This window comes from Ipomoea triloba, chromosome 1 (assembly GCF_003576645.1).
Source record: "Ipomoea triloba cultivar NCNSP0323 chromosome 1, ASM357664v1".
NCBI lineage: Eukaryota > Viridiplantae > Streptophyta > Magnoliopsida > Solanales > Convolvulaceae > Ipomoea > Ipomoea triloba.
Window position 1 is genome coordinate 12,217,098 of NC_044916.1, and position 66,175 is coordinate 12,283,272.

At 33.2% G+C, this 66,175-nt stretch overlaps 4 protein-coding genes across 4 annotated transcripts; all 4 read left to right on the top strand.

The window, feature by feature from the left end:
• The first annotated feature begins 14,257 nt into the window (after positions 1–14,257).
• Positions 14,258–18,475, top strand: LOC115996044. The gene is made up of 4 exons (XM_031235192.1): positions 14,258–14,904; positions 16,035–16,187; positions 16,274–16,951; positions 17,159–18,475. The coding sequence occupies exons 1-4, from the start codon at positions 14,542–14,544 to the stop codon at positions 18,128–18,130; spliced, it is 2,166 nt and encodes a 721-aa protein (XP_031091052.1). The 5' UTR covers positions 14,258–14,541; the 3' UTR covers positions 18,131–18,475.
• Positions 18,476–48,635: 30,160 nt separating this feature from the next.
• Positions 48,636–51,904, top strand: LOC115998598. Its single transcript, XM_031238206.1, has 3 exons — positions 48,636–49,028; positions 51,223–51,330; positions 51,421–51,904. The coding sequence occupies exons 1-3, from the start codon at positions 48,717–48,719 to the stop codon at positions 51,730–51,732; spliced, it is 732 nt and encodes a 243-aa protein (XP_031094066.1). The 5' UTR covers positions 48,636–48,716; the 3' UTR covers positions 51,733–51,904.
• Positions 51,905–51,942: 38 nt separating this feature from the next.
• Positions 51,943–54,839, top strand: LOC115998591 (pentatricopeptide repeat-containing protein At4g39530). Its single transcript, XM_031238197.1, has one exon. It carries the CDS (start codon positions 51,992–51,994, stop codon positions 54,539–54,541), a length of 2,550 nt encoding a protein of 849 aa, XP_031094057.1. The 5' UTR covers positions 51,943–51,991; the 3' UTR covers positions 54,542–54,839.
• Positions 54,840–55,364: 525 nt separating this feature from the next.
• LOC116015106 (33 kDa ribonucleoprotein, chloroplastic) lies at positions 55,365–57,801 on the top strand. Its single transcript, XM_031255118.1, has 4 exons — positions 55,365–55,923; positions 56,113–56,214; positions 57,011–57,319; positions 57,402–57,801. The coding sequence occupies exons 1-4, from the start codon at positions 55,444–55,446 to the stop codon at positions 57,552–57,554; spliced, it is 1,044 nt and encodes a 347-aa protein (XP_031110978.1). The 5' UTR covers positions 55,365–55,443; the 3' UTR covers positions 57,555–57,801.
• Positions 57,802–66,175: the final 8,374 nt, after the last annotated feature.

Genomic DNA, 66,175 nt, shown 5'->3' on the forward strand with positions numbered 1-66,175 from the left:
CTGAAGTAACCTCTCGAAGGCTATAATCTGGAACGACTTTTCTCCTTCCACCGTGACTGTTCAGGAGATCAATTCAGGATGTTACAAAATTTATTTCGTATTTATTCTGATCATAACATCTAGAATTTATCTCTTGTTAGTAGTGGTTAAATAGGGAGTTAGTGGGAGATTAAAGTCTTGTTAGTGGGAGAAGGTTACAAGGCCGAAATTGAATGCCATTAATCCCTTCCTCTACTATATATTACCAGGTTGAGCAGGAGATTTACACACGTAAGAAAACTTGTTTTGCACCTCGAAACTCTGCTCTTCCTTCGTTCTAGCCACCTGTGTTCATCCCACGTTCTCGTTCGCCGGATCCAAGTTTGTGTGCTCAAACGGCTGATCGTAGTACGTTTTATCATGGGAAACCTAGACCGCAACGCTCCAGCACCCCGGGAGGCGATAAATAAGGTTTTAAGGACAGAGGCAACTCGACTCGTACTTACAACTACCCCAAAGTCCGTTCTTCACCGTCTCTTGTATTCCAGGTTTATCTAACCTTTGTTGTAGGTTTAAATTCCTGGAATTTCTTGTAATATTTTGTTTTAGTGAATTTTCTATTTTCGTCCATTTTCTTGGGTATTTCGAGATTATTTCCCAACACTTGAATTGGAACAACAAATATAAGGGAGATCGGATACTATTATAGTATTCTATCAATACTAATATAATAGTTATTTTAGTCCTGATTGTTTAATTAACATCCATTTCTTTAATCAATGGTTGGTTAATTATCATTTAAAGTTTTTTTTTTTTGGAAATTATCATTTAAAGTTGTCAATTCAATTTGACAGAATCTATTGACTCCAAATGGTAAATACAAAAACCTTAAGGGTGTGTTTGGTTCGCAGATGGGAATCGGAATCGGGGTATCAAATACTTGGTAATGGTAATGGGTTTTGGTGAAAGTATTTTGCATGTTTGGTGGTAGGGTGAAATGGGAATGATTATTAATAGTTGGGGAAGAAAGGGGGAAGGGAAATGAAACCCTTATTTCATTAGGGTATGAGTTTTCCAATTAATGGGGTATTCCAAACTCATAGTAGAATTCTAAAAACCTATCAACTAAACAATAACAATCACTTTGATACACATACCTTATGCATAAACCCACCAACTAAACACACCCTAAATTGATAAATATATTTCTTCATATGCTCGTTGAATGATTAAAGTGATAAAATTTTCTAAAGTTTCTATTAAGAGTTAACAAATATATATTATTATAAAGAGACTAAATCAACAAATTTAAGTGATATCACACACACACACACTTATACAATCCTCCAACACCTGCTCTGGTAGTAATTAGTAATTATCAAATCGAAGGCTTACCATTACACCAAAAATTATAGTTAATAGTGAATGCATGCACAACTGTACTTTATTTCTTTATATATACTTGCGTAACAGTTAATATCATTTAAATGATAGGATCAAACCGCCACTGCACCCCAATAATATATCTCTTTTCTAGTCTTAAAAGCTAGCTACATACATGTAGGTTGTGTGGTGGTGGGTACATGTAAATTAAGGGTGTGTTTGGTTGGGGCTTTAGGCATAAGATATGGGTATCAAAGTGATTGTTAGTGTTTGGTTGATAGGTTTTGTGAATGCTACTATGGGTTTGGAATACCCCATCAATGGCAAAACCCATACCCTTATTAAATAAGGGTTTCATCTCCCTTTATCATTTCTTCCCCAACTATTAATAATCATTCTCATTCCACCCAACTACCAAACATGCTAAATACTTTCATCAAAACTCATTACCCTTACCAAGTATTTGATACCCATTCCGATTCTGATTCCCATGTGCGAACCAAACGCACCCTCAGTTTGTTGGTGTAGAACTTAACAAATAAAATGATGGATTGAGAGTCAAAGAAGACATGAAAGCTAAGGAATAGAGGAGTTGGAGAGAGTGAGATCGAAAACATGATTATGCAGCTTAATTGTTGGAGTGTTTTGAACACTCTTGTTTGTTACTACCCTTATAAATCACTCTTGAATTATAACGTGGGTAGATACTCACCTTATTAATCACGAAAACCTCTCATCTGATATTCACCCCAACCATATGCATGGCGTTTCTTTGAGGTAATCTTAGCTTGCAACTTCTAGCTACTATTTGTATGTAATCAATGTTGCGCTAAATTACGTTAATTACTTTGTGCAGTGTCAAGTATATATCTTGTGCTTAATTGGTATCTCTATGCTTCTCCTTATGCTTAATGTACATATAGAAATATATGAACCTACAGCGTGATAAAAATTAGCTACTATTTGTAATCAATGCTAAATTAAGTTAATTACTTTGTGCAGTGTCAAGTATCTTGTGCTTAACTGGTATCTCTATGCCTCTCCTTATGCTTAATGTACATATAAAAATATATGCACCTACAGCGTGATGAAAATTAGCTACTATTTGTAATCAATGCTAAATTAAGTTAATTACCTTTATTTTTATGGACATATAGAAATATATGAACCTACTACAACGTGATGAAAATAGATATGATGTACATGAAATTTAGTATTTATGTATATTAAGGTTTAGGTTTAAAATCATATATAGAACAAATATTATGAACATAGTCAATGATGAATGCTATTAACCATGATGTATTTGTAATGCAATTTTATGTACATTAAACTATGCTATTTTATGAATATATATATATATATATATATATATATATATATATATATAAAAGGAACATTATAAACTTACTATAGAGTGAACGAAAATAAATATGATGTGCTTGCAATTTAGTGTTGGGTTTATGTACATTAAGATTTATATTTATGAACGTATATAGAACAAATATTATGAATATAGTATGTATATCATGAATATTATTATACATAATGAATAGTTGACGACTAAATATAAACTTACGTCTTTTAGGATCATGATCCATCATGCAAAGTAGATCATTGTCCACGATATAAAATAGTGTCTAAAGACAACCTTCATTCATTATCATAAGATTTTTAAATTACACAAGATTTTCATGTTATAATTTCACTACGTTATTGCTTTAAGTATGTGTTTGGTATTTCAAATCCAAATTATAGTTGCTTTCGCGATAATTATAATATTTCAAAGACCAAAACTTATTTCTCACTTTTAATGTTTTTTTATAAACAAATTTTCCTACTTCGTCAACCTATATCTTGATATTGTGTTGCCATTACATTTTTTGTTTTTCAGTATTATTGACCTGTCTTACTGAAGCATAAACATTCATCAATACCGCATCCATTAATGGCACTAAGACTCAAATCCATGACCTCCCATTTGGGAGAGCTATTTAGTGCCATATATTTCTTTAAAGTTTTAAGTTATGATAACTAAAATAATTGATCTATAATGTACAATATAATTATCTATTTTTTGACACCGGGTAGTATTAGTTTTTTCCCTTTGAATTTATTGTCGCTAGTATATCCTTTTTTTTTTTTTTTTTTTTTTGAGTTTGAATGTCATTCGAAATATAACTACCACTTTTTTCTAAAGACATTGTGGTCTAGTGACACCCGGTTTACACTCCCACATGGAAGAGAGTGGATTCGAGCCTTAATGGAGGTGACGGGTGACTCTTTATACCTTCAGTAGCTAGGTTGGGAAAACAGCTATGCACAGATAGCGGTACTAAGAAATAACTACCACTTTTTTTTTTTCAAAAAATATAATGATAACATATAGTTGGACTTTTATATATTTGGTCAAGTATCTATTTTCATAACATACAAAATTAAAATTAAAATTTTGTGTGGTTAATATAATCTCTAATAATATACATATTTAGATAAATTTATATTAAAAATTCATGCACATAATTAAGTTGATTTATTCCTAATTGTATTTCATATATATTATAATTCTAAAAAGATGAATAATAGCTAAGAGAATTATACTTAGAAATCAATAAAAAATGTAAATTTTAAATTTTGTATTAGTAAGTTTAAATTATAATCGTACGCATTTCTTTAATTGATTGTATAATACATTGTATAAACACATAATATTAATTCCATTTTTGGTCCTAGATTTATAGGTGACAGTCAACTTTTAGTCCCTTTTTATTAGAACATCCACTTTTGGTTATAGTTTTATTGTGACATGACCATTTTTTGTCCATTATCAACAAAACAAGTTAAATATCGTTAAATTCAAGAATATTTCGGTCTTCAATTATTGATGTTTTTAAAAATAAACATAAAAAATATAGCAGTTCAACATACTTTGTATAAAAAAGATTGGAATATCTTTGTATTTAACGATATTTTGATGATGAAGGACTAAAAATGGTCATATCACAATAATACTAGGACCAAATGAGGATGTTCTAATAAGAAATGGCTAAAAGTGGATTGACACATATAAATATAGGACCAAAAATGGAATTAACTCTTTATTAATCTGTATATAGGAAAATTCTATAATATAATTTCATTAATTATAATTTATATTGATATATTTATAATAAAAAATTAACATTTAGAAATTAAAAAATTAGCATTGAAATTTTGTATGATTAATATAGTGCATAAGTGTATGTATGTATTTAGAAAAATAAAATCTAAATATTTATGAACACATATTTTGTTAATTTTATAATTTCATTTTTTAATTATATTTCATATTTTATTAATTATAATTTAATGAAATTGCCACAAATATTTCCACGGAAGAAATATTATATTTCTCAATTTCATTAATTATATTAATTATAATTACCAAATATTGTGGCAATTACCATAATAATTTCATTAATTATATTAATTATAATATTTGTTCTCTTCCGATATGGAAATATATTACCATAAAATTACCATAATAATTAATGAAATTGTCACAATTTTGAAATATATTACCATAAAATTACCGTAATGATGAAGGAAATAAAAATTAACAAAATAATTACCATTAATAAAAATTAAGAAATTATATTAACAATTAATTATATATTAAGGTAATTATAATTTATTTTGTACCAAAATATATGTATATAAATTACCATAATAATTACACTGAAAATGTGAAGATAATTACAATAAATAATTATTAATAATTAATTATTAAGACAAATATAATTTATTTTGTACTAATAATATTATACATTAACCTTTCAAAAAAATAATATTATACATTAAGCCCTACTAATATGGGGAAGGAAATGATGGGGGAAGCTAGAGATAAATTGGTTGAGGTGTGTCAAATGTTTATGATTTTAAAAGGATTATAAATTTGTATTTGTAGGTGGAAAATGCCAATTCAAAAGGAAAGTGTAATAATTTATTTAAGATATTTAAATATTAATTATAAACGACATTTTTGGTGGAAAATACAAATTCAAAAGGTAAGTGTAATAATTTATTTAATATATTTAAATGTTAATTATAAATGACATTTTTGTCCAAATATTTGATATTATAAAAATACCCCTGAGTTTGGTCGAGAAAACATGACTAGACATTTTTGGTATTATATATATATACTAGTAAACTAGTAAATTACCTGAGCGATGCACAGATAATATTTTTATTATATATTTAAATAATAAAATTAAGGGTCAAGTTATAAATAATAAATAATTATAGTATTTTTGAAAATGTACATTTATTTGATTATAAGATAAGTGCAAAAGTATCAATAATATATGTCTAGGTTTGTTCGTAATTATTTTAGAAAATTGATATGTGATATGATTTATGTAATTATATTATTATTAAAATAAATATGAAAAAGTGAAAATAATTTTAAAAAGTATTAAGATGTGAAAAGATAATTGAAATCAAACTGTATTTTAAACTTCTTTGTCCATGCTAACTTGGTTGCCATGGACAAAAAAACAATTGTTGACGATTTTGATTTTAAATTAATATAATCATTTTAATTTTTATAAAAATATTTATAAAAATATTAATCTACATGACATTTTGCATGACAGGTAATTTGCGAGTAACATGTTATTATAGATTAATTACAAAATTTTAATAAATTCAAGGATCTAGTTAATTTTTTTTTTTTATATTTGAAATCTAGTTACGTTATACTTTTATATATATCTAGTGTTTTACCCGTGCGATGCACGACAACAATTATGATATGATGAATTAAAGAAGAAATTTACAAAATGAAAAATCATTGTAGGATCGTATGAATGAAACTATGATGAAATATTATAATAACATTTTACAAATTTTGGAAAACCTCTTTGAATACAATGTTTGTTGTGGAATTACTTTGGGTGTTCTCCTTATCACAAATCAAAATCTTCAATCCATTTGGGTTAGTGACTCTTGGAACAGCAACATATAATTGTCCATTACTAAATACTGGTCTTTTAAAAGAAAGTGATTGACCTTGACTCTTGTTAATCGTTATTGCATAAGAGACGATTAGAAAAATTGTCTTCTTTGAAATTTAAAAAGCAGTCTCAAATCTGAAGGAGTTAATGACATTCTTGGAATCAAGATTTTATGACCTGCACTACTTTCAGATAATACCTTTGCTTCTAAAACATGATTTCCAAATTTAGTAATAACCATCCTTGTCCCATTACACAAACTGGAGTGGTCAATATTTCTCAAGAGCATAATCGGAGTACATACTTTCAGCCTAAGTTCATGATTACGCAAACCAGAACACTTGATCCCATTCAAAAATTCAGGCGTGTGCACATGAGCTAATAGATCAACATTTGAATCTGATTTGCAAGTACTGTCAAAGCTGAAATATGTATTTCCTTCATACGTGTTTAAAGAAGTCATATATTCATTGATAGAGTCAACCACATCAAGTGTTGGAGCTAGGAGTGTAAATGAGCCGAGCGGTTCGCTAGCTGCTCGCGAACCGCTCGGTCAAAGCTCGGCTCGAGCTCGGTCAAATTCGAGCTCGAGCCGAGCTCGAGCGGCTCGTTTAATAATCGAGCCGAGCTCAAGCTCTAATGTCTTAGGCTCATGGCTCGTCGAGCCCCTCGCGAGCCATATATATATATATATATAATATGTATATATATATAATTATAGTTTATTTTTAATTGAAACATGAATTTAAAATCAAATAGGTTAAATTTGAGCTCAAAATCAAACTCGAACTCGAGTTTGGCCCTGATGTCGAGCTCAAATTCAAGCTCGAACTCCAGCTCAAGATCGAGCTCGAGCTCGAGCTCGAACAATCGAGCTACTCGAGCCGAACTCGAGTAGCTCGAAAATGGCAAGCTCGAGCTCGAGCATTAATTCTTGAGCTCGAGCTCGAGCATTAATTCTTGAGCTCGATCGAACTCGAGCTCGAGCTCGAGCCGAGCCTTCCTTAACGAGCTCGAGCTCAAGCCACCCTAGGTTCGAGCTCGGCTCAGCTCGTTTACGCCCCTAGTTGGAGCCAATATTGCCCTCTTTTTCAAATATGTTGGATCATCAAAAATATTGGAGTATGATGGATATGTACTTTCCACAATAGTTGCAATGGGATCTCTAGAACATTTCAACAAATTCTCTTCTGGAATAGTAATGTTTTCACATCCAATTGTTTGCCCATGAATTTCTCCATCTCCTATGTTCGCAATCCATTCTGAGAATTGCTTTAGCTTTTCATAATCACTATTTGAGGATGAGTTTTGAAGTCGCATATTTTTTGTCAGACATAACATTTTACAGTACGACCACATGTAAGATGCATTTATTGTTGCATTAACAATATCCTGTCTACTTCCTTTTGGGATAACTGGCAAAATTTGTCAAAAGTCTCTGCCAAATGCAATAGTTTTCCCTCCGAAAGGCATCTCTAAACTTTTTGGATTGCAAAAACACAATACATCACGCATACTTCTATCAAGTGCTTCAAAGCAATGCTTATGCATCATTGGTGCTTCATCCTAAATTATAAGTTTGCACTTAATAATGAGTTCTGCAAGATGGCTACCTTATTTGGTATTACATGTTGAATCCTCATTTGAGTTTTGGGGAATTACAAACCTTGAATGCGTAGTCCTTTCGCCGGTTAATAATAGAGAAGCTATACCACTTGAAGCAACATTAAGAACTATTTCTCCCTTTGATCTCAATGCTACCGAAAGAGTAGTTCTCCAAACAAATTTCTTTCCAGTTCCTCCATAACCGTAGTCTGTAGATAAAAAAACTCCTCCTTGATTTGAATTTGCATCATTCATTGTTGTGTTGTAGACATCATGTTGCTCATGTGTTAGATTTGATACCAACTTTTTGTGTTCTTCTTTAAGTTCTGCTTTGTCATAACACATCTCATCATACACCAACCTATTCATCAAACTGGCCGAACAGTCAAGATCTGGAATTGTCATTTGTTGGTAATCATGTAGGCTCTTCCCACATCTTTTCAACAATTTCTCAATCTCAACTAACGTTTGATTTTTTATTTCATCAACACTCAGGACTAAATCTAAAAAATATTAAACAATATATGTTAGAAAAGTATCACCATCTTGGAACAAATAATATTAGACATGAAATAAAATATTAAAGCAAATGGATAAATACATACCTTGGAAGTTCAATATGTTACGTTGTTTGTACAGAATATCATCGGGCATATATGTCCAACATTTGTCCCAAACTACTTCCAGACGGCTTAAACAATTTGAGGATAACAATGCTGTGAATAAATTTCTTAATTCTCCTGCAGTTGCCCACTGACTTGCTTCAACAATTCCATCAATATATTCTTTGTTGTCTTCCAATAGCATGCATCACGGTAATTGTCGTACAACACCCCATTGATTGTTCTTAAGTCTTCATAACACGTAGGCTCTCGGATTACATTCAAAAGACATCTCAAATAGTATATCTCACCACTTCCGGGAGGAACATAAAAAACTCGACCAATTGAAAATCCTTGTTGTCTTGGAACAAATTCCCTCGTTGCTTGTTTCCAAACGAACTTTGTTGGCATCTCTGCATAAGTTAGTTGCTTTGCCTCAGGGTATTTTTTGTTTGCCTCAAGCCAAGCCAGAAACATGCTATGTTTTACCGTATGTCATTCTACAATGACATCGATTAGAGCATCCTCATCAAAATAAATGCTTTGTTCATTTGGTTGATGCAAATTCAAGCGCTCTACATGAGGATATCTGTATTGTATTTCAAAACCTAATATCCTCCAAGCAACTTACATAGCTACCATCGTAATACATTTTGACCTCATCAATAGTTGTCCCAGATTGTTTATCTATAGCACTTTGATAAAAAAAAAAGTTGTAACTTAATCGTTGCTTTTGTTTACACCACTCAACATTTATATGAGCACTGTACTTAAGCAAGAGGTAACGGTTATGTGGAACCACATATCTGTTGTCAAGTTCAGCACCAGCCTTCGTGACTGTTCTACCGTTGTCTCTACGCCTATATATCGGATACCCATCTTCACCAACAGATGTAGCATCTACAAACTTCTTTGGAAAACTCTTAGAGCAACGTCCGTTAGACATGCACGGAGAGTTAGGTCTCACAATACCACATGGTCCATGAATCATAAAATCACATACTGCATTGTAGTATTTAGGATCAGTTTGTTGATTTGGTATTTCAGCAGAGATGATATTATTAATGTCATTGCCGGCGAAATTTTTGTCCTTTGAGTCCAAAAAGAGCAAAATATGAGCATGAGGCAATCCACGCTTTTGGAATTCAATTGTGTATACAACTGCAGAAGTGTTGAAAAATAATAGTAAAGTAAATGATAATTCTTAAATTCCATAATATATTATAACAATTCAACAAAAAACAATGACACAACTTCTTACTACATAACTTACTTGCTCTTACAGTCCCAAATACTTCATTACGCTTTAGATCATTAACCATTGCATCCAATTTCATTTTAAATACTCGACACACAATATCTGGACGATCTTCTAGTTTCATATTCCTTTTCCCAACAAATCTCATAATCTCAGGCCATTTTGGATTACATGTGAATGTTATAAACAAATTAGGATATCCTGTCCATCTGCATATAGCCATTGCATCTTGATAATTTTGGATCATGTATCTAGCTCATCCAGTGAACGTTGAAGGCAATATGACACGTTTTCCTGGAGAACTCAGATTTGTTTCACCACGAACCAAAGCATCGGATAATCCTTTATACATATCACACCTTAGTTGTTTTTGGTTTGCCCACACGTATTTTAGTATTCCAGCCTCAACCATTGTGTAAGCATCAACTATAAATTGCTGGAAAATTCTCTTTGCAAATAACATAGTTGACACCTCATTGACTCGTTCATGCATCCTATATGCAAAGAATTCACGTTCACTACTTTTTTTCCTTCCGCCAGAATTAGAAGTGTTGGGGTGTGTGATGGGTATATCTTCCCTATAACCATCCTCACCATAGGGGAACAATAGAGGGTATTGCAATCCAAGATATGCAAGATGAATTCATTTATACGTTGTAATTCACCTGATTGAGTTTCTATTATTATGTCTCTATCACTCATCGATTGGTCAAAATCTCCAACGATTAAAGCTGCTACTTCAGAGACAGATGACAAATTATAGGTTCTTGCATCTCTTTGACGCTTACCAATAAGTTTTAACTTGACATTTGAGCAGCCTTCATCCATTATTTTATTCCCAGCTATTCTAAAAGACTGCACCAGAACATTGTTTTGATCTAGCATATTTTGTAAATTAGCAACAATTTCAGTATGTAGGTTATCTTTAGTTGCCGTTTGCCTATGCGACTGAAGGCATTTTAAAATTCAATAATCCAATGTTCATATTATAATATTCGACATTTGCTTTAAAAAAAATACTATTTCTCACCTGATAGAATGGATGCGGTTTCCAACTTCATTTTGTGTGTCATAAATGTAGAGTTGGGCAAACTTAGGTATTGCTCCTTGAACTGGCAAAAATGCTACCTGTTAGATGAAAGTTTTAACCGTGCAATTTAAATATTGGTGAGGAAGTGCCTTTATTTTGGCTATAATCAATATTGCCACCCATCGATGTGAAAGAAAACATATTGTTGTAAGATCGAATATTGTCTAAAAATTGTTTACTTTTATTAGATGATTAAAAAAAGAACTTGTACATATTTTCGGGAGGACATATGTTAGGTGGCAATCTTATTTTACCCTGCATGCAACACAATGAATATTTTGGATTCTTGCTTTTGAACCTTGCCTCTAGCTTTTCCTCATACCAAAAATTTGCAGCACAATGTTGACACGTATACTCTGGATCTCCAAAATCACAATATTCTAAGAAATCAAAACTTAAAATCAGTTACATAGTATAAATAAAGGATTCATTTTAAAAAAAAATATGTTAAGTATTATATTTTTTTAAAAAAATATTAATAATCATGTATAAATTATATTTACAGTATATGTATAACAACTATTAATTTCACAAAATATTTTTTTAGAAAATGTAAACTTAAATTCAGTTACATAGTATAAATAGGGGATTCATCTTTTAAAAATATAATGTAAATATTATACTTTTTAAAAAATATTAATGATAGTGTATAAATTTCTCTAAAAGTATATGTATAATAACTATTAATTTCACAAATATTCTTGAACAAAATGTATATATGGTATTTTTTAAGTCATTGTAACCCTATGGGTTTAATCATTCTTTGAATATTTTGTTAATATACGTACATAAATAAGGAATGATAAGGAAGGGCATTATTTACAGCTTGTCGTATTCCTCAATGACTGAATTCAATTGATATGCAAATTTCAAGGGAATTCCGAAATATAATTTCATTTTGTTTAAATGGAAGTAAAATATTGAAGGTACTATGATTTAATTTTGTTAAGTATTGTAATATTATGTTGACTGATTTCAAATTTTTAAATAAATAAATTAATAAGTATTTGACTGATTTCAAATTTTTAAATAAATAAATTAATAAGTATATAAATACATATATAACCTAGAAACACGCAACTGTATAATTGAATAACATTTAATTACGTACATTAACATAATATAGTAATATTTTTTTCATTTAATTACGTACATTAACATAATATAGTAATATTTTTTTTGAATACTATAATATACATCATATAGTAATTTGATTGTTGGATTTTTTTTAATATTATCATTAGAGGAATTTTTTTTTTGAAAACAAAAAACCAAATCGATTAATGAAGAAGAGCAGAAATAGAGTTAGGAGGGACAGAGTCCCAGTACAATGTGTCAATCTGCGAAGAAGCCGATGCGGCAAGAGTGTGTGCTATAACATTGTGTAATCTTGGGACTAAACTAACTACACAGCTGTTGAAAGTTGATATTGATGTCTTGCACGCCTGGATGGCGTAACCAGCATGTGATCGTATTGTGCATTCCTGCAAAAGTAAAATATTGAAGGTACTATGATTTAATTTTGTTAAGTATTGTAATATTATGTTGACTGATTTCAAATTTTTAAATAAATAAATTAATAAGTATATAAATACATATATAACCTAGAAACACGCAACTGTATAATTGAATAACATTTAATTACGTACATTAACATAATATAGTAATATTTTTTTGAATACTATAACATACATCATATAGTAATTTGATTGTTGGATTTTTTTTTAGGCAAAAACTTGTGTGAGACCGTCTCACCATGAGACGGGTCGGGTCGGGTCGGGTCAAGATGCAAATGTAACACTTATATGCACAAATATCATACTTATATTCTCAAATGTAATACTAATCAGGAATAAAATTTTTGTTACTTATTAGGGTAAATGTAATACTTTTAAAGGAAATACAATACTTTTACATTTCGAATTAAAAGTATTACATTTTTTCTCAAAAGTATTATATTTGCCCTTATAAGTGAGAGGTACTTGTCAACATTACTTATTATGAAAAATGTATTACTTTTTCTCTTATAAGTAACAAAAATTGTATTTTTGATTAGTGTTATATTTGAGCATATAAGTGTGAGATTTGTACATATAAGTATGACATTTGCATGGTGCTTTGACCTGACCCGACCCGTCTCACGAATAAGGATCCGTAAGACGGTCTTACACAAGTGTGACCCCCTTTTTTTTTTTTTTTTTTTTTAATATTATCATTAGAAGAATTTAATTACATACATTAACATAATATAGTAATATTTTTTTGGAATACTATAATATACATCATATAGTAATTTGATTGTTAGAATTTTTTATTTGAATATTATCATGAGAGGAATTTAATTACGTACATTAATATAATATGGTAATATTTTTTTAATACTATAATATACATAATATAGTAATTTGATTGTTGGAAATTTTATTTTTTAATATTATAATGAGAGTAATTTAATTACGTACATTAACATAATATAGTAATTTTTTAATACTATAATATATATCATATAATAATTTGATTGTTGGAATTTTTATTTTTTTGAATATTATCACGAGAAGAATTTAATTACTTACATTAACATAATATAGTAATATTTTTTTTGAATACTATACTATACATCATATAGTAATTTGATTGTTGGAATTTTTTTTTTTGAATATTATCATGAGATGAATTTAATTACGCACATTAACATATTATAGTAAGTTTTTTTTTTGAATACTACAATATACATCATATAGTAATTTGATTGTTTACGAATATAGAATAAAAAAAAATGGAAGATTAAAATATTTTGAGCCATAATTGAATTGCATGGTATATTATGTAATTATATTATTATTAAAATAAATATGAAAAAGTGAAAATAATTTTAAAAAGCATTACGATGTGAAAAGATAATTAATTGGAATGAAATTGTATTTTAAACTTCTTTGTCCATGGTAACTTGGTTGCCATAGAAATTGTTGACGATTTTGATTTTAAATTAATATAACTATTTTAATTTTTATAAAAAATATTTTTAAAAATATTAATTTACGTGACATTCTACGTGACAGATAATTTGCGAGTAACATGTTATTATAAGTTAATTACAAAATTTTAATATTTTTTATCTTTATATTTATGAATCTATGATTATGATGGTTGGTACGAGAATGTAAGCAATGACTTAACTGTATAAGGTTTTGGAAAATACAATACCAACAAATAATCGATAGAAAATCCAATTATCCAAACCCTATTCCTTAATCTCGATGTAACCACCATCTTGTTTGCTGATACTCTTATAAACGCTGTCACATACAGACTACTATATATACATGTATATATTTATATATGTGTATATGCGTATGCACATCTGTTTCTTTTTCTTCAAAATCCAAATCTTTTTGTAACGGCATAATCTCTCTCTCTCTCTCTCTCCCCCTCTCTCCTGTGCAAAGAGGCAAATCCTGAACACCCACAGTAGAACATTGAGAATCTCCAAACCCATTTGACATAAATCTCATTTGGTCCGGGTAGATCTTCAGTCCTTTCTCCGTCCAAAGTACCGCCCACAAAGATCAGCTCTTTGGGTCTCTTGAAATCTGGGTTTTACTGTGTTTCTCTCTCTAAAGATCGAAAATGGGGGTGAAGATGATGAGGTGGCGGCCATGGCCGCCGCTAATTTCCAAGAAATTCGACGTGAAGCTTGTTGTGCGGAGGCTTGAGAATCTGGGAGATGGGGGGGATTGGGTGCAGGAGGGTGCAGGCGCTTGTGATGGGGCTTCAGTGGAGATCAGGTGGAAAGGGCCCCCCAGGATTGCGTTGAGCTCCTTCAGGAAGACGATGAAGAGGAACTGCACCAGAGAAGAGAGGTTCAAGATTGGCCCAGACGGCGCCGTTTTGGTCGAGTGGGATGAGGAGTTCCAGAGCGCGTGTAATCTCTCCGCCCACAGGGACAATGTCTTTCACCCCTGGGAGATCAGCTTCACTGTATTGTTGAATGTGAGTTCATTTTCTTTACTTCTATTTTTTTTTTTTCCATTTTCCTATTCCTATTTTTCTCAAGTAAATATAGCTGTGATTTGTGGTCTTGAAAAAGAACAACAAATGGAAAGATAATAATTTAGGATTTCCATGTTGTTTATTTATTTATTATGATTTTGCTTGGATTTCTCTTTGAATTTTATCTGTTTCTTCCTTATTCTGTCTCCATTTGATGTGATATATATTGGATTCCTTTTCTCTTTGCTTTCCTTGGGGGTGGACTGGAGGGGGGGGGGGGGTGTGTGGTTACAGAAGAATCATTCTTTCATCTGATCTGAATAATGAAATGGAAAAAAATGAAGGGAAATGCCAAAAGGGGTATGACTATATGAGGCATCTTGAAGACTTGAACATGGTGTATATGTAATTTTTGAGTGTTTTTCATGCCTGCTGATAGTCTGTGGATTGAATTTTGTTACTGTTGGAAATAAAGTTGGTTTTATAAGATGGATGTTAGATGCAATGTCATATGATGTGCTTCCAGGAGACTATGATGTTTTGGAATATAGCGGAGTTAGTTTATCAGGATTTATGAATCCATTACTTGTTGATTTTGGTTTGTTTCCTGCTGATTGCAAGCAATAACATTTATACGGTAAGATGGGAACCTAATTTTTGTGTCATGACAATAAATTGTTTAAATGTATGTCATTAAAAAGGTTTGTCATCGTGTTAATATCTGTTTTTATGAATTTTCATCACATATGTATGGATATCAGTGGTGGCTGCAAACAAGAAATACATGTAGAATAAGAGTGTCTATACTGTAGCATTAAAGGAATTGAACTTATTCTGAATCTATATAAGGTCATGCAGTTTGGGTTTAAGAGATCCACTTTAGGACTTGATTTAATGGTGTTGATAATACTGAAACTAAATTGTATTATTGGGTTCTTAGGTTGCCTGTGTATTAAAATGCTTGCAACCAATTTGGAAATTGAATAACTACGCTTCTTGAATATAGTTTACTCTCTCGCTTGATTGCTATGTACCATTTTGTTTTGATGGCAGCTGGATTTGGAAAGAAGTTCCCTGTGTAGTGTTGTTGTGTTGTGTTTGAAACCTAGTTGGTTTCTGTTATATTTCAGGGGTTTCAAGGTGCTAAGAATAAGGCGCCTACTTTTGGAATAGCCAGCGTAAACCTTGCCGAATTTGCTGCCAAGACAGAAGAGAAGGAATTTGACATAAATATCCCGTTAGCCGTTTTGGGGTGTTCGTCAGAGTCTCACCCCTCTCTCTACGTATGTATCGCTCTTAATGTTGTAAAGTTATTTCTTCTCGCCTTCTCGGCACAAATTTGTAATTTAGATCTTGATTTGTCATGCAGGTATCGCTTAGCTTATTGGAACTAAGAGCTGCACAAGATTCGGTTGAGTCACTTCAGAGGCCTGTGGTGTCCGCCACATCTCCACCGAGGTTGGGAGAAAGCTCATCAACCGAGAAAAATGAGCTTTCTGCATTAAAAGCTGGGCTCAGAAACGTGAAGATATTTACCGAGTATGTGTCAACAAGGAAAGCTAAAAAACCTTGCCGAGAAGATGATGGCTCTGACGGCAGATGCATGAGAAGCGACGAGGGTGAGTATGCATATGCTTTTGACTCCGAGTCACTCGATGAATTCGAGGAAGGGGAACCAGAAGACGGCAAGGAGGACTGTGCAATAAGGAAGTCATTTAGTTATGGCACGTTGGCCTATGCCAATTACGCAGGAGTATCGTTTTATTCTAATAGAAGGATCAGTGCCGGAGATGAGGATTTTGTTTACTATAGCAATCGCAGATCATATGTAGGCTCACAGATGGAGGACCCGATTGCTTCTGTTCCAGTGCCGCCAGTGGTTTTGCAATCAAAGCGTAGTATCTTACCTTGGAGAAAGAGGAAGCTGAGCTTCAGGTCCCCGATATCTAAAGGGGAGCCATTACTGAAGGCGTATGGGGAAGAAGGTGGAGATGACATTGACTACGATCGTAGACAGCTCAGTTCTGACGAATGTGTTCCTTTTGGGGTAAGGATCTATTGATAGCTTTTTTTATGCGTAATTCTTTTATATATGTATATATAAATTTTATCAAGCATTCAAGCATTAAATGTTTAATGTTTTAAATTCAATCTTATATGCAAGGTCTACAAGATATTGCTTACATGTGTATGTTATTTGATTCAAGAAGGTCCTTATTTGGAACTCTTTCCTAATATGTCTCCTATCTTGTAGTGGCATAAGGCCGAGGAAGATTCCATTGCAAATCGATCTTCGGTGTCGGAGTTTGGTGATGATAGTTTCGCTGTAGGCTGTTGGGAACAGAATGAAATAACGAGTCGGGATGGAAACATGAAACTTCAAGCGCGGGTTTTCTTTGCTTCCATTGATCAGCGAAGTGAAAGCGCTGCAGGAGAAAGTGCATGCACGGCACTTGTTGCCGTGATTGCTGAATGGTTGCAGAGCAATCGTGATCTCATGCCTATTAAGTCACAGTTCGATACCTTGATCCGAGAGGGCTCTTTGGAATGGAGGAATCTTTGTCAGGACGAAACTTACAGGGAAAGGTTTCCCGACAAGCATTTTGACCTCGAGACTATCCTTCAAGCCAAAATTCGTTCAATATCTGTTGTTCCAGGAAAGTCTTTCATCGGGTTTTTTCATCCGGATGGCATGGAAGATGGAAGATTCGACTTTTTGCAAGGCGCTATGTCATTCGACAATATTTGGGATGAGATTAGCAGTGCAGGATCAGAGTGTGCTAACGGTGAACCCCAGGTTTATATCGTCAGTTGGAACGACCACTTTTTTGTCCTCAAGGTTGAGCCCGAAGCTTACTATATCATTGATACTTTAGGTGAGAGGCTCTACGAGGGCTGTAATCAGGCTTACATACTGAAGTTTGACAAGGATACAACTATCTATCAACTGCCAGCACCATCACCGCAAGAAAATGGTATTAGCAATCCAGACGAGGGTTCTATAGACAGCAAAGCTGTTCCAGGGCTCGAGGAGCCGATGAAAACTGATGAGAAAGAGGAAATTCTGTGTCATGGGAAAGAGTCATGCAAGTTCTACATCAAGAACTTTTTGGCTGCAATTCCTATTCGAGAACTGCAGGCAGACATCAAGAAAGCTCTGATAAGCTCAACGCCTCTTCATCACCGGCTTCAGATCGAATTTCACTTCACCCATTTACAGCAATAACTGTAGTAGCAGCAGGGTATGCACTTTCCCCGTAACTCAAGGCAGTAGAAACTGAACACTGAACCGTCGAGATTCCTAGCATAACTAGTTGAAGCTGCAATAATAACTCAAGTGTTTCCCCCCATAGACTTTCAAATGTAAATTTAGGGAGTGTGATTAGACTAATGTTCTTAGTTCTTGGTTTCTTTGTTTGTTCTCTCTTCATCTGTTTTGCCTGTAGTAGCTTGGGCTAGAGTTCTGTCACCTTTCTCTTGTTTTCCATGAAAGGGATAACTGTACATTACTCTCTAATCTTTCTATCTTCAATTATAAATACACCCTTGACACCTGTCATTTCTCAAATTACTATACAATCTCTTTTTGACAGCAGCAGAATTTGAAAATTTTGTGTTTGATTCCTTGAGTTCTGTAAAGATGATTGGAGTCAAGTCAAGATAACCATTTCATGTTGTGCAGTACTTATTAGCTGCAAAAGGTAACATTTTTGGCAATATTGTGTGCAAGCACATGAACAGATTCTTTTATTGTTTGTGTTCATTCTTGAAAACCATCAAGTGCCTTAGCTTTTGATTAAAACTTTTAATTTATGAAAAAATTTGCAGCTACTATTCGAATGTGTGCAATGGGTAATGCCCATCATTGAATGTGTGCTATGGGTAATGCCCATCTTATGATCTTAGCTGGTAAAGGACCATAAAAAGTAAATCAACTTAAATTGTCCATAGCTGCCGATAAATAACTCCCAGCCTCCCACGAAGTTAACTTGCTTAAAACTTTTGATGAAGTTAACTTGCTTAAAACTTTTGATTTAACAGAAAGTCTGCCGCTGCTATTTGAATGTGCGTTATGAGTGATGCCCATCTTGTGACCTTAGCTGGTAAAGGATCACAAAAGGTAAACCAACTTAAGTTGCCCATAGTTGCCGATAGATAATATGCCTCACACGAAGTTAACTTGCTTTTGATTTATAGGAAAGTTTGCGGCCGCTATTCAAGTGGGTTATAGGTGATGCTCGTCTTGTTATCTTAGTTGGTAAAAGACCACAAAAAATAAATCAGTTTAGATTGTGCTCAAATAAGGAAGGCTGATAGATAACTCCAAAAACCACCTCGAACTAAGAACCATGTTGACTGCAACTTGGAACCCTATTACAATGTTGAATGGAACATTACTTGATCAAATACCAACAAAAAAGGGGGAGGAAATGGAGTACAGGAAATGATTGTCAGAAAGATGCTTCCTGTGCTCTTTATGAGAGAATGACTTCCACTACCTGTTAGTTATTGAAAAGCTTCAACATCCTTTTTTCCAAGGGATTGCCTGTTTGCAAATCTTTAGCTAACCAATTTTTGAACCAAACCACCTCAAATTCTCTTTGGGCATCTCCGGTGATGAAGAAAACTCCTTCACGCGAGCAGAAAAATGAGGTAGAGAGGAGAGAGACAAGGTTTCAGAGTCTACAGATGCTCTGCACGGACCCTACCTTGTCCAAAAAGCTTGGTTAGCGAAGGGCCTCCGGAATTCAGAATTCAAGTGGCGTTGAAAGGCCTGCGATTTCATCTTTAATGATGAATGTAGAGATAACTATGCAGAGTTTCACTATATGGTAATTTATACCATGGACCAAGGCGCACATTGCATTAGGGACTCTAAATCAAAAGAGTCATTATACGGTGGATCATGGTCCACAAAACGACGCTATTTCATTAAGTAGGAGAAACGACTGCCATAAGTCGTAACGAAGCTCCGTAAATGATACTAGGGGTGGGCACTTAGGGATTCAGTTCGATTTTTTTTTTCGGTTTTGATTTCGGTATTTCGGTATTACAAAAAATGATACCATTCGGTTTTACAATAAAGTTCGGTTTGGTTTCGGTTCGGTATGAAATGGTTCGGTTTCGGTTCGGGATTCGGTTTGGTTTAGAATGCTCAATTTTCAACATTTACTAATTTTCCAAATGACACACTACCAAACAATACATATTCGCATAATCTAAAGTCTAAAATATAAATATTTCATAACAACAAAACAATTCAAACACAAAATTAACATAGCAATCCAAATTTAAGAGAGATACCGGTGAAGATATGACTAAACGATGGAGTAGGCATCAAGAAACTTAGATTTACTTTTTCTTTTTTAATCATTATTATTAGTATTATTATTATTATTATTATTATTATTAGAAGGAATTCGGTGCAGTTCGGTTTTTAACCGAATCGTTCAGTATACAAGAATCCTGAACCGTTCGGTTTTTACTAAATCGTTCGGTTCGGTTCGGTTCGGTTTAACCGAACCGAATTGCCCACCCCTAAATGATACTACAGTTCATCTCAAAAGATACTATCTCACATTTGTTTTTTATATTATCAAATCAAACTGCAGTTATATCGAAATGAAACTGTAGTTGTGTTGAAAGGAAACTGCAGTGTATATAAAATGTAACTAAATAACATTTTCACATTTTTGAGTGTATTATAAAAGAAACTATAGTTGTGTTGAAAGGAAACTGAATAACAGTTACACATATTTGAATGTATAATGTCAAATTAAACTACATTTATATCAAAAAGGAACTACAGTTGTGTTGAAATGTAACTGCAGTGTATATAAACTGAAAGTTAACGGCACAGAACGATGACTGTTTTAACCGTTTGTTTTCATTAATCAAAACGACGTAGTTTTGATGCATGGTTCACAATCCATTGTGGACCGCGATCGACAGTAAAATTTGCGGAATCAAAACGAGGCACATAATTCATATTTATAAAATATAGAATTTCATAACACAATACATAAAAAATTACCTCATAACACATACACATACACCAAAATCTATAATGCACTTCATGATATAAGGATTACTTTTGAAAAAAAAAAAAACAAATGATTTAAGGATTGCAGTATTTGACCGAATATCGAGAAGGTATTATTGTATAAAAAAAATCCTATATTACTCTTTACAACACTCACTGTGTTAATAACTTGCAGGTTCTGGAATATAAATACCAAAACATCTTAGGGTGTGTGTGGAAAGAAGGAATATGATTTCTGGAAAATGTTTTTTGCAAACAGTTTCATTTTATGTATTTAGTTGCATTCTAGAAAATTGTCTTTGTGTGTTTTGTTTATTTATCTGAAAAATGAGTAGGATTGTATAATTAATTAATTATACTACGTATATTTTATTATATTATTTAAAATATAAAAAATATAAAATAATAATATTTATTATAAAAGAAAAAAAATAGCAAGTTCCGACGTCTAGTTTCCGCCGAAAACCAGAGCAGTTCTGGTAATCCGCCGGAACGGAAGAAAACTAAGAAATGACCATTTTGGCCGAGAACAGGCGAGACGCCCTTTTCCGGAAAATGACTTCCGAATTTTGTCCATAAGTCATTTTCCAGAAAAATGAGCTGATTTTCCTTGGTCAACTAAAAATATTTTTCATTGACCGCATTTTCCGAACGTTGCCAAACACCAAAAGTCCGAAAAATAATTTCCGAAAACCATTTTCTGGGTTACCAAACACACATCATAACAAAAACCTGACAAAGTTATATATATACATATACATATACGTGTGTTGTACACAGTACACACGTAATGCATTAACGCACTGGCTGGCTAGATTATTTTAGTATTTTATATTTAAAACTTATATTGTAATTTAGTATTGGACCAATATGTAGCAGAAAAGTAATGGACTAAGTCAAAATGTATGGGCATCTTCTTCGATTTTTTGGTCGGTTTTATTTTTTTTGGTCCAAAACCGATAACCGACCGAAAAACCGAAATGACCGACTTTTTTTTTAAGTCAATAACCGATAACCGACCGAAAACCAAAATTTTCGGTCGATTCGGTTATCAGTCGTCGGTTTTTCGGTCGATCTTGATTTTTTGCTCACCCCTACGCTCAGCAGGTCTGGGTAGTATCTTGCTTTGCTATGCAGCCGACAGGTGAAGCTGATTTTAAGTATTGGATGGGTAGAGTTGTAGACAATGGAGACCATGTGACAGGCGCAAAAAGGATGAGTATTCTACATGCTATTTGCGGGGTTAGTCATGATTTTTCTTGCTTACTAGTTAATCTATTACAATTTGTTCTTTCTCATAAACCATTTTTTAAATTTGTTTTACATAATGCTACCTGAAAAACATTTATTCCAAAGTGAAAAAAAAAACAATTTAAACAGTTAAAAGAATTACAACTAACTGCTCTGATATGTTATGATCCTAGCTCTGATATGTTCTGATCTCTGCTCTAATATGCTTTGATCCTAGCTTTGATATGCTCTGATCTACTGCTAGATGTGAGTCATCACGAACAAAAGAGTTTAGTAGTACAATGTGTTAACATAGAGAATGAAGGTTATGATGTGGGGCTCCCAACTATGTTCCCTATGGTTTTGGAGGTGGCACGATTCCTCCATGCTATGGCCGCACAAGTGAATCATTTATGGCAGAGTCGGTCTAAACATTTTATAGGTCTGGGACAAAATTAAAAAAAGAATCTATTTCAAGTAATCATTTTTGAACTACTTAAATAATGTGTGGAAGAATTTAAAGAGTCTCTAGACAAGTTTGTGATGGAATGTGAGTGGGACGGGTACAAAATTTCATTACTTTTTTTTATTTTATATCCTTGGCATGGGCAATTTGTCATTTTAGAAATATCTTTAGACAATGATACGCTCACTTTCTACAGACTAAGAGTAATATATATATATATATATATATATATATATATATATATATATATATATATAATCTCGTATTCAAAATCAATGCAAGTTAAAGAGTTGTAAAAGAGTATTTATCTTTAATAAGTAAAATTATAAAATTGATGCAAATAAGATAGAATTGAAGATTGAGTTAACATAAGCTAGCAAAACGGGTGGCGAAAATATAATTTTTGTACCTAAAGAGACAAATGATACTATGGATGATGATCTAGCATTGAAATATGAATCATTGATAAATGTTCATTTTGTTGTAAACAATAAATGGTGACCATTATTTGTACCATTTGTAACAGTTGTAACAACCCTATTATTATTCCATTATGTATGTTATTTATGATTCCATATTATATATATGTATCTACCCTATTTTGTAGATGGGGTTGGTTAATGGAATGAAGACACATTCTCTCCCTATCCCTCTATCTCTACTTTCCATAACGTGTTGTTGTCAGGGCTACCGCCATCACATTCCCGTCGACAGACGACAGCGACGACGGAGCCCAGTCGAGAGCAGCCAAGAACACCCAAGAACATTTGCTGACAACCAATGTCGACGATGACACAGTTTTTGACCTACCGGATCTTTCCCTCATGAGTGGTATGGACGATGAGTACGACCAGATTTCACTGTCGCCGCTCGCTGGAAACAATGCCGGATTCCAGGTCGATGAGCCATTTTTATGGTAGTATGTACTATTTCTAGCTTAGCTAGCTAGATGAATTCGTGATAGACACTCAGAGAATGTCTCTGGCTTGTCCTATCAAGTTGTTAGCTGTGATAACGACTCGATCCTTTTGTCCACTCGAACACGATTGGTTGACTTTACTAATCACTCCTTAACTTCTCGAATGATCTTTCTTTATTATTCGGCCTTGATAACACACAAGAGGTATACCCTTCCGTGGTTCTGTCTTTTGCAACCTCTTGACTTTTGTCTTCGAATCTTCAGGTCTTTGAGTCTTCAATTCTTCTATCCTTCGTCTCTGATTACGAATCGCTGAGAGATAACAGCTAGGGTTAAATCTTGATTCGTTGTCTTCTATTTGTTTGAGTGTTGTCATCTTGAATGACATCACGAGTACTTGCTTATTATGTTCACTCGGGTTAATGATCTGAATAACGAATTGAGTAGAGAAAGGACTCGACCTAAGTTTAAGACAAAAGAATTTAGGGGTCTAAACTCTTAAGATTGGTATCATCAAAATCTAATTACAATGTGTTCCTAACACTAGCCGGTCCCGGTCTGATCTAGGCTCGACCTAAGCCTAGGCACAACAAATTTAGTGATATGACATTTTGAGGGGGCGAAAAGATTACTAAGATAGCCTAAGCTAAAGTCTTAGATAGCCTAAGGTTGTCCTTAACCTAGCAAAGGCTCCACTTGCTAAATGATGTGGATTAAATATTTTTTTTTATATATACGTGGATAGCAAGCTTGCTAAATTGCAGTAAAAGCTGCCCCACATACTTTTATGTTTTATCTTTTGTTAATACTAAATGTTTTGTTATAATTTATAAAATTGGGGCCAACTTTTGAAAGTTGATTGAATTTGTAGGGATATAGTGTAAATAGTAAATCAATTTCAAATTGTTTTGAAGTTGGTGGCCATTTGTTATGTGTGGGGGCAGTACAGGTACACAATTGTTAGGCCTCCACCAGATAACAACACATTTGGAAGGCTAGTAGATTAACAAATTAAATAAAGCAAAGATCACAAGAGAAACATAAACTATTAATCCACTCAAATCAGGACGTTGAATAATCAAAGCTGTTCAAGGTTTCACTTAAGCTACAATCATGAGAAATCCTCATTAAGACTCTCATTAAGTAATTAAGCATTCTTGGTAAGTGCATTAAGAATGCCCTGAACTCAAGAAAATTTGGTAACTAAAATGCACTACTTGATGTTCTCCTTGCTTCATGGCTAAAAGACTGGCGACAAAAAGGAAAAATTCAGCTAAGTTTTCACATGTATACAACCTCATTCAACTGGATGCATACTGTGCTTGACTTCTTGGTAACAAGTATGTAGTTATCTGCAAACTGTTGGATCTGAACTTATCATTCAAGTTCCAAAGGAAGCAATTCCCGCCGTCAGATCTGAGCTTATCATTCAAGTTCCTAAATAAATGTCAGGGTCAAACACTATCAGATGTTTCGAGGGTAGGTAATCTAAGAAGTTTAAAAATTTGGATGTGTGGAGATAATGGAGAATCTTTGAGTATGACTAAAAATGTTGTTTACAAAAAATAATAGTTATGATAATGTTGTTTGTGCATCGCACAGGCACAAATACTAATACTAATACTAATAATAATAATAGCTAAGGATATTTTTGTCATTTTCACGCTTTTTTCCTTCCCCACAACCACCAAATTCCAATTCATGGATTACCCAATACAATTCAGTAAAAGGAGAGAATTGCAATTTCGTCTCTAACCAAACACTGTAATTTACTTTGCCATGGAACTATGGAAGCAGTGTTCCCAATGAACCATCAAAACCACCCGATGTCTCATCCCTATGTAAACATTGATGTACAGGTTCCCTATGTAAATATTGATGTACAGGTGGAACTAACTTTAATTTTCTCCACCAATGCAACTGATCGAGGATCTTGGAACTTAAACTAAACGGACTTTTTCCTGATTTTGGTACAAGGTAAAATTTGTGAAAATAGTTATGATATAAAACAACACAATGACCAAATGGAGCAAATATCGATTGATACGCTTACCATCCTATCATATCATTAACAAATCATAGAAGTTATTTTAATCATCAACAAAAAACAAATCATAGAAGTTATTTTAATCATCAATAAAATAAAGGTCCAGTGAGCTGTGTTTTCTCTCCGGTCTTCAAATTACATGAATCCCAAAAAGGGGTAGATCAATAAAACAATACTTAGAAATGTAACTCCATATAAAATTAATGAAACAAGAAAAAAAAAAAACTCCAAATTTGTCTTTTTCCAATAGATGGGGAGAAGGTGACAACTCTATATCTACTTTCACCTTTTCTTCTATGAATTCCCAAGAGTATTTTCATTATCTGCAATTATACCATTTAAATATATTAGGATCAAAAGAAAAGAATATCTAAATTCAATATTATTGATACAACTATAATCCAAATAAAATGTGCTAGCCGCTGAGCAAGCTATATGAATTATATGCCATATATATATATATATATATAATAAGAAGCAAATGGCAGCTATCACAAGGGAGCTGGAATGGGAAAAACAGTCATAGAAATCTCATCTATCTATATATAAAACCTTTATCCTCCTTCTAAACTTTCCCGCCCAAAGTTAGTGGTATATATGTAAATTCAGTTATTTTATTTATTTATTCATTTAATTTATTAATTATTAATTTATTATTAATTTATTATGGTTAAATGTTGGTGATTGAATAATTGTAATATATTAATTGTTGATTGAATAATTGATTATATAATTGGTGTGATATATATGCCATAATCACACGAGAATTATTTTAGTAAAATTATATGTCATAATCACACGAGAATTATTTTAGTAAATCCAAATATATATATGGTTATTTTATTAATTAACTATATATATTTCCATAAAATTTATTGCCATAATCCCAAGAAAATTAAAACCTCTACTCCAATAGCATTCTTCCTAATTTTATTCCATAATACCACGGGAATTATTTTAGTAAAACCAAATATATATATGGTTATTTTATTAATTAACCATTTATATATTTCTATAAAATTTATTGCCATAATCCCAATTTCTTTCATATAAGTTCCGAGCATGAGAGATTGCTCCCTCACAACTTCTGAACTCGGAAAAGTTGGCATTCGTTTCGTAGGTTTCCGATCACAACTCTGATGGACAAGCTCAAAACTCAAGAGTAAGTGAAAATCTTTTGGTTTCTTTCTTTAGATTCATGGTTATGCTTTCTTGTTCTTCCTTTCATTGTTTAGTTTATGATTTCGTGTTAACAATTGTTTTGAAATTTTTTGTAATTCAATTTGGTGATGATATACCATTTCCTAGCGATAACGAAGCCCCATCTAGCTTCTCTGAGAAAGCTAAGGTGGTGCATGCACCAAGAATTGCACCGACCTACTTGAATCAGTTGAAAAAGATGATTTTTTATGCGTAGTCGCCGGCACCGGTAAATCGCAAACATTCACACCGGTGTCATCTAGGGTAAATGAAAGGGGTTAGCGGAGGAAGAGGAGAAAGAGCATACCATATTCTTCCCCGCAAGTGAAGCCGAAGAAAGATTTTGTTGACTATGAGAGAGTGGATTGGAAAAAGGTAAACGTGATTCAAGGCCTTGAATTATATATTGGGGTTTTTGGGTGTAGAATAACTGATGAAGATTGTTGAGTGCTTTTACCACCCGTATCAGCAATTAGATCAGGAAGGTCAATGGATGAGGAGCAAATGTCGTGCAAAGGTTCAATTCAGTTGTTGTTACAATTATGCAGTGGTAAAATTACATATTTTTCTATCTCTAAAAGTTATTTTTTTATGGAGAAGTTTCTATGTATTTTCTTTTTTAATTTGGTTTGGTTGTTGTTATAAATATATTGTATTAAAATTACTTGCTATTTCTATCCCTTAGTTGTGTTTCTTTTGAAAAGTTTATCTTATACTCTTGCATATTATTATGGTTTTGGGATAGGATAAAAATAATAATCCTCTTGGTATAATGAGGTGGATCTATTGCATGAATAATAATAATATAAAATTTATACATTAATATAATACTGATGCTGTTAAGATCATAATAATAATAATAATAATAATAATAATAATAATAATAATAATAATAATAATAATAACAATACTAAATAATTCAGAATTTTTAATATAATTTCCGAATATAATTTTTCTAATATAATTTTCCTAATATTAATAATAATATAATAATAATCCAAAATGCTTAATATAAGTTCCTAATTAAATTTTTCTATTAAATATGTTTATAACGGTAATTACAAATATAGTATTACGAAAAATTAGCAGGATTGATACTAGCTAATCAATTTTCTAATATAATTTCTTTTGTCATATTTTAATTTTTTAGTACTATATATCATATTTTAATTAATTGATTCTTTTCCTAATATATCTTAAGGCTTCATCAATTTTTTATAATGTTGATCCATATGTTAATCTGTTTATTTAGGTAATATATATAGGTAATTACCATACCATCTAAATAACCCATGGTAATTACCAATTGTATTTAACATCTAAATTTATTATGGTATAATTAAATATTGAGAATTCCTTCCTATGATGATTTTTTTTTCACTTCAAATAATATCAATTGCCCATTCACTTCCTTTTATTACTTTTGAAAAATTATAGAAATAAATGAATTAATATTTTCCGTTATTTAAATTTTATATTTTTATATAATCAATTAAGGACTTTTCAAAAAAATATAATCAATTAAGGAAATTGATAATACACCTATTAAGTCCATCATAATTAAAGGATATTTAAAAAATTATGATAATTGTTCCAATTCACAAATTATTACGCTAATTTACAAATTATTGTGTCCATACAATTATGCAAATTATTCAAATTCACAAATTATTACACATAAAGTTATGCTAATAGTTACTTTTGAATAAAATCTTTAACTATAGTAATTAAGAAATTAATTCACACATTATACTTTTATTAAACTATTTTTATACTTGCCAAAATATAGCTTGCCATACTATAGATTTATGTAATCAATTAAGGAATTGAAATTTGTGGTACACATATTACGACATAATTAAAGGAGATTAAAGGTACACATATTACATCAATAATTAAACCAAATTAAACTTACACGTATTATCTATGCTATCTATACTATATATAAAAGTAAAATTCCCCTATTTCATTTTTCCCGCCCAAGCTTTTGTAGTCAATTAATTAAATATTTTATTGGTCAAATAATTAATAAAGCTTATTTGGTAAGAAAATGTAAAATGGAAATTAACTAATATCTATTAATTGGTAATATCGTTGTTATATTCACGTATCAACACTATTAATAAAAGTAAAATCATTTATCGGAAAAGGAAAATGATATTACTAATTGACTAAAAATTATTTTTAAATTTAATAAAAAATAATTATACTTTCCTTTTGAAAACTTTAAGTTATTTAAACTTTAAAAAAATTAATTTGACATGGGTTGTTAGATTTTTATAATAATCAAAATTAATTCATTCAAATATAGAGGAGGAAGATAAAACTAAATGCAATATGGTGAAAAAACTAAATGCAATATGGTGAAAATGAATATACTTAAAGTATAAAAGTATAATTACACATATATAATATATAAGTGTAATTGACTAATAATAATTAGCTAATAATTATTATGGTAATTAAGCTAAACATTGATCGTTGAATTTATTTTTATAATAACCATAATTAAATTATTTTCTCATTTTTCCCATATTTATTTTAGTAATAATATAATTACATAAGTCATATTACTTATAGATCTTCTTAAGATAATTGTAGACAAACAAATCATATATTATTCAATTAATTGAGTAATACTTTTGCACTAATCTTATAATCAAATAAATGTACACGTTCAATATTAGAATTTTTTATAATTTCATCTTTATTTTTATTATCTCAATATATAATTAAAAAAAAAATTATCTATGCATCGCACAGGTAAGTGGACAATTATTTGTTATAATTCAAGCAAGAAAAACATCATAAAACATAATCGATCCAACCAATTTCATCAATTGCGCTATATAATATTCAATGTTATAATTTATATAATTGTATATCGATACAAATATTCTTAAAATATTATAACAAATCCATTCCGTACAACGCACGGGCGAAAATACTAGTATTGTATAAAACTAATACTTTTTAACTTACTTTTAATTGTGCAGGTTAGTGGTGGCACTGGTGTTGGCCACCACTGCTCAGTAATCCAATAGGCAATCCCATTACTAACCCACCACCCAACAGAATCAGTCCAATAAAAACCACTTCCATCACCGTGGCGAAATCCTGTCTCTCTAATTTTAGGATCATCAAGATCAGAATCCAAGAGGTTCCAATGAAGCGGAGTTCTTTTATGGTAAATCTTGTGCACCAAACTCCACTTTCCCATGTTGTAGTCCTTCAGCTCCATTATAAGATGTATGGGATAATCACCTACGCCCCCAATATATGTTGCCCGAAGACGATCTTGAAATATTCCAATGGTGATTTGGCCATCACCCGGTGGTACATAAATTAAACGAAATTTTTTTTCAGGACAAGTATAGGGATCATACACAAAAATATAACCAGAGATCAGCCAATGTAGCATCCCTTTATAGGGGCCAATGTGAGGTTGGAATATAAAGCCAGACGATGGGGAATGAATTGGCGGAAGGGATTTGTCATGGCGGCGGTGATTGAATAAAGTAATAAAATACTGAGAAGAGATTTACAAAGCAATAGGCACCTTCTTTATACCCAAATATTTATTTACTCTGTATTTATTTATTTAGGATTGAATTTGGTTTGGTACAAAAATTTGTATTTGTTCATGGATAAGGAGAAGTAAAGGAATATCCCAAATGGGAACTTACTATTAGAACCCTATTTCTAATAGTCAACTAACAAAATTTTTAACAAAAGACTAAATTGTGTAAAACTATCAAATTCAAGGACTAAATTGAGCACACAAAGTCATTTAGGACTAAATTGAGTAAAATCATTATAGTCGATGACTATATTGGTATTAACTCAATAAAAATAGGTCCTTTGTAAACTTGTTATATATTTCATACCTAAAATTTAAATTAAAAAAAAATATTAATATAAAATATGGAGTAACTTGAAACAAGATTTTCTAAAAGATAATTTACATACAGTATATATAATAATCATAATTGCAAAATTTAAATGTTTTCCCAAAAACTAGTTTGTGCCTCACTTGTATACTTATCCACAAGTTAGGTTAGATCAATATTGAAATGCAATACTTATACTAAAAAATGTAATACTAATAATGAATAAAGTATTTATTACTTACCTGGACAACTGTAATACTTTTTTTGAAAAATATAATATTTTTACTGATAGGAATTATCCCCAATCGTACTATAGTCTACACCTTACCAATACCAGGTCTACTCCTCGAGTAGCAGACCTAGTGAAATCAAGAATATATAATAGCTACGAACACGTGCATGGATCAGCTAGGGCCCCGACATCACCTTGTGCATGTGGTCCACGTGCCATGCATGTCGAGAGGCCGGAAGCTGTTCCCTCACGTTCCTTATAAATACCACATTAAATGCGAAGACAGTGGATTTTTGGCAATTCCTAGACCTTTATTTTAAGCCTAGGAACCTTTGACCCACTGTCACGTAGCTCGAGCTTAAGGAATTAAACCAACAAGTAGACTAACACAAGATCCCCGTACGATTCAACCTTCGTACCTTACGGATTTGTAGGAATCACCGTATTTGCTACATCATTTACATTTTGATGTAAAAGTATTACATTTTTCATCAAAACTATTATACTTTCTCTGATCTTATAAGTAATAATCTTGACAAGTGTTTGTTACTTATAAGAGAAAATGCAATATTTTTGACATAAAATATAATACTTTTAAATCAAAATGTAAAAGTATTATATTTTTAATCAAAAGTATTACAATCCTTCATATGATTAATATACTTTATATCTTATTAGTGCTATATTTTCATCTTGACTCTTTTTAATTTATAGCTTGAATTTTGTTTAGGTATTTTTTAAAAGTTATTTATACTTATTAGTTAAGTATTACGGAGTATTTATTTGTTAAATTACAATTTCACTTATTTTATAAATGATAATTTGTTTGATAGGATCTTTAAAAAAAAAAAAACAAACAAACAAACAAACAAACACAAACACAAACACAAATAATAATACCAAAAAAAAAAAAAAACTACATATAGAAAGTGGGGTATTTTGACACCTAAATTTATCAAATTATCAACAAAAATCAAAAGATCAAAGTCTTTTCGAGGATTCTCAATTAAATGCTATAGATTGACATATTACCTTTAAATTAAAACTCACATTTAAAAATAATAAATTCATCGCAATCGTTAATTGAAGAGCACATTCAATCTATGCAGCATTGTTTTCAGTCGTGAAATGCACAGAAAAAATTATGTTATTACCAATTTACATTTAAAAAAATTTTAAAAAATTAAAAATATGTTTAAATGTATAATATAATAATATTATATTGTTACAATTTCATATATTTGGTCAAGTATTTTTTTGATAGTATACAAAATTATAATTAAAATTTTGTAAGTTAATATAGTCTCTAATCATGTACACATTTAGATAAATTTATAGAGAAATTTTACATAATTAAATTGACTTATTCCTAATTGTATTTCATATATATTATCATTCCAACGATGAGAACGTAATGTTTGTATTCAGTAGAGTTCAATAATTACAATGATAGTGAATGGAGATATATATACAAGAGGAGTCTTAGGTAGACTAGAATTGACAATCATAGCGTGACTCAGATACATAGAGTCCTAATACTCCCCCTCAAGCTCAAGTAGACTAGAAACCTGTAGCTTTTCTCTAAGAAAAAAAAATGTTCAATTTCTGCATGGATAAGGGGAAGAAGAAGGAATCATCCCATATGAGATGAAGGATGGGAACTTACCATTATGACCATATTTCTAATAGTCAACTAACAGAATTTTTAACAAAAAACTAAATTGTGTGAAACTATCAAATTCGAGGACTAAATTGAGCACAAAAAGTCATTTATGACTACATTGAGTAAAATCACTATAATTGATGACTATATTGGGTATTACATTAATAAAAATAGGTCCTTTGCTTGTAAACTTGTTATATATTTTCATACCTAAAATTTAAATAATTAAAAAAATATTAATATCAAATATGGAGTAACTTGAAACAAGATTTTTTATAAGATAATTTACATACACTATAATAATCATAATTGCAAAATTTAAATGTTTTCCCAAAAACTAGTTTGTGCCTCATTTTTATGCTTATCCACGAATGAATTGGGCTAAGTCTTTTGTAGTTCATCCATCCTTTCGTACCTTCTTAGCTGCGTCATGCCCACCTCCTAGGCTAGTTGATTTCCACCCTCCTAAACCCTTTTTCATCAAATAATTAAGAGAAAGACAAAAAAGCTAGCTAGCGTCTTTGATCAATTTCATCCACTTGGTAGCTTAGTGCAGCCATTTCGTTTTCGGATCCAGCTAGCTAGCGTCTTTGAAAACTTCATCATTTCACCATCTGCAAATTAAAGCTACTAGCTAACAATTGTGAACTTAGCATTCTAGTTAAGATCATTATATTGTTCCTCATCTTCTTCATGGCGATATTCTCGCCGAAGCACGGAGTATCTGCAATATTTCTCTTAGATTTTACATACGCAACTCCATTGTGATTAATTGCTCCGTTTGTAATCAAATGTCGTACTGACTCATGTCTTACTCTTATGTGTCTTTCCTTTCTATTGTAGACACTATTTTTTGCAACGTAAATGGCAATTTCTGAATCACAATATATAGGCACGAAAGGTGTTAGACACCCTTACAATGGCACGTCTACCAATAGATTTCTTGGCCACTCAACTTCTTGGCTTGCTAGATCAAGTGTTATATATGAACTCTGCACGTCTACCAACAGAACTCCTCCATTACTACTAGAATTCCTGTATAGTCAGGACCCTAGTCCATAGTACCTCTAAGGTATTGATGGAGCACTCTTTTCAACACTTTCCAATGAGAATCACTCGGGTTATGTGTATATAAACTGAGTTTATTCACTGCAAAAGAAATATTATGTCTATTGTAATCATTAAAAACATTAGACTTCTAATTATTTTTGCATATTCTTCTGGAGATACACTTATCTGATCTCTAGATCTTTATATAATTTGATATATGGATCATATGGGATTTTTGCCAGTGTTACATCAAAGCTGTCAAACTTCTTTAACAGTTTCTCCGTATAATGCATTTGTGGCAAATGGTAACCATTGTCAGTTTTTTTGACTTTCATCGATCCCAAGTATAACATTAGTTTCACCCAAATTCTTTATATCAAATTTTGCATATAGGCTATGTTTGGCAAACCTAGCTGAAAAGGTAGTTGAAAGCTGAAAAGTAGCTGAAAGCTGAAAAGTAGCTGAAAACTGAAAAGCTATAAGCTCGAAGCTGAAATCTGAAGAGCTGTTAAGCTAGCTGTTATAATTAAAAGTGTTTGGTAAAATTAGCTTTTTGATAAGCTGATAAATGTAAAAAGACTAAAAAGGACATCTTCGTACAATTTAAATAGGTTTGTTTATATATTAAAATACAAAATAATGAAATCAATATATTTTAATAAAATATAAAGTAATAACATATATTTGAAATCATATAAAGTAAAACAAAATGTTTATAATTCATAAAATTAGTTCATACCAAAATCAATGTTCAAACACAAATGTTAAATCGAAATTACAACCAAACATATTGAAGAGAAAACGTCAAAAAAGTTTTAATTGGAAAGGGTAAATGATGTTATTTCTTTAAAATAATAAGGTTAAAGATGGAAAAAAAGTTAGGAAGCTATTAGCTTATTTTGAAATGCTACCTTAGATAGCGTTAAAAAATAAGCTCTTATTTTAAGCTATTAGCTTATTTTAGGAACATTACCAAACAGAGCTTATAGCTTATTAGTAGCTTAAAATAAGTTATAAGCTTTTAAATAAGCTTTGCCAAACAGAGCCATAGTGTTCTTTTAGTCTCATTGATTACATCAATGTTTGGACTAAAAATCAACATATGATCTACATAGAGACATATGATCGAAATTATAGACTCACTCTCTTTAGTATATAAGTATGCATCTGACTGGTTAGTAGTGTAACCATGGTCTAATATAGTTCTATGAAACTTTTCATAGCATTGCTTACGAGCTTATTTTAGGCCATAGAGAATTTTTTTGAGTCTATAGAGCTTGATTTCTAAACACGGTTACGTTCATCCTCCAAAAATCACACACTTTAGAGATTGATTATTCCTATTAAATTCTTGGTATTAAACATGGTTACAAGACATGAAAAAATAAAATACAGGGTTTTAAAAATTACATTTGGCTTATCAAAATATTTATTACAAATATTCTTAACAATTTACCCTTTTTTATGATTCCAAAACCTATACTCAATCATTTTGGCTTAGTCTGAAAATTTTTAATCTTTTATTTTATTTTGACTAGCCACTACACGAGTTTACAAAAATTTAATCTAGAAGATTTTGTTTTAGACCTAGAATCCTAAATGCATTTTGACATATACTTTAATTATTTTTGTTTTTATCATTCTCAAGATGCTAAATACAAACAAAGTCTAAAACATAATGACACAACAATAAAAATACATAATACAGTATTGTTTTCCCAACAATAAAAATACATAAAAATGCCATGGAAGCAGTTTTCCCAATGAACCATCAAAACTAGGGTGGTTAACGAACCGAACATAAACGAACGGAGGTTGTTTGTGCTCGTTTGTTAAGATTTTTGAAAATCCTGTTTGTGTTCGTTTGTTAAGCTATCATTAGTGTTTGTTAACGTTTGCGAACATGTTCACGAACGTGTTTGTTAATGTTAGCGAACACGTTCACAAACATGTTTGTGTACGTTCATGAAGAGGTTCGTGTACACATAATTACCAAACACATGCACACGTTCATCAACACAATTCGTTCGTGAACAAGACATAATCTACGTTCACGAACAATAACAAAATAAACAGCACAACTATATGTGTTTGTAAAACATGTTCGCGAACATTATTAAACGAACACTTAACGAGCTTGTTCGCGAACATTACTAAACGAACACAAACGAGCTTGTTCACGACCTCTTAGTAAACGAGCTTACCACTATTCAAACTGTGTTCGTTTATTAACCGAGCTCTAAATTGTGTTTGTTAATGTTCGTTTACCTTAATAAACGAACATAAACGAATGCTTACCAAATACGAATACGAGTAATTTGTCGAAAGCTCTATTCGCTAACACCCCTGATCAAAACCACCCCATGTCTCATCTCTGTGGGAACGTTGATGTACTGGTGGAAACTAACTCTAATTTTCTCCACCAATGCTATTGAGAATCTTGGAACTTAAACTACATGGACTTTGTACTACAACCTAATTAGCTTCCTGGTTTTGGTACAAGTTAAGTTTGTGAAAATAGTTATGATATAAAACAACACAATGACCAAATGGTGCAAATATCAATTGACACGCTTACCATCATATCGTATCATTAACAAATCATGGAAGTTGTTTTAATCATCAATAAAATAAAAGTCAAGTGAGCTGCGCTATGTTTTCTCCACGCCTTCAAATTACATGAATCCCAAAAAGGGGTAGATCAATAAAACAATACTTATAAATGTAACTCCATATAAAATTAATGAAACAAGAAGAAAACAAAACTCCAAATTTGTTTTTTTTTTTTCCAAAAGATAAGGATGTGACAAAACTCTATATCTACCTTTCACCTTTTTTTTTTTTTTTTTTCTATGAATTCCCAAGAGTATTTTCATTATCTGTAATTATATCATGTAAATATATTAGAATCGAAAAAAAAGAATATCCAAATTCAATACTATTGACACAACTATAATCCAAATAAGATGTGCTACCCCTGAGCAAGCTATACAAATTATATACCATATATATTTATTAAATAAGAAGCAAAGAGCAGCGCAGCTATATATCACAAGGGAACTAGAATGGGAAAAACAGTCATAGAAATCTCATATTGTATGAAACTAATAATTTTTAACTTACTTTTACTTGTGCAAGGTTAGTGGTGGCACTGGTGTTGGCCAACCCTGCTCAGTAATCCGATGGGCAACCCCAATACCAACCCACCACCCAACAGAATCAGTCCAATAAAAAAAACTTTTATCATCAAGGTGAAATCCTGTCTCTCTAATTTTAGGATCAAGATCAGCATCCTGGATGTTGGAGAGACGTGGAGTTCTTTTAGCGTAAATCTTGTGCACCAAATTCCACTTCCCCATGTTGTAGTCCTCCAGCTCCCATATATAATGTATGGGAAATTCTAAGCCTCTACCCCCAATACATGTTACACGGAGACGATCTTGAAATATTCTAATAGCTAGGGCCCCCGTACTTATATGAGTTGGCATATTAATTAAACGAGAAAATTTGTGAGGACAATTATAGGGATCATACACAAGAATAAAATTAGAAACCAGCCAATGTAGCATCCCTTTATAGGGGACAAGGGATACATAAGTACGATATCGAAACGTTATGGGCCGCGGTGATGGAACCACAAGAGTTTTCCATTGACCTTCCCGGGACGAGAAGAGGTGAACTTGGAATTCGGAACACCAACCTGGATAAACACAAAATTGAAGCACCACAAAATTATAGCGAGAATTGTCTACACATTGGGTGCAAAGTGAACAGGGCGCAGGAAGGCAAAGAAAGCCATATTCCATTATGACCCCCTGAGTGAATTGGAATTGGGGGGCAGGAGGAAGAGCAACCCATTGCTTGGTTAGGTGATTACAGACATAGAAGTGGGAGATGGTGGTGGAGCATAGAATTAAATCACCACACGAAGCCTTCAATTCAATTGTGGCACCTTGGGGACAAGGAAGGAAACTTAAATCCAGCCTGCGAAAGCCATCATGTTGGGTGTATGTGTACGAGTATTCCCAGGAAACGAAGCGGAAGAGGCCAATGTGAGGTTGGAATATAAAGCCAGACGATGGGGAATGAATTGGCGGAAGGGATTTGTCATGGCGGCGGTGATTGAATAAAGTAATAAAATACTGAGATGAGATGAGAGAACACCAGTTCTTGCATACCAATTTCAACTGGATAGCTACTCTGCTGGGGAGCCTACACAGGATTTCAATTAACAAGTTCTCTCCCAGATTACTGAAGAAATCTGAGAATTTCATCAACTTGGCGTCTTGAAGGCGATCATCCATGCGGCTGCGTTCTGTTATGTCACACCAATTCAATTCTCTTAAACCCTTGCAAAGCAATAGAGACGATATAATTAAGGATATCGATTCTCTTTCTCAAATTTTTATGCATTTCACCTACCGATCAAAAAGGGGCAAATTATATCGTGGACCGTGGTCCACAATGCATTGTGGACCGCGGTCCCAAAACGACGTCGTTTTGATACGGATGAATTCGCGTCACTTACTTTCTTTTCATATATACTGCACTTTCTTTTCATATATACTGCAGTTACATTTCAATACAACTGCAGTTATCTTTCAACACAACTGCAGTTACTTTTTGATATAACTACAGTTTCATTCGATAATATAAAAACACAAAAGTGAAACTGTTATTCAGTATCTGTTCATATACACTGCAGTTACATTTCAACACAACTACAGTTACATTTTGATATAAGTACAGTTTCATTCGATAATATCAAACACAAATGTGAAACTGTTATTCAGTATCTTTTCATATACACTGCAGTTACATTTCAACACAACTACAGTTACATTTTGATATAACTACAGTTTCATTCGATAATATCAAAACAAATGTAAGGCAGTATCTTTTGGAATGAACTGTAATGTCAATTACGGGGCTCCGTCTCCCACTTACTAAAACGCTGTCGTTTTGGGACCGCGGTCCACAATGCATTGTGGACCGCGGTCCACGATATAAGAACTGTCAAAAAGGTGTTGAGTTGTAATCCTTATAAAGTGGATCATGATCCAAAACAGAATCGTGTTTGAAGTTTAATCTTATACGGAGTATCATTTTATAAGTGTGATTTTACCCTATTTAGTCTTAAATGACTTTTTTTGCTCAATTTAATCATCGACTTTGATGGTTTTATCCAATTTAGTTCTTTTTTAAAAATTTTATTAGTGGACAATTAGAAATAGAGTCATAATAGTAATTTCTCATCCTTCGTCTCATTTGGAATGATTCATTCTTCTTCTCATTATTAAGATCTACGCAGAAATGTAAATCTTTGTACCCAAATACTTATTTACTCTGTATTTATTTATTTAGGGTTGAATTTGGTTTGTTACAAAAGTTTGTATTTCTTCATGGATAAGGAGAATAAGAAGGAATATCCCAAATGGAAACTTACTATTAAGACCCTATTTCTAATAGTCAACTAACAAAATTTTTAACAAAGGACTAAATTGTGTAAAACTATCAAATTCAATGACTAAGTTGAGCACAAAAAGTCATTTATGACTACATTGAGTAAAATCATTATAGTCGATGACTATATTAGGTATTAACTCAATAAAAATAGGTCCTTTGTAAACTTGTTATATATTTCATACCTAAAATTTAAATTAAAAAAATATTAATATAGAATATGGAGTAAGTTGAAACAAGATTTTTTAAAAGATAATTTACATACACTACAATAATCATAATTGCAAAATTTAAAGGTTTTCCCAAAAACTAGTTTGTGCCTCACTTGTATACTTATACACAAGTTAGGTTAGATCAATATTGAAATGCAATACTTATACTAAAAAATGTAATACTAATAATGAATAAAGTATTTATTACTTGGACAACTGTAATATTTTTTTTTGAAAAATATAATATTTTTACGAATAGGAATTATCCCCAATCGTACAATAGTCTACACCTTACCAATACCAGGTCGGTCCACTCCTCGAGTAGAGCCCAATCTAAGAAACGTTGAACCGAGCATGCACTTCCTCGACCGCATTAGGTTGGGACTGAGCACCTGAGCTCTGGTACTTAGAGCCTTGAGCCTAGTTTTATTAGCCGAATTCAATGGTAGCAGACCTAGTGAAATCAAGAATATATAATAGCTACGAACACGTGCATGGATCAGCTAGGCCCCGACATCACCTTGTGCATGTGGTCCACGTGTCATGCATGTTGAGAGGCTGGAAGCTGTTCCCTCACGTTACCTATAAATACTACATTAAATGCGAAGACAGTGGATTTTTGACAATTCCTAGACGTTTACTCTAAGCCTAGGAACCTTTGACTCACTGTCACGTAACTCGAGCTTAAGGAATTAAACAAACAAGTTGACTATCACAAGATCCCCGTACGATTCAACCTCCGTACCTTACGGATTTGTAGGAATCACCGTATTTAATTTGCTACATCATTTACACTTTGATGTAAAAGTATTATATTTTTCATCAAAACTATTATACTTTCTCTAATCTTATAAGTAATCTTGACAAGTGTTTGTTACTTATAAGAGAAAATGTAATATTTTTGACATAAAATGTAATATTTTTAAATAAAAATGTAAAAGTATTATATTTTTAATCAAAAGTATTACAATCTTTCATATGATTAATATACTTTATATCTTATTAGTGTTATATTTTCATCTTGACCCTTTTTAATTTATAGCTTGAATTTTGTTTAGGTATTTTTTAAAAGTTTTTTATACTTATTACTTTAATTATTAGTTAAGTATTACGGAGTATTTATTTGTTAAATTACAATTTCACTTATTTTATAAATGACAATTTGTTTGATAGGATCTTTTAAAATAAAAAACACAAATTAAACACAAATAAAAATACAAAAATAAAAAATAAAAAACCTACATATAGAAAGTGGGGTATTTTGGCACCTAAATTTATCAAATTATCAACAAAAATTAAAAGATCAAAGTCTTTTAATTTCGAGGATTCTCAATTAAATGCTATAGATTGACATATTACCTTTAAATTTAAAATCACATACATTTAAATAAATTCATCGCAATCGTTAATTGAAGAGCACATTCAATCTATGCAGCATTGTTTTTAGTCGTGGAATGCACAGAAAAAATTATGTTATTACGTACCAATTTACATTAAAAAAATTTTAAAAAAATATAAATATGTTAAAATGTATAATATAATAATATTATATTGTTGCAATTTCATATATTTATTTTTTTAATAGTATACAAAATTATAATTAAAATTTTGTAAGTTAATACATGTACACATTTAGATAAATTTTACATAATTAAATTGACTTATTCCTAATTAATTGTATTTCATATATATTATAATTCCAACGATGAGAACGTAATGTTTGTATTCAATAGAGTTCAATAATTACAATGATAGTGAATGGAGATATATATACTAGAGGAGTCTTAGGTATACTAGAATTGATAGTCATAGTGTGTGACTCAGATACATAGAGTCCTAATACTTATCCTCACGCTTAGGGTGTAACTTTTCTCTAAGAAAAGAAAATGTTCAATTTCTGCATGGATAAGGGGAAGAATTGAAGAAGGAATAATCCCAAATGGGATGAAGGATGGGAACTTACCATTAGGACCATATTTCTAATAGTCAACTAACAAAATTTTTAACAAAAAAAAACTAAATTGTGTAAAACTATCAAATTCGAGGACTAAATTGAGCACAAAAAGTCATTTATGACTAAATTGATGACTATATTGTGTATTACATCAATAAAAATAGGTCCTTTGTAAACTTGTTATATATTTTCATACCTAAAATTTAAATTAAAAAAATATTAATATCAAATATGGAGTAAGTTGAAACAAGATTTTTTAAAAGATAATTTACATACACTATAATAATCATAATTGCAAAATTTAAATGTTTTCCCAAAAACTAGTTTGTGCCTCACTTGTATTGATTTATACTTATGCACGAAAGTGAATTGGGCTAAGTCTTTTGTAGTTCATCCATCCTTCCGTACCTTCTTAGCTGCGTCATGCCCACCTCCTAGGCTAGTTGAATTCCACCCACCCAAGTGGATCTCTCAATTTCATCCACTTGGTAGCTTAGTGCAGCCATTTGGTCTTCTGATCCCGCTAGCTAGCGTCTTTGAAAACTTCATCATTTCACCATCTGCAAATTAAAGCTACTAGCTAACAATTGTGAACTTAGCATTCTAGTTAAGATCATTATATTGTTCCTCATCTTCTTCATGGCGATATTCTCGCCGAACCACGGAGTATCTGCAATATTTCTCTAAGATTTTACATACTCAGCACCATTGTGATTAATTGCTCCGTTTGTAATCAAATGTCGTACTGACTCATGTCTTACTCTTATGTGTCTTTCCTTTCTATTGTAGACACTATTTTTTGCAACGTAAATGGCAATTTGTGAATCACAATGTATAGGCACGAAAGGTGTTAGACACTCTTACAATGGCACGTCTACCAATAGATTTCTTGGCCACTCAACTTCTTGGCTTTCTAGATCAAGTGCTATGAACTCTGCTTAGATAGTTGATCTAGCTATACAAGATTGTTTGGTTGATTTCCAGGATATGGCAGCTCCGCACATTGTGAACACATATCCACTAGTAGAGCTGACATCGTCACTATCATTTATCTAGATTGCGTCACAGAACTCCTCCATTACTATTGGAATTCCTGTATAGTCAGGACCCTAGTCCATAGTACCTCTGAGGTATTGATGAAGCGCTCTTTTCAACGCTTTCCAATGAGAATCACTCGGGTTATGTGTATATAAACTGAGTTTATTCACTGCAAAAGAAATATTATGTCATTGTAATCATTAAAAACATTAGACTTCCAATTATTTTTGCATATTCTTCTTGAGATACACTTATCTCTAGATCTTTATATAATTTGATACATGGATCATATGGGATTTTTGCCGATGTTACATCAAAGTTGTCAAACTTCTTAAACAGTTTCTCCATATAATGCATTTGTGGCAAATGGTAACCATTGTCAGTTTTTGTGACTTTCATCCCAAGTATAACATTAGTTTCACCCAAATTCTTCAAATCAAATTTTGCATATAGTGTTCTTTTAGTCTCATTGATTACATCAATGTTTGGACTAAAAATCAACATATGATCTACATAGAGACATATGATCGAAATTATAGACTCCCTCTCTTTAGTATATAAGTATGCATCTGACTGGTTAGTAGTGTAACCAAGGTCTAATATAGTTCTATGAAACTTTTCATAGCATTGCTTACGAGCTTATTTTAGGCCATAGAGAATTTTTTTTGAGTCTATAGAGCTTGATTTCTAAACATGGTTACGTTCATCCTCCAAAAATCACACACTTTAGAGATTGATTATTCCTATTAAATTCTTGGTACTAAACATGGTTTACAAGACATGAAAAAATAAAATACGGGGTTCTAAAAATTACATTTGGCTTATCAAAATATTTATTACAAATATTCTTAACAATTTACCCTTTTTTATGATTCCAAAACCTATACTCAATCATTTTGGCTTAGTCTGAAAATTTTAAATCTTTTATTTTATTTTGACTAGCCACTATACGAGTTTACAAAAATTTAATCTAGAAGATTTTGTTTTAGACCTAGAATCCTAAATGCATTTTGAGATATACTTTAATTATTTTTGTTTTTATCATTCTCAAGATGCTAAATACAAACAAAGTCTAAAACATAATTGATAGCGTAAATGGAACTGGGGTTACGATTACGCTACGAATACGTATGTTTGTGAATAAGTGGGAGAGCACTCGTAGGTCAGCCGGTCGGTCTACCGTAGGGCGGCCGGGCAGTCCGAGGCTGAGTGGTATCCCGGGTGGTAAGTAGTTAGGAGCGGGTCGCTTAGAATAGCACAAGCTGCTATTGTAGGGTGGTCAGGTTGCAATTTCATAGTGGAATTACGAGTGAACAGTTACACGGGGTGTAGACCGTGATATAGATTGATGTTGTAGGGTGAGATTACAAGTAGTGAGTAGTAGTAGTTACAATCAGATGGAGATGAGAAGTGAGGGGGAGACCCCTCCTATTTATACTAAATCAAGTCGGTCTACGCATTTAATGCACCAGCTGCAAGTGGCTTGACGTGGCGTCTTCTTGTTGGCTTGGTCATGCGGTCACTCTGCAGGCTACGCGTAGGTTGACTGGTCGAGGTTGCAGAGCTGCAAGTTGTCAATCGCCGACCTGCAGGCGCAAGTTGGACTGCTTTACTTGTTGTGTAAAATAAGGTTTCGGCTTGCAGGTTGCGTCACCTTGTTGACGGATCGGTCATCTTACGGTAGATCGGTCATCCTACGGTAGACCGGTCATCCTACGGTAGACCGGTCGGGTGTGTTTCCGTCGGGTCAACTCCAAGGGTGATCCGAGAGCATTTTTGTCACAAGGTCTATCGATACGGGCGGTACGGTTGATCACAAGTGATTTATTCCGGTCGGGTTGATGGCTATGACGGACTGGTCGGGTGACTTCTTGTCGGAGCGGCTATACGGGTCAATCATTTGTGCGTATTTACCCATCAATAATCTTTTAAGACACAACAATAAAAATACATAATACAGTGTATTAAACTAATTTGTCCAATCATGTTTACTGACCATTTTTATGTAACTTTGCTTCCACTGCTGTTTCTTCTCGCTGAACTTTTTCCAAACCTGCACTCCAACTTCACTTTCAGACATACTTTTTTTGCCAACTCTCACTGCCAAACCTTTATAAAATTAAAAGACATAGCAAGGATTTAAGCTTGGGACATGTGAGAAGTATAGCTGGTTGTTTGACCATTGATCTATTTCATCCTTTGTTATCATGAGGAGTTTATAACTCATTTCCATTCGTGAAACTAATCCTCTACTCCTTTGTACACTTCTAAAAAAACATGGGTTGAGATTCAAACAATAAACTTATACTCTAGGTAGAGATGCTTTGCTTTTGACCATTGTTCCAGTGTAATTATTTATTGATAATTTTTTGTTCTTCATGCTACATAGAGCTTGATTTCTAAACATGGTTCATCCTCCAAAAATCACACACTTTTTAGATTGATTATTCCTATAAAATTCTTGGTACTAAACATGGTTGGACAAGACGTGAAAAAATAAAATATAGGGTTCTAAAAAGAGTTTTTTTTCTCAAAATGGTCCCTTGATTATTGCTCATTCTCAATTTTGCATTTCGACTTTCAATTGCATCAAATGAGGTTCCTCGAATTTCAAAATATCACCCAATCCAGTCCTCCGATCCGTTACATATTTTGTTTAATAAGTGTTAACATGGAGGGTATTTTCGCCCGATTACCTATTTTATGCCTAATATACGCTGAGAAATAGTCGAGAGATCATTTTGGGAATTGGCAAGGGACCATTTTGGGAAAAACTCTTTTATTTATTTGATTTTTGTTTATTTTCATTTTTTAGACTCTATCAAATTAGAATTTCTATACATTTTTTTTCTTACAAATATAAATAGTTAAAATCTCACAATCCAACCTCAAAATTTTAAACTTTCTCAACAAATTTTTTCCCTTTGTCTAAGCATACAAACTTTTCCTCTGTCCCTATCAAGTTTTACGATAAGTTTCGTAACTTTCATAAATACTCATATACTTTTTATTTTTGTCTTTTTATGTTCATAGACAATCAATCACTATGTATCACATTAAATATTATTTTTATCATTGAAAATAACATTATTTTTTCGAGCTTAGACACCCAAAGAGTGCAAAATGTAGGGAAAATATTGGATCGAAAAGAAAGTTTTTCCAATAAACTTATCAGCTGAGTCGAAAAGTAAAATCTCGCCTATGACCGAAAGGTAAGTTTACTTCTAGCTATAGGTCAAAGAGGTGCTTCTGGCACTTCTCGGAACTGAGAAGTACGCTAGCGCTTCACTTCTTGGTCAATGACAAAATATTGGAAAACCTAACAAACCAAATGCAAAAATAATTAGCATAAAACAGACAATCCTAAATCTAAGCCTCATCCTTTACCACAATTACAAGTTCTTGATTGCCATCTTGAAGTTTGTTTGTATTTTATATATGAATACTAATAAAACTAAATTTGAAAGTGAAACGTTTTTACCAAGGTATGTTAAAAAATATAATGTTATTTTCAATGATAAAAATAATATTTAAATGTGATACATAGTGATTGATTGTCTATTAAACTTTTAGTATGATTATATAGTTTAGATAGATGGAAAAAGTTTGTAGAGAAAGTTTAAAATTTTGAGGTTGGATTATGCGATTTTAACTATTTATATTTGTAAGAAAAAAATGTATAGAAATTGTAATTTGATGGAATCTAAAAAATGAAAATAAACAAAAATCAAATAAAGAAAATTCAGTAACACATTTATCATACTGTTGATTGTAAGGATAGGCGCATAACCATAATACTCCAACTTCATTGAAAGCTTGAATGGTTGAGTGTGCTAGTTGACTCCTTCCGGTCTCCTCCAAGAAACTTGTTATGTCTAGAATGTTTCCTGTCAACACACTAGATGCCAAATCTTTGATGCTTGCTTGTGGAACATCATTTCCTTCAAGACTATTTGAGTTGGTAGCCATAGATTTAGAGAGTATTTAGGATTTGAGGTTTCTCGGTTATGGGGGAAAACATGGACGAAAATAAAACTTTGAAGAACAATGAGTTTTTTGAATGGGTCTTTTGTCAGGAGAGAGATAGAGAGAGAGAAAAAGAAAGAAGTTGTTTAAAGAATGGGTTATTCTGAGCTTCTTCATGGTTTTGGGCTATAGAGATAGAACAATATAATGAGTTGAAAAGTTTTGAAGGAAGAATGAGTTTCTTTAGTGGGTATTTCTTGGGCAGCAACATCAAGTAACTAAGGTCTTTTAAGGATGAGTTATTTTGATCTCTTTTATGGTTATGGGCTACGGAGACACGAAATAGAGAAAAAGGAAAATTTGTTGAAAAAGAAGTGTGCTTTTGGCCTTGTTGTGAAGAGAGAGAAATGGCAAACGGGTTTTATGCACCTTTTTATTATAGAGTAATTTAAGCTTAGAATTTTTTTGCTATGGTGGAAAGGAGAGAAATTTGGTTGAAGATGGTGAATTCTTGTTTCTGTCAAAAAAGTGTAGAAGAAAGCATTGAAAGAATGAAGAAGACTTGTCTGGATTTTCTGAGGAAGAGATAGAAGTAATTAAGTAAATGGTCAAATGGGTTTATAAAGCTCTTCAAAATTGAAAGGACAATTTTTCCCTTCTTGAGTGAAATGACGTGAAGACTTTAGTCAAAATAGTCAAACATTCAAGAAGAATTTTAACAAGGACAAGATTAGTAAACACAATCTAGATACAACTTTTAGCAAAAAAAAAAAAAATCTAGATAAAATATTCAAGACAACTTTTAGCAAATTGATTACTAGAAGAGTAGCAAACACAATATAATATATAACAGTCATAACTTAGCAATGAAGCTTACTACTTTGTAAGATAGGATATCATTCCAATGGTAATCAGACCTCAAGGAGCACGAATGGATGAAGATACCATGATAAGTCGCATTGTTGTACGTGGTCAGTACAATACCCTTGCTAATGAGGTGCACCGTTGTTCTAATGACCCAGCACAGGATGGAATGTTCTCACAGGTTTTGTGGCCCTGGGCTACTCAGGGTCACCTTTGTGCACTTAGATAGGGATGTAGAGGTAGCAATCGACCCATTAAATCATGGGTGAGAAAAGCTTAGAGGGTTCCTAGACAAGGTTGTGATGCAACTGGAGGCTGATGGAGAAAAAATTCCCATTACTACCCTAAGATGGGATGAAAAATTTTACAAAAACTTTTAACCAGTGATAAGTGCACTTTCCACAAAATTGAAGAAGGCAGATTTATAGCCAACTTCTTTGATATTCTAAGAGAGGATCTAGATTTAGGAACTCATGGATAGACCACTTTTGAATTAACACTTCACTCTATCTGTTTGTATAAACTTGATTTGTGTCGGAATGAATAATCTTGATTTGTGTTGGGATGAATTATAATCAACAGAACCTAGCTACATCTAAATACAAAATAGGCAATGCTGCCTCCCTTTTCTCTCTAAAACAAAAAGCTTTTCTCTGCTGCTCAACTTCGGCTTCCACCGCCGGCCTCCGGCCGGAGCTCTAATGGAGCTTTGAGCCGACGGTTTTGGTCACCTTCTACGTTTACTCTCGCTCTTCTTCCGCCCCGACCACCGTCGCAGCTCCGTCCGCCTCCGACCACCGCTATAGATCTTCTTCTTCCGTTTTCTTTCCCTTTGAATAAAATAATAGTAGGTAGGTATTGGGGTTTGTGTTGGTAGTTTTGAACTACCAACCCTACTTTGGCTTTACCACTTTTTATTTTCTCTATTATTGTGTTTTCCTCTCGTTACTTTCACGGGTTTTTTCCTCTCGTTACTTTCACGGGCTTTTTCCTCTCGTTACTTTCACGAGCTTTTCATTATCATTAGCATAAATCGTTTAGTTTGGTTTCGGCAAATGTTGATCTTATCCTGGGCGAACAAAAAAGAATGATGATGAAGACCCAGATCTTTGATGAAACTTTAAGCTCCTTCAAGTAACATAGCTTCCTAGTTATGAAACAGTCTGCGATTCAAGTTTTCTATAGCATAGTTAGAAAAGTTGTTTTTATTCTGACTGTAAGGAATGGTTTACCATTTCATTGATCGTTGATGTAAACGTTTTATGTTATGAATTAATGGAATAGTTACGTTTATCTTCAAAAAAAAAATCAACAGAACCTAAAGAATTAAGATTGAAAAACAAAACATAAAAAAACTACAAGATACGAAAATGGGCAAAATATATAAATATAGAAAATATAAGTATATATTTATAAATATTTTAATGAAAATAGTCTAATTTATTATTAGAATAAAATATTTTTGGAAAAAAAAAAAAAAAAAGAAGCAACAGAGTCGGTTGGAGACTTGGAGTGTTTAGTCTATCGGTCTTCTTCTGACCCATTGTGGACTGCTGAACGGCGATCAAACCAACAATGGCGAGGCCGTCGGCGATTCTCTCTCTGCTGATCTTCCCAACTCTCTTTCTCTTGACTGAATCGAGCAGCGACACGAACGGCGTGTTCTCTCCTTGCGCCGACACGACGGTACAGAAGTCCGACGGCTTCACCTTCGGAATCGTATTCGCGTCGAAGAACGCCACCTTCATCAACGACAACAAAAACAACGCTGTCCAGCTGTCCCCCTGCGACCGCCGCCTCTCCCTCAACAACGCTCAGCTCGCTGTCTTCCGACCTAAAGTCGACGAGATCTCGCTTCTCACCATCAACACCTCCAGCTTCTTCCCGGTAACCATTAGCTTTCCTTCAAACATTGTATTTCTATGTTTCTGTTTGTGTATTGTTTCTTTGGTGATGTGAATTCTAGGTTTAGTCATACTTTACTGGGATAATTGGAGGTATGTGGTTAGAACTGCAAAGGTCTGCTTATCTGGATTCTTTATTAGGGCAATAGTATATGGATAGGGAATAAAATTGTTCTTTGTCACTTCGTTCCTAATTACTTGGTCCAGATTGAAAATATAGCTAGTTGATTGAGAGATACTATAATGCACTACAATTGTTGCAGGAAAAAAAGAGAGAATTAAGAGAAGAAATTTCAGAGAAGAAGAGAGAGTTGAGAGGAGGAAGTGAAATGAGATTTATTAATCCAAGCATATCTGTTTCAATTGTTTCCCTACAATATATAGACTATATAGTCCCCAAGATGCTAGCTAACAGCTCCCAATCTTTATTGCTGTTCACCCCTTAGCTTCCTTCAATCTTTTTCTCCCATATTTCTCAGTTTCCAGGGACGTTCATTATGACAACAGATAGCCCTGAGCGCGACACCCTATATTGATGTCAGTTTATCACTACTATCCCCAAATGCTTCCTAAAACCAAGTTTAGACCAGGCAAATGACAACAAGAAGGTTTGTCATCACCATCAGTAAAAGTTTTCACAACTTGTGCTCCTCTAGGCCACATGCTCACATCTAATGCTGCTTGCGCATTTCTATTAATTGAGCAAGACCCTGATAATTGAGAAGTGTGCAACACATGGGTGTAGTTTTTGTTATTATAGAAGTGTGCGTTGCCTTAACTTACCCATATGTGGTACAAAATAAAGTTATGCACGCATCTTTCTGATATATGGTTTGATCATAATCCATCATGTGGTTGCATTAGTAATAGGATGCTACAAATAGCTTTCTAATGCTTGCATTTTATGCTACTTGGGCTTCAATATCTTTGTTGGGTACAATTATATGTGTGATGATACAGGGTGGAATAGTTGTTCAAGAAACTAGAAACCTCAGAACTTTTAGGAAACAGCTTGCTATTACTAGTATGCTATGTTACCTGAGATTGGATAGTATATTTTGGAGGATTCATGTGTCTTACTCATATCTGTTGGATTAACTTAGCATTATGATTTGTTGCTAGTCCTATACTCCTATGGTGTTGCTTTGTTCAAATGAGCGGATAAGGGAGGATGACAAGCATCACATCCTGGACCAGCGCCCACATATGTGACGGGTCCACCACCTGAGTCAACCTTAGCAACTTGAATTCTGCCTAAATCTGCTACCCAAATGGCAAAAAATGCTAGCTTTAGTTACAACCTTTAGGTTCAACCTAATATTATACTACCATTTTACTTCTCCCACTGATGAGGGACTAAAGGGTGTTACAGTGAGCCTGGGATTGGGATTAAGGGTGGGATCGAAGTTGGAATTGAAATAACAATCCAATGTTTTGTTGAGCTAGCCTTAGTTACAGCCTTTAGGTTTAACTTTATATTATACTTCAATTTTACTTCTCCAACCAATGTGGGACTATGGGGTGTTACAGTGAGCCTGAGGTGGGGATTAAGAGTGGTATAAAAGATGAAATTGAAATAGCAATCCAATGTTTTGTTGGGGTAAACTAGGGACGGGATAAAATATTGTAATAGCAATGAGGGAAGTTCAAGGAAATTTGACAAGTTTACCTGTGATCCAAATATCCAATTTTTCATGTACGATATGTCGATATTCACCTAGTATACCCTGCTATGTTAGCAATTCTGGTTTGAAAAGGAGCTGAAGAATACAATCCAATTTACAGAATATATTCAAGAAGAAAAACTACATGGTTTAGTTCATGTAGTTGCCTTGAATAAAAAGTGGAAATAGTGCTGAAATTGCAAATAATTTGATGTTTGACACTGCAGTGAACAACACTTGCAGTGAAAAAGGCTGACATAGATAGAGTTCAACGATAAACCCCAAAATTGGAATAATGAATTTCTAAGCTTATAAAAAGCTCACTTATCCTGCAACAGGAAAGAAAGTTACAAGAAAGAAATCGCATCATTTTACAGTAACCCACCATTCTTCTATCTAAATTCTTCGGCAATCTTTGTCCACTTTGTCTCATGATGCTATTTTGATCTCTCTTTCACTCATACTTCGATTTCAAATAAAACTTTTCCTCATATTACTTACACCTTGCAACAGGACTCTGTTGGAGGGTATATGGTGGCATTTGCTGGTAGGAAATATGCTGCTAGGTCTCCCCCAGCTTTTGTTGCTAATGGGAGTTACATCGTGTCAAGCTTTACCCTGGTAATAAGAAAAAACATTCTGCAAATTTATCACAATGTTGATTAATTTCCGCATTTATTTAATGAAACTGATGAGATCTTTATGATACAGGTTTTTGAATTCAAAAAGGGCAGACTGCAAAACCTGTACTGGAAGAGGGACGGGTGTGCATCGTGCAAAGGCAGCTCGAGCTTTACATGCCTCAATGGTCAAGATTGTGCTATGAAGATCAATTCCTGCAAGAACCGAGGTGGGAATGTAGACTGTAGCCTTGGAATACAGTTGACATTCTCCGGCACTGATAAGCATGAGACGGTTTTCAACTCGTGGTATGAAGTGAAGAACCTCCGCCAGTACTCCCTTTATAGCGTCTATTCCAATCTCAAGGATTCCCTCACCAGTCAGTACAACAAATTCTTCTAATTTGTGTTTTATTCCCACATGTAGATAGAATTGGTGAACATATATTGGTCTTGTAATATCTACCTGCTTAAACATCATTATTTCTATACACTCTGGTCCTTCGTTTGTATGCAAAAATATGTAAATCTCTTACTTTCTTCAAACTATTAAACCTCTGTGGAAATATGTTTTATTTCTCTCTCTCTCTCTCATTCCCTCTGAATCACAATAATTGATAATTATATGTGTATCCTTATGTGGTTCATATTTTCACCATTCAATGAGGGGAAGGTGCTGCCAGATTAGCTGCAACTTGGTGAAACTGTATTCCTATATACAAACTTCTCGATGTTTCTCTATAGTTCCATCATCTCCACTTCTCAGCCCTGAGAGTCTTCATGTTTCTCCCCGAAACAGGCGAACCCAAAGTCACCAGCTGAGCCAACTCTTACTCTCACCACCCCAGGGAGCAGATCCTAGACTGTACAACAAAATAGTCCACGGTAAAGTGATTCTGTTGGGGTTCAAATTGAGCATTTTCCTCAACAACGTTCTCATTAATGCCTACTCAAAATCGGGCTGTTTGGACTATGCACGCCTTGTGTTTGATTCAATGCCGCAAAGGAATTTGATCACTTGGGCTTCCGTGATTTCTATATATTTCCATCAAGGGTTTTACGAAGAAGCCTTGCTGATGTTTTCGGAGTTCTGTAGATGTTCGGATGAGGGCCCTAACGAGTTTGTTTTGGCTAGTGTTATTCACTGTTGCGCAAGGTTGGGTAGTGCGGGAAGGGGTGCTGAGTTGCATGGATCTGTTCTCAAGAATGGTTTCTATCATCATGTCAACGTGGGGACTGCCTTGGTTGATTTCTATTCTAAATGCAGCGACATAGGTGCTGCAAGATTGGTGTTCGATGATTTACCAGCGAAGAATGCAGCCACTTGGACGACTATTATCACAGCATCTGCAAGAAGCGGTAAGAGTGAGGTTTCATTGCAGTTGTTTTTCCAGATGAGGGAGATTGGCATCGTCCCAGATAAGTACGCAATTACATGTGCCTTAACTGCTTGTTCATCACTCGGGTATTTTGAGCCTGGGAAGCAAATTCATGCCTATGTGCTCCGGTGGGGAGAAGGGATGGATGCTTCAGTTAGTAATGCACTTATTGATTTCTATATGAAATCTGGTGAAGTTAAGAGTGGTTGGACAGTGTTTGATCAACTGGACACTAAGAATGTTATCTCTTGGACTACAATCATATCTGGGTACATGCAAAATTCTTTCGATTGGCAAGCGATAGAGCAGTTTGGGAACATGAACAGGTTAGGTTGGAAACCGGATTGCTTTACTTGCTGCAGTGTACTTATTTCTTGTGGTTCTTGTGAGGCTTTAGACCAGGGAAGACAAGTACATGCATATACCCTAAAAGCTAACCTCAATACTGATGATTATGTTCTAAGCAGCTTGATTGGTATGTACTCTAAATGCTATTCGCTAGTTGATGCACAAAAGGCTTTTGATTCTATGGAGAGAAGTGATGTAATCGCGTATAATGCAATGATCGAGGGGTACTATAGAAGGGATATGCTGTATGAGGCATTAGATCTTTTCGCTGAAATGAGAAACAACTCGATCCACCCAAGTCTTTTGTCTTTTGTTACCCTGCTGGGCGTATCGGCTTCACTGCTTAGCCTAGTTTTGAGCAGGCAACTTCATGGTCTCATCACGAAATTTGGATTCTCTGGGGAATTGTTTGCAGGAAGCAGCATTATAAACGCGTACTCACAATGCTCTTCTTCGGTTGATGATGGGAGGCGAGTATTTGAGGAGATGGACGGGGAAGATATTGTGGTTTGGAACACGATGCTGTTTGGGTATATACAACAGTCGCGAAATGCAGAGGCTCTGAGGCTCTTCTTGGAATTACAGTATTCTTCGCGGATAAAGCCAAATGCTGTCACGTTCATCGCCCTTCTTACGGGGTCTGGTAACCTAGCAAGTCTCCCCCATGGTCTGCAATTTCACAACCAGATCATAAAGGCAGGCCTAGATTCAGACCCGTTTCTCGGAAATGCTCTGGTGGATATGTATGCTAATTGTGGAAGCTCGGATGATGCACTAAACGCGTTTGATTCCATTACCCAGAAAGACGTGGCTTGTTGGAATTCCATGATATCTACATATGCACAGCAGGGAGAAGCTCGGGATGCTCTCTGTATGTTCGATAGAATGATTAACGAAGGCATCAGACCCAACGGGGTCTCGTTCATTGGGGTGCTTTCAGCATGTAGCCATGCTGGGCTTGTAGAAGAAGGCTTCTTCTACTTCAATTCTATGTCCAGGTTTGGCATTGAGCCAGAAAAGGAACATTATGGTTGCATGGTTTCACTGTTGGGCCGAGCCGGTAAATTGGGCGAAGCAGTGGATTTGATTGGGAAAATGGGAACTCAACCAGAAAGCACAGTGTGGGGAAGCCTGGTCAGTGCATGTAGAGATGGGGAGAATATTGAATTGGGAAAATATGCAGCAGAGATGGCAATCTGTTTGGATCCAAAGGATAGTGGGTCATACATCTTACTCTCAAATCTTTTTGCTTCTAAATGTATGTGGACTGATGCCAAAAGGGTGAGGGAGAGAATGGAGAAAAATGGAGTGGTGAAAGAAACAGGATATAGTTGGATTGAGATCAAGAATGATGTGCATTTCTTCATTTCAAGAGATGGAAGCCACCCTCAAACTCATGCCATGTATACTCTTATTGGGTTTCTGATTCTGCAGATGAAAGGGCTAGCTTATGTGCCTGATGTTGCTACCTTGACAGATGAGTAAGAAAAATACTACTTGTACTCTCAAATTCTAATCTTAACTTTTATCCCTCTCAGTCTCTCACAAATCTTGGACGTAGATAATTTTTTCTGAACCCACAAGATGAAAAAGTCCTATCCATACTTGCCACATCAGGGAGTATAATTGATGAGTAAAATTTGAGAGTCCTCATAATAGAACACGATGAGTAATTCCATTATGCTCCCTTGTATGTACCTGCAGTCTGGAGATTCTCCCCTATATAATCCTCGACTATTGATCTTTTCCGATTTTACAATCTGTTAATGAAAATTATTGATTATTATACCGGCCATGGTTCACATTATAAGGTTGTTATCTACTTATTCTACTACACTGTCCCATTTTTACTATGTCAAACTAACTCTTTCATCTTCACTAATTTTTATTAGTATTTTCTTATGATTTTTAGATTTGAATTTTTGTGTTTAACAGTATTTTAATGTAAATTTTACATATTAATTCTAAACTTAATAAATTAATAATATATAAAATTAAATTGTAAATAACTTCAGTCAAGTTTCGTTAACTAAACTTAACACATAAAATGGGACGAATCATGTCATAATACATGCTATTTTTAATATACTAGCTGCAAGCTCATTTCTAAATTCTAACATAGTACAATAAAAATATAACTCTACTAAGGCTCAAACTCTACTAAGACACAGAAAATGCTATTAATATATTTTCGATTACATTTTAAAATGTGTCTAAGAAAATGTTTTAAAAAAAAAAAAAAAAACTAAAGGGGAAAAGGAAAAAAATAAATAAAATAGAATAACTCTAAATTGGTCTATCCATCCCTCCTATCCGACCTTATCTTTCTTTCTCGTCGTGGAAATCAAATTTTCACCGATCACTTCTGCAAAAATCATTGTCCAACAATGTTAAATTCTTCCCTGTTAATGGCAGCTACCGCCACCACAACCGCCGTAGCTTTCACCACCACTTCATCATTACCATCTTCACTTCCTCTCTACACTAATCTTCCATTAGACCAGTTTTCGCTCACTACTCCCCTTCACTTCCCCTCCAAACCCAAGCCCTTTAAACACCCAAAACTCACTGCCCATTTCTCCAATTTCCATGTCCTCACTCGCACTGCCACTTTCTGCGCTTCAGCTGACAGCATTATTGAGGCCATCCAAGAAGATACCCAAGTGGTAGAAGCTTCAGAACAGGAAGAGGAGGAAACTGATGAAGTTGAAGAAGAAGAAGAAGAAGAAGAAGATGGTGATAATGGAAGTGTTGAGTCTCCATCAGCTGAAGCTGGGAGATTATTTGTTGGGAATTTGCCTTTCTCTCTAACCTCTTCTCAGTTGTCTGAAATCTTCTCTGAGGCTGGCCGTGTTAGTAAAGTGGAGGTCTGTTCTTGAGCTCTCTTTTCTGGATTCTTATCAATGAAGTGGAATAATAAATGCTGACAATTTGTGGGATTCCTGTGCTGTGGATATTTAGCTATTGCTAGTGTAAAGATTGTGTTTTTATGTCTGTGATTGAGATTTCTGTGATACTGATTCCAGATATTTTGACCTTGTAAAATGAATTTCTAGGTTGTTTATGATAGAGTTACTGGTAGAAGTCGAGGATTTGCATTTATTACAATGGGAAGTGTTGAAGAAGCAAATGAGGCTATCCGGATGTTTGATGGATCTGTAAGTCTTGAACAAATGTTTTGGCTGCTAGACTGCTATTCATAGCATTCATTTTATCTTCTTCTTTATTTTTATTGGTAATGGTTTCATACATTAGACTGCATATGCCTCTGAAAATCATGAATCCTCAAAGGCAAAGATTGCTCTATCTTCTGCCTATGGAATGTTTCTGCAACTAATGTAGCTACAGCTACAAATACTAGTAAATGTTAGTAGCCAAGGGAGTAACCCCGGCCAAGTTGCTTGGTCGGGTTGTTAGTTTGGTATTCACAAGGTTTCAAGTTCAACCGCCTAGGTTGGTTTACCTCCTTGTAGTCCTTTGCTAACTAGAGTCACAAGGCGGGGTATAAACAAAAATGTTAGAGCCAAGGGGTAACCCCAGCCAAGTTGGTTGGGTTGTTAGTTTGGTAACCACAAGGTTTCAAGTTCGACCGCCTAGGCTGGTTTACCTTCTTGTGGTCCTTTGCTAGCAAAAGTCACAAGGTGGGGTTTAAAAGAAAAATGTTAGAGCCAAGGGGTAATTCCAGCCAAGTTGGTCGGGTTGTTAGCTTGGTAACCACAGAGTTTCAAGTTTGACCACTTAAGCTTGTTTACCTCCTTGTGGTCCTTTGCCAACTAGGGTCACAAGGTTGGGATTGAAAAAAAAAAAAGTTAGCAGCCAAAACACCTTGGTGCCCGTATTCATGTCAATGGAATTAATTTTTGCCAAGCTTCAATTTGGTTTTAATGTGTAGATTCCCCTGAGCTTTGGTTTAATTTCTGTTCCTCATGCTATATGCTTTTAATGGTGAAACAGCTAGTTGGGGGGAGAACAGCGAAGGTGAACTTCCCTGAGGTGCCAAGAGGAGGAGAAAGGGAAGTGATAGCCTCACGGGCGAGGAGCAGTAATCAAGAAAATTTTAACAGTCCTCACAGATTATACTCATCGAACCTCTCCTGGAACCTCACTTCTCAAGGCCTACGGGAGGCTTTTGCAGACCAGCCGGGAGTCTTGAATGCAAAGATCGTATATGACAAGGAGACTGGGAAGTCTCGAGGGTTCGGGTTTGTCTCTTTTGCTTCTGCTGGAGAGCTGGAATCTGCCCTTAATGCCATGGATGGAGTGGTAAGGAAATACCTACCCGTTTATTCTGTTGAAGTAGAAAGGAAATCATTGTTATTTATCTCCTCTGTGTAACACATTTTAGGAGGTGGAAGGTCGGCCTTTGCGATTGAAAATTGCCATTCAAAAAATTCCTAATTCTTCATCCGCTGCTGTTGACACGAATCCTGTAAAAGAACTGCAGACTAGTGAACTTGTTTCAAGCGCGAGCTCCCAGAAAGAGGAAGAAGTTGCATAATCGAAATGAACATTCCTATATTCTTCAGCCATCCCTGTTTGCAGGCTTCTTGGATCAATCCCTTCACATTTATCTGCCAATTTTCATTAACTAAAAGTAAGTAAATTATATCTTACTGAAGTACTTGTGAGTTTAACCATATGCAGTAGTATATATCACTTAGTTTTTCCAATTTATATGCTTTATGCTCTTTTGTGAATGAACTTTGTGATAGCAAAATCTTTTCAAGTCATACCATCTTAGTATATAGTCATCATTTACGTTACATTATGTGATTTATGTCTATTACTATAACAAAAGTTCCCATTTCCCATAACAATGAGTTAATAACCAAAGGGTAGACTAAGGGTGTCTTTGGGTTGCACATGGGAATCGAAATCGGTATTGCCGGCAGGGCCGTTCCAATAAAAATTGGGGCCCTGTGCCATATCTTAATTTGAGCCTCTTTTTTTTCGAGTAATTTCTATATATAAATAATAGTTGTTTAAAAAGTTGTATCAAAGTTGCATCTAACAATTTTTCCTTGGCATTATCTATTTACTCATCTATTTGAGTTTGTTTTGTAATGAATTTTTCAAGCGCTCTTTTCTGAGATTGAGTTAGTTGTTCAATTCTTCTTTTCTTTTTACACTTCTCAGACCCATATGTATATTTTCTAGAAGAATAATTATAAAATCCTAAGGAAAAAAAAAGAATTTATTTAGAAACTATATGAATAAATAATTAATCAAGAAAAAAATTCTTAAAACAATAAACAAAAATTATGAAAAATATGTAATTGTAATTACCTGTTAAGAGAATTGAATAACTTGAGACTTGAAAGTTTGTGTGATCAAGAAGAATTAAAGAATCAGTTGAGTTGCGGTCTGCGATCTACGAAATTACCGAATTGTGAATTAAGAATTTTCGAATTGTCAAATTTTGTTACGGTATTGCCGTATTTTATAGAGTTGGGAATTGAAATTTTGCTAATTGTCTAATTGAGATGTGGGATTATGATTTATGAAATATAATTACCGAACGGAACTAGCAATGTTTTTGGGTTAGAAAAGATATATATATATATATATTGGAATTGACAATGTCTTTGCTAATTGAGATTTAGATTAGGAAATATATATAGGTTTTTAAAGTAATTGTCAGTTGGGCTCAATTTCATCTTGTCACAAATTGGTCCAATCTTTATACATTTAGCCTAAATTTTTGTAAACTATATATACATATTTTTTTTTTTAAATATGGGGCCCCAAAAAATTGGGGGCCCTGTGCGGTTGCACATGTTAGACATGCTTAGATACGGCCCTGGGTATTGGTACGGTTTTGGTGAAAGTATTTTGCATGTTTGGTAGTAGGGTGGAACGGGAATGATTATTAATAATTGGGGAAGAAATGATGAAGGAAACTGAAACCCTTATTTAATAAGGGTATGGATTTTTCAATTAATGAGGTATTCCAAACCCATAAGTAATATTCTAAAAACCTGTCAACAAACAATAATAATCACTTTGATACCATATCTTATACCAAAATCTGTCAACCAAACACACCGTAAATGTGTGTTTGGGGATCGCTCTAACGGTAAGCGGTGAGATTAGAGTAGTTAGAGTGGTTGCGATGAGAGTAAAGTGGTTTAATTGTTCAATTACACAACTCTAATTGGGTCTCTATCCTTGTAGTTGAAAATTTTGCAATTAAAATGTAAATCGTGATTAAAATAGTGTATCGGAATGGTAATTCTCGATCTATTGAAGTGTTGAAACAAGCATAAAAACGAGATTGAATGTTGAAGTGCAAGATTGACTGAAAAGGAAAATATTGAATTGTTTAGTGTTTTGTGATTTATTTCTTAATTCCATTTTCGGGCTTATATTTATACGCGACAATTCACTTTTAGTCATTTTTTTATTAGAAAATCTACATTTGGTTCTAATATTATTGTAGCATGACTATTTTTGGTTCTCTATTAACAAAACAGTTTTAATGACGTTAAATACAAAGTTACTTCGGTCTTCAATTAGGGATGTCAATCGGGCCAGCCCTGTCGGTTTCGGGCTAGCCTTGTCAGGTTGTCGGGCTTATCGGATTCGGATTGTCGGTTAATTATTATTTTATTCTCGGATTCGGGCTAGCCCTAACACTAAACTTCGGGTTTTCGGTTTTATCAGGCGGGCTAAACCATTTAAATTAAAATTGAAAATAAATACTTACATTCGGTAAAACGGGTCAAGTGGTCAACCGGATCCGAATTTGATAGAACGGGTCAACCGGATGAACATTGACACTTTAAAATTTAAATTAAGAAATAAGTGAATACTTGCATAGTTGCATTCTAATATTCAATAGAATATTACAAGTTAGAACGGGTCAACCGGATGATCATTGAGCAGTGGGCATATTACAATTTAATAAATGCAATTGCAAAATTGAAAATTTAGAGAAAAAGTTCTGAATGAGAAAGCAATCAAACTTATCAAAGCATGTGTATTAGTTTATTACTGACTTACTGTATTAGTAATTAGTGTATAGCTTACAATTTTTAAAATATTCATAATAGCCTAAGTGCCTAACTTTACCTTCCAAAAAGTTAACAAATTAATACTCCGTAAAACTGTAAAAGATTGCTAAATTTTGAATTGTGATTGGCAGGCAGTGTTCACGAATCACAGGGCCTAAGGAATTTTGTGAATTTTGTCTTTTCTGGAATTGTGGTCATTTTCAATTTTTCATGCGTATTGTACTACTGTTTGTGTCTTTGTGAGATAAAATGATAAATGTTGCTTGACTTGCTTAGTTGCTTCTGCCATTCAAACTTCAAAGGGAAAACTGAAAAGCTTTTCTTTGACCACAAATTCTAATAAGTAAGGTCCACTAAAACCACAAAATCAAAAGTCATAGCTATATTCCTATATAACTAATAATCTAATATAAGTCCACAATTCACACTAAACTAAGTAGCTATCATCCAAATACCAAATCCCCATATATAATTGATAATTCTTACAAGGCATAAAGTCATTAACTAAAATCACAAATCTAAAAGTCATAACTACATAAGTCCACAATTCACAATTCATAAGCCACAAATTAATAATACGAAGTAGATAAGTGCTGACATCCAAATCTCCATAATTGGTAATTCAAGTCATAAAGTCATAAACTAAAATCCACTTGTTGCGACATATCTCGGCCAAGGTCATTCCCCTCGTAGGCACCTCATTGCAATATTTCTCGGCCAAGCCTGTGCCCCCATCGTAGGTACCTCGTTGCGACATTCAAACTCCCCACCTAACAATGTCTTCCGCCCGGATCGGCCCGCCAAGTTGCTTGGGACAGTTGGCCTTATTACTGCAACATATGTCATTTTTTTAAATTTGTTTAAAAAAGGTTAAATAGTTAATAGATCTATAACTAATTGCTCTGATATGCTCTGATCTACTGCCAGATGTTTGTTATCAAGAACAAATGAGTTTAATAGTACATTGGGTTAATATGTCTAATAACAACATAAAAATAAAGGAATATTTTTTAGAATACTGGTTCTAAAAATGCGAGGGGATGAATGTTTTGATAATGATTCTAATATAAAAGGAAAATAAGAAGGGGTTCAAAAAACAATTACTTGAAGTATGACATTTTTTTAATTTCACCCAGGGCCTATAAAATATTTAGACCGGGCTTGACTATTTGGCATGCCAAGAATCACGCTGTATAGACCGCTTTGTTCCACTACCGAAATCACGCTCTATGGGACTACTTTGTTCCACTGCCCAACTTCCCTCTAGAGAACGGTCGAAGCTAGTTGGAAGAATTAGATTAAAGTTCAACCTTCCATTGACCTCAAATCATGCCAACGAGCTCGGTTCAATCCCAGTTTCCCTTTTAGAATGGATTTGTCAGGTTGACGTTGGGATCACATCGGGTTATGCTACTGCATTTACTGCACTCAGCTTCCTAATTGTTGCATCAGGGTGTTCAAAGGTAAAATACTTGTAGTACAATGTTTTATTACTTAGAAGATTCTTTTAATTTGTTAGTTAAGTTCATGGTTCATTATTTATATGTTTTTTAATTAAATCAGATATTAGTACAACACCTGGAACAGTCTCTGAAAAAATAATGGAACTAGTCCACGATAAACTATGGGATGATATTGGCCGTAGAGAGCATGTAATTTGCTGTTAAAAAAAATACTCCATTATTAACATTAATGGAATCACTATATATGTATGTGTATATCTAAAAACATAATAAGTCTCAATCAAGGTTATATCCTTGATTTATGTCCCTCTTTTTGGATGCTAATAAATATGTACATTTTACTTTAAATGTTGTACACTTCAATGTTATTAGACAAAATTGTCCCTACTACATTCTTGTTATACAAAATTACCCTTACACCGTTAGTTTTAACTCCATCATTATTACCCTACACACACACACACACACACAGATATATATATATAGAGAGAGAGAGAGAGAAAGAGAGAGGAATCTATTCAGGTGAGAAGTAATACATATATAGTACTATGAGGTTAAATAGTGATCGTTGGATTAGAATATTGGATGGTGTAAGATTGATGTATTTTTTTGTTTTTTTTTATTAGTTGATGTGATGGTTTTGGAAGCTGGGGTTGTTTGTGTCTTTTTATTCTTAGTATAAAAATTTCTATTCTTCATTAATTCACACTTTGAAACCTCTACAGTAATTTCTATTCTTCATTAATTCACACTTTGAAACCTCTACATTAACACATTTCTGGGCAACTCCACATTCAGCAATATGTTTACTAATTAAAAAAAAACGGCGTCGTTTTGGACCCATGTCCACCTTCCACAACATAATTTGTGGCAAATTATGCCGTGGACCCAGGTCAAAACGACACCATTTTACCTTTTTTTTTTTTTTTTTAACATTAGTAAACATATTGCCCTGAAATGTGTGAATGTGGAGGTTTCAAATTGTGAATATGGAGTATAGAAATCGTGAATGTAGACTTATGAATGTGTGAATGTGGAGTTAGCCCAGAAATGTGTGAATGTGAAGGTTTCAAATTGTAAATATGGAGTATAGAAATAGTGAATGTAGAGTTATGAATGTGTGAATCTGTAGTAGAGTTAACAAGTTCTAGCAACTTGTAGCCCTGTAATGTGTGAATGTGGAGTTCCCAAGTTGTGAATATGGAGTATGGGATCGTTGAATATAGAGTTTTGATTGTGTAAATGCATAACAGTAGTAATATAATTACTAAACATATAGCCATGTAATGTGTGAATGTGGAGTTTTTAAATTGTGAATATGGAATATAGTGTCTGTGAATGTAGAGTTTGTGTTCCACATTTCAGGACAATATGTTTAGTAATTAAAAAAAAAAAAACCTATGAAACGATGTCGTATTGGACCCAGGTCCATGACATAACTACTGTTATACTGATTACTGACGCCCCAGTACACCTTGCTGTCACAATTTACATACTGAATGTTCACAATTTAAATTGTGAACATTCAATATGTAAATTATGTATTTTGGATTAAGTCTACATAATAATTTGCCACCTTCAATTCATTTGTGTGGGTTTAGTTTTGATGTAAAATTTTCATCTATAATGGTTAATGGTTACTGAGTCAATTTTAGATTTAATTCACTTGGATGATTATCAATTTTAGATTTATTAAAGTTCTATCTTCTTTTTAAGACTTTTAATTTGATATATCATATAATTAATTATAGCAAATTTTCACATAAAAAAGATTACATGACTTTTGATATTTGTGTATATATAATTACTATAATTAACAGGACAAGATTTGAAGGGAACAGTTTTACACCAACCTTCCAAGGATTGATAACACTGCATGTATTTTTCTCTTCTTTCCTTTATTTTTACATCTTCAAAAAATTATATAGTGTGTGTATATATATGTTTTGTACTTTACTAGGAGATATGGAGTAGTAAATAAAAATAAACTAATGCTACAAATCTCTAATTTTACCACTCACAAACTAACTACTCTATAATGTGGCAAAATTCTAGACAGTACAATGACTACATAAAATTATTTTATAAAAAGAAAATAAAAATTAAATTAAAGTTTAGGATTTTGTCACTGCAGCTAAGGAATAATTGGGTTGTGAGTGATAAATTAAGGATAATAAACATTTTTCAATAAAGAATTAAATCAATTTGCTTTTATATACAATTTATTTCTTGCAGCTAGAGATTTTTATATTATACAATCAAATCAAAAGTTTAATTTGTTTATATGGATCAGGGATCGACTAAGTCGTTACCCAAAACTTGCACATCTAGATTAAGTCCGCATCTGGTAATTAATATCTTAATTAGTTATTCTTAATTTTAATTGTTTCAGCTTTAATATGAATTATATTAATTATTGTGCATGGATCGGATGCAGTGCTTCTTTGCTCAGAATGTGCAGCAAGACATCCAAACTCCTATCTTATTCTTGATGTCTGCATTCGATACTGTTTAGGTTGAAAATTATATTTATTCTATTTAAACCAAATATATTTAAAAAAAAATGAAACAAAATGCGGTAAACAAAAAAGGAAACTTCCCCTTTAATTTGGTTGCCAGAAATTTAAACTAATCGGGTTTGTGATTGTGATTTACTCATGTGTTGCCAGTATTTAAGTAAGTTTACTTTGAGATTGTTTTATGGATTGAAGGGTTTGACACAATGCCGGAAGCCAGAGAAGTATTGTCTGTCGAGGCCATTACAAGATATTACCAATATCACAAGGGTGATTCATTAATTATTCTCGATCTCATTTACCTGCAATTCCTGATTTGATTCACTGCTTGATTGATTGGTATTTATTGTTGTAAAATCAAATGTCCATTTATAGTGAGTGTTATGGCGTTTCTGATTTGTACAGGCCTACGAAAGGAGAAGACAACTCTTGAGAGAGGTAGAAGCAGGGACGCCATTATTGCTCCGGGATCATCCTACAGTAGCCACTCCAAGTGCTCAGCTTCAGCGTCCTCCTTCTGTTGATAATGAACTGCCCAAGATTAAGGATGAGAATGTGCAAGATTGGGAGTTTCTGACACCTGAGAAGAAACTCCTCAACTACATAGACACATTGGAGAGAATATTCAAGGAGGAGCTTCAAAAGTTACAAAGGTTACCGTCGGAACCGGACGATAGCTAATGCCGGCCGGCCGGCCCCCCTAAAATAGGTAATCTTCTCTTAAGTTATCGGATTGGTGTTTTGCTCTCCGTGAATCTACTGGGGAGGAGCTTCCTTTTGGAATTGTGAGTATTATTGACTTGCATAACACTATGACTATTATCCTATTGGAGGCTGAGAATCGAAGCTCTTCTATCTTTGTATTGTTGTCTAAAGATCTTGTGTTTTGAATTCTGTTTGAAATACACCAGGCAACATCTCTGCATTTGAAGGATCACGGATGTCAAAGTTGAATTGGAAGAACCAAATGGGGAAAAAGGTATACTTCTCTGATCTGTTAACTTTTTAATTTTAATCAGACTATGGTAATATACACATATATTATAGTTTCGCAAGATCATTTTAACTTTGAATGATATTTGTTATTCCTATCGTCTACTTAATGGAAGAACTGAAGAGGAAATAAAAACTAGGAAATCTGATCTGGATTCTTTCTTTCCATTTGTTGTGTGATCATGTAGCAGGTCATAGAATTTTTGTTTGCACACACTCATATGCATATACATATATACACATGTCTATATGCAGAATGTATAAATGTATACTGTGTTAAGAGGAATAGAAAGAAACACAAGTAAGGAATGGCAGGCTCTAGCTCGTATGTTTTAGACAAACAAACTAACCATATATTTGATACTCCCCCAGCTAGCGTCTCTTCACCTATCTGATCAAAACCAGAACTTCATTTTTTGTTTAATTTTGTTGCCTATTTACAAACATCATATCATTTTACAATTTAGTACTTATATTTCTAAAAAAAAATTTCCAGTTATTTTTAGGGTTTCTTCAAATATTCTTTTTAGTTTTTAAAATGACTTCCAGTGTTTTCAAGTGTTTTTATTTTTTATTTTTTTGTTTTTAAATTGGTTTTAAGAGTTATTATTATTATTATTAGTTTTTTTTTTGAGAATATTATTATTATTAGTTTTAAAAAACATTTTTATCTGGTTTTTCCTCCCATCTTTAGGTTCTTTTCCCTTTAAAATTTTAATTAAAAATTATTTAAAGCTTTTTCAAGTATTCTTTTTAATTTTTTAAACAATGATTTTCATTGTTTTCATGTATTCTTTTCAATTTTTAAATGATTTTTTAGTGGTTTCAAGTGTTCATTTTAGTTTTTAAAATTTTTTTTCAGTGTTATTTTTTAACATTTACAATATTAATATAGTTTTTTCCCCACATTTTTTGGATTCTTTTCCCTTTGTTATTTTTAAATTGATTTTCAGCGTTTTCAAGTATTCTTTTTAGTTTCTAAAATAATTTTCAGAATTTTCAAGTGTTCTTTTTAATTTTTAAAATGATTTTAAGTGTTTTCATGTATTCTTTTAGTATTTAAAATGATTTTAGCGTTTTTAAGTTTTTTTTTTTTTTTTTTTTTTTTTTTTTTTTTTTTTTTAATATTTTTAA

Excerpts from the sequence above, each read along its gene's own strand:
- LOC115996044 (XM_031235192.1), top strand. The coding sequence starts at position 14,542 with ATGGGGGTGAAGATGATGAGGTGGCGGCCATGGCCGCCGCTAATTTCC. Across the intron at positions 16,188-16,273 it reads AGTCTCACCCCTCTCTCTAC|GTATCGCTTAGCTTATTGGA; the intron begins GTATGTATCGCT and ends TTTGTCATGCAG. Across the intron at positions 16,952-17,158 it reads ACGAATGTGTTCCTTTTGGG|TGGCATAAGGCCGAGGAAGA; the intron begins GTAAGGATCTAT and ends CCTATCTTGTAG.
- LOC115998598 (XM_031238206.1), top strand. The coding sequence starts at position 48,717 with ATGGCGAGGCCGTCGGCGATTCTCTCTCTGCTGATCTTCCCAACTCTC. Across the intron at positions 49,029-51,222 it reads ACACCTCCAGCTTCTTCCCG|GACTCTGTTGGAGGGTATAT; the intron begins GTAACCATTAGC and ends ACCTTGCAACAG. Across the intron at positions 51,331-51,420 it reads TCGTGTCAAGCTTTACCCTG|GTTTTTGAATTCAAAAAGGG; the intron begins GTAATAAGAAAA and ends TTTATGATACAG.
- LOC115998591 (XM_031238197.1), top strand. The coding sequence starts at position 51,992 with ATGAGGGGAAGGTGCTGCCAGATTAGCTGCAACTTGGTGAAACTGTAT.
- LOC116015106 (XM_031255118.1), top strand. The coding sequence starts at position 55,444 with ATGTTAAATTCTTCCCTGTTAATGGCAGCTACCGCCACCACAACCGCC. Across the intron at positions 55,924-56,112 it reads GCCGTGTTAGTAAAGTGGAG|GTTGTTTATGATAGAGTTAC; the intron begins GTCTGTTCTTGA and ends ATGAATTTCTAG. Across the intron at positions 56,215-57,010 it reads TCCGGATGTTTGATGGATCT|CTAGTTGGGGGGAGAACAGC; the intron begins GTAAGTCTTGAA and ends ATGGTGAAACAG.